At 38.2% G+C, this 72,089-nt stretch overlaps 2 long non-coding RNA genes across 2 annotated transcripts; one reads left to right on the top strand and one right to left on the bottom strand.

Moving 5' to 3' along the window:
* Positions 1 to 41,308: 41,308 nt before the first annotated feature.
* Positions 41,309 to 42,288, bottom strand: LOC138818264 (uncharacterized). The gene is made up of 3 exons (XR_011369027.1): positions 42,149 to 42,288; positions 41,762 to 41,965; positions 41,309 to 41,566 (listed from the first exon to the last, which is right to left on the bottom strand). It is a non-coding gene; the product is annotated as an uncharacterized lncRNA (long non-coding RNA).
* A 2,148-nt stretch (positions 42,289 to 44,436) lies between these two features.
* LOC138818265 (uncharacterized) lies at positions 44,437 to 70,121 on the top strand. Its single transcript, XR_011369028.1, has 3 exons — positions 44,437 to 44,700; positions 57,460 to 57,510; positions 70,051 to 70,121. It is a non-coding gene; the product is annotated as an uncharacterized lncRNA (long non-coding RNA).
* Positions 70,122 to 72,089: the final 1,968 nt, after the last annotated feature.

The raw sequence follows: 72,089 nt of genomic DNA, 5'->3' as shown, positions 1-72,089 counted from the left end.
GTCAAACCACCCAGACTCTGGGCTCAATGCCTCTTGGCACTGGCCCACAGAAACAGCCCCGACCAGCCTGGGGCAGCAGTGATAACTTGGATGGGGAGAGCTGCAGTGAACAACTCCAGACCCATGGCGGTTTGTGCCTTTCCATACTGGCCCACATAAGCAGCCCAGCCCAGCCTGAGGCAACAGCACTGGTTAACACCTGACTCCTGGTGGGATGGAGGGCCTCTCCATACCGGCTTGCATAAGCAGCCCAGCCCAGCCCATGTTGGCAAGGGTGGTGAACAACCCCAGACATGAAGCAGGGTGTGGTGCTGAACAACCCCAGCAAAGCCTCATGAACTTTCCTGCCTGGTCTGGCTTTGAACCTGAATACACAGATCTCACCCTCCTGAGTAGCTACAATTACAGGAATTTACAACAGCAGGGTCCAACTCTTACCAACCCCTCACTTTTTCTACAATAGATCATTTCTTAGCTCATACAAGGAATTTAAGCAAATACAGGACGATCAACATAATATCATGTATTCTGTCTGACCATAGTGGAATCAAACGAGTTCTCAATAACAAGGCATAAATTAGAAAAAATTTAAATACATGGAAATTAAACTGCACTAAGTTGAACAATACATGGGTCACAGAAGAAGTTAAAGAAGAAATTAAAAAGTTCCTGCAATTCAGTGAAAATAAAGAAACATCACAAAGAAACCAATGGGACTCAGCAAAAGCAGTCCTGAGGGGCAAATATATTGCTCTCAGTGCACGTATCAAGAAAACAGAGACCAAGTAAACAATCTTATGATACAACTAAAACTGCTAGAGAAACAAGAATAAATTGAACCTAGTGTTGCTAGACAGAAAGAGATAACTGAAAGAAGAGCTGAAATTAATGGGATAGAGACTGAGAAAATTATAAATAAAATTAATAAAACAAAAAAAACTGTTTTTAAGAAAAAAATCAGTAAGACTGATGGGCCACTGGCAAGAGAAACTAACAAAATAAGAGAGGAGAGCCAAATCAACATTATCAGAGATACCACAGGAAAAATTACAAAAACATCCAAGACATCCAAACAATCATAAGGAAATAATTCTAGACTCTACTCACAAAGGAAGGAAAACCTAGCAGAGATGGATGAATTTCCACAGAAATACAAATTGTTATCTCCCCTTTTCTTTTTAGCCCTGCTTCTCCACCATGTATAGTGGGGGCAGAGTTCAGTAAATAAACTCATTTTCCTGCCTTAATAGTGCGTGGTATTCTCTTCATAGGTTACCGAATGAAACCTATCTATTTAATATTCCTTACATATAATGCTGTAACTCAGATGGGTTTTTTGAGTTGGAAATGTTAGAATTTCCTAACCACTCCTTTGCTGTGAACTAAACTGCTTTGAGACACCACGCGAGACTTTTCACCAATACCATTGCTGGCCTTCACATCCATGTCCACACCACTTCTCTTCTCTGGTGAGTGAAACTACTCTCTGTTGTTCTCTGTTGTTCAATCTCTATTCAGATATGGCACAATGCCCGAGAGTTCCTATGGACTTTAGCAGAAAGGCTGGTCAACTCCGAACCTGAGGTAGCTTGATTATGGGTTCTTGGCCATTTCTCTCTAGAGTGCTCTATGGGAAGTAGGGACATCGCTTCTGCCTGGTCAGCTCTCCTTCACTCACCAGACTGACTCTCCTACACATTTAACAGGATGCTACGAGTCATGCCTGAGCCATGAAACCCCTCTGAAATGCCTCCTGCCCTCCCTGGATAGACAGAGCACCTAATTTTTGTATGCTTTTCTCAGATTTAGACAATTTTTTCCTCTGTAATGGTAAATGGTCAGAAGTCTGTTCACTTTCAGGATCTCTTTGCTCTCTGCTAATCATGTCCAACTTTCTATATCTCTCCCTTTCTTTTCTACAACTATTTGTATTGTGCCATGAAGCATGCGACATGGGCTGGGTCCAGGGGAACCCTTCTAGGTCCCATTTAAAAAGCTAGCCAAACTAGGCTGGATTTTTTTTGTTCAGGCTTTCCTTGCATTTTTTTAGAAATTTGACATCTTGGCCAAATGGTGGGTGAAGGATTTGGCCCCATCCAACCCTTACACTTCCACGAAGCTTGCTACTCCTCCATCCATCTATTCACATGTGCCTTGCTAACAAGTTGCTCTTTTCACAGAGTCTGGTAACTGAGGCCCAACTATATGATGTACTTTGTTAGCAAAGATGTCTAACCATTGTTGTCTAAAATTTTAGGATTTGAGTTTTGTCTATTTTGATTTGTGTTGTTTAAGCTAGTACTGACTACGTGATTCTAAAATATTGGGCATAACTGTGTTAAGATTCTCCCATCTAACAAGTTTTGCCATTGGAGATTATTTGGTCAATTATTGATAAGGACCAGGTAAGCTCTACTTATTCTATTTGATCTCCTTGTTGTTTTAATTGGAAATAACAAAGGGTTTTCGTGACAAAAGTTGCAATTCAAATCCAGCCCGGGCTGAAAAATCCCTAACACTCCATCTCCCAACTAACCTGCAAAGAGCCAGGGTGGAAGCTTGGCTCAAGCCTCTTATCTCCAACCAGAAAACACTGCAAGAGTTTCTATAACTCAAAGTGATAGAGTGCTAGCCTTGAGCAGAAGTGCTCAGGGGCAGTGCCCAGGAATTGAGTTCAAATCTCCTTGAATACCAACTGGGACAAATCACCCACCAACGACACTTAGACTCAGCCAGTCTGCAGAAGAAAGGAACATGGAAAGGAGTAAGGGGAGATGATACCACATTAACCACTTTGTGCCGGCCCTTTCAAAATTAACCAGAGCAGGGAGGTCAATAGAAGTAAGAAGACTGCCCATCTAATGTCCATACCTGTCTACTTTTCAACTGGACAGGAATTTATATTCATGCCTTTGTCACTTGACTTCTTCTCTACCTAGTCGCCAGATGTCAGAAGTAGCTAGGGATATTTCTACCAATATTTTCAGCCCCAACTCCTTCCTCTTGCCATTTATTTGTCTCTAATATTTTTTTTTCAGTCCGTAAATGCCTCGTGAGACTTCTCCATGCTTGGTCCAAGAGACTTGCCACCTCCAGACTTCACAAAATACTCATTTCCCAAGTGACAGCTGTTGCCTGCTGCCTTCACTCAGAGGGGATCTTATTTCAGCCTTTTACCCCTACTGTTGATACCCCTTGCAAACAGGAAATAGCCAGAGAGAATCTTCACCTTTTTTCTTTCTTTTTATTGTGAAAATACTATACAGAGGAGTTACAATTACATGTGTAAGATAGTGAGTATATTTCTTATCAAGCATTGTAGCCTCCTCCTTTGTTTACCCATCCCATCCCTTCCCAAGCTCCCCCCCCACTCAATCCTCCCTACCCCCTCACCAAAGTTGTAAAGTTCATTTTCAACATGACAACTTGTATTTCTCATTGTTGCAACGGGTCCACCTGTATCCTAATTTAAAGGACTTGTTTATCCCCTTCCCCTCCACAAATTATACCAACTTCAAATACAGTGAAAGCAGGGGTTATACTGTAGGGGAAGGACATAAAAAGCAACAAAGAAATAATCTTACAAATGCTTTAGAAACAAATGTATGAAAGAAAAAATAATTAATTACATATGTTAGGGTTCATTTTCCTAACATCACCTTATCTAACCTTTTCTGCTTGACTCATATATATATATATATACGAGATATTGCAAATGAGGGAAACCATGGGACCTATGTTTCTTTGGGCTTGGCTTACTTCACTTAATATAATTTTTTCCAAGTCTTTCCATTTCCTCACAAATGGGGCAATGCCATTCTTTCTGATGGAGGCATAGAATTCCATTGTGTATATATGACACATTTTCTTGATCCATTCATCTACTGAGGGGCATCTGGGTTGGTTCCATATCTTAGCTATGGTAAATAATGCTGCAATAAACATATTTGTGCTGGTAGCTTTATTGTGGTCTTGTTTGTAAGCATTTGGGTAAATGACCAAAAGTGGGATTGCTGGGTCATAGGGGAGCTCTATGTGGAGTCTTTTGAGGAACAACCATACTACTTTCCAAAGTTTCACCTTTTTTCATAATTATCAAAAGGCTGGAATGTAACGTCTGAACAGGAACACCTCCCTCCTTCTTGGCTAAGTTTCCGCCCAATTTCTAATACATAGGTAACTAGCAGACCTGGAAGCAGGCACCTTCCCCTCATGCTAGATCACATCCTGGGACACCTCTGGTCACAAGCCTCCCATCTGACCTTAGGAGGGTCCCAGACCCTGAGGTCACATCTAGAACCAGCATGGCCACATTTTTCCCCACTTGGCCACACTTCTTCATTTCCCTAGCCTAGAAAAGTCCTGGCCCAGAGTGGGGTCGCCCCCTTCCTTTGAAGCCATGCTTCTCCTCTATAGATGGTGTGGGCAGCAGTTCGGTAAATAAACTTTTTTTTCTGCATTAAAAATAAGAAATACAAATTGCCCAAACAGAACCAAGAATAAAGAAATCAATAAAACATGTCAATTACCTACAATGAGATAGTAGAAGTAATCAGAAATCTTCCAACAAGAAAAGCCCAGGACCTGATGGATTCACTACAGAATTTTATAAGACCTCAAGCTCTTCAGAGAAATGGGAACAGAGGGAGTAATCCCAAACTCATTCTATGAAGCCAATGTTACATTCATCCCCAAACCAGGCAAAGACCCAACAAAAAAAGAACTACACACCAATCTGTTTGATTAAGACAGATACAAACCTCCTCAATAAAATTGCAGCCAACAGAATCCAGAAATATTTCACAAAAATCATGCATTATGACCAAGTGGGTTTCATTCCAGAGATGCAGGGATGGTTTAACATATGTATGTCAATAAATCCAATCCATCGCATCAACAGATCCAAGGTCAAGAACCACATGATTATCTCCATTGATGCAGAAAAGGCTTTTGATAAAATTCAGCACTCATTTATGTTAAACACTATGGAAAAAATAGGAATAGATGGAACATTTCATAAGATAATAAAAGCCTTACATGGCACATCAAAGGCCAATATTTTACTTAATAGGGAAAAACTACACCCAATTCCCCTAAAAACAGGAACAATGTAAGGATGCCCACTCTATCCATGCTTCTTCAATATAGTTTTGGAATTCTTAGCCAGAGCAATAAGGCAAGAGAAAGACATTAAAGGGATCCACATAGGACAGGAAGAAGATAAGCTATCTCTTTTTTCAGATGGCATTATTTTATAAACTACCGATCCCTAAAGCTCCATCCCCAAACTCTTAGAGCTCATAAACCAATTTGGGAAAGTAGCAGGATACAAAATTAACCCACAGTAATCAGTCGCTTTCTGTATAGTAACAATGTACAAATAGAAAGGAAATCAAAGAAACAACCCCATTCACAATAACCTCAAAATAAAAAGTATCTAGGAATTAACCTAACTAAAGCTATAGAGGGTCTGTTTCATGAAAACTATAAAAGCCTAAAAAAAAGGAATCATAGAGATTACCATGAAATGGGAAAAAATGGGAAAAAACATTTACCAGCAATATAACAGACAAGCGTTTAACAGCCATTATATTATAATATCCATTATATTATATATGGTGAAGTCAAGAAACTAACCCTTAACAAACCTAACAAACCTATCTTGAAATGGTCAAGGAAGGTAAAGATAGACTTATCAGATGAAGAGATAAAAACGGCAAAGAAATACAAGAGTAAATGTTCATCATCCCTGGCTGTAGGGAAATGCAAATAAAAACAACTCTGAGATATCACCTTACCTAAGTCACAATGGCCCACATCCTAAATTCAACCAATGACAAATGCTGGAAGGGTTACAAAGAAAGAAACATTACTACATTGCTAGTGGGAATGTATACTAATACCACCACTTTGGAAAGCAGTCTGGAGGTACCTACAAAAGCTAAATATCGACCTGTCCTATGAACTGTCCATACCACTCTTAGGCATCTACTCTGAACAACAGGAACCAATGTACATAGACATACACACCTCTATGATTATTGCAGCATTGTTCACAATAGCCAAGATTTGGAAACAACCCAGATAAGCCACAACTGATAAGTGGAACCAAAAAATGTGGAACCTATATAAAATGGAATACCATGTAGCTATTAGAAAGGACAAAATGATGGTATTTGCAGGGAAATGGATGGAACTAGACCAAATTATCTGAGTGAGATAAGCTGAGAACAATGAGACAAACGGCATAGGGTCTACCTGATACTTGGATGATAAAGCCAAAATGCAAGAAGGTATGACAAAGTAAACAGGACTCGAGAAACAACGGACAGCCACTCATTTTGTTGTATCACCATTAATGACTCCATGTTCTTGACGATGTAGACGGTAGAAATATGCACTCAATGGAGGGAAGCCAGGAGGAGGAACACAATAAGTGGGAAATGAAACAACATACAACAAAGGAGCCCATCAGCTGCACTGGCCATAGAAGAAAAATAACTAAGCAACCCAAACACAATGATGGGAAGAGATGAATGAGAGGAAAAGAGGGCAAGAGGGAATAGCCTACATTAAGCAAAAGGAAAAAATGTAAATATCACCCGAGGTGGGAAAAATAAATTGTATTGTAAAAGCTCATAGAATTAAAAAAATTTGGACTATGATAACAATAATTTGCCTTGTCAAGGTTAAAATGTGTTTGTGACTTTAAATAAGCATCATAATTCCACAATACTGTGAAATATGTGAAATATATGTAATCACCTATCTCAATTTTTACAAAAAAGTGTGAGAATGGAAGGGTTAGGAGGTTTGTATGACAATGTTGTCAGACAACTTGTATTTGTGTACTCTTTTGTAGAATGGGAACTTTTTTGTACAACTATTTAAAGATAATAATAATAAAAAGTGTTTAAAAATAAACAGTATGAAAATAAAAATTTCAAATATAAAATAAGAAATTAAATCCAGTTGGAAGGAAAATTTCTTTGAGGAAAGTAGTTTAGCTTATTCTATAGCAAGTCTCACTTCAGAAATAAATTAAAAAATTAGTCCCCAGGTAAGTGAAATAAACTAAGAAATGGAGCTGAAAAAAGAAAATAAGAAACTCCATCCACACTTTTTGCCTGGACAGCTGGTGTGGGTAAAAATGCATCATGCTCCTGAATTGGGACCTAAGTGGCAAGGACCTTACTTGGTGGTGCTAACTTCACTGTTGCCTATTGAATTAGCACGAAAACAGCATTGGATCCATCAGTCTCAAGTGGAATAAGTAGTGGACCAATATACAGAGAAGGCTGCAAGACGGACTGCTAAAGATAAGACATACTAAGTGTTAATTAGTGCTAACTAGTGTGTTTCTATAATTTTCTTTTTTTTCTATTAAATTTACCTTTTAAGCCGGATCATTGGGTGGAGAGAAGGGAATTTTTAGGATTTGGTAAGAAGGAATCAAGGATTTGATTGGACATGCAAAACAGTGGGGAATATATAAAGCAGCATGGTCCTAATAATGAGCAGGTCCCACTAATCAATGTTGCCCCATGACCTGACCCACTGGAGTGCCTGGGGCATGCCACACAAGTGAGCAGGGCATGCTGCTGGAAGGGGTAGGATGTCATCCTCACATGATGAGCTGTGAAGAATTGATTGGGGAACAGGCAGTTTGTGAAGTGATGGTTGAAAACTTTTAGATAGGAGACCCACTGGAGTGATGGAGGGGTTCAACCTATATATAGACTGCATGGTCAGAGCAATGGAATTGGAGAAAATCAAGGAATGACCTGCAAGGAAGGAAGTGGTGAGACAGTAGGATGGGAAAGACCTGAGAGAATTGGAATTTGAGGGAGAGCAGGAGAGTAAGGAAGCCAATTGGCCACCAGTCCAGAGAACTGTAGTGGAGAGGCCTAAAGAGAAGAAGGAAGTGATGGAAGGGAAAAAGGGAAATGAAGGAAAAGTCTATAAAGAAGGAGGGAATAAGGGAAAAGGAAAAAGCCTTACCTATTGAAGTTTGGAGCATGGAGATGATCATTTGGGGGTTTGGTGTTTTGCAAACCAATTAACAATGTCTATTGGACGTCTGAGGTTTGGTGGTTGGGGTTGGGCTGTCACTGCCTGTACAGCCCAGGACAAGGTAAATGCAGGCCCATTTCTAGTGTAAATTAAGTTATCTTCAATGTGCCTCATTGGATTGTCTTGTGTTTTATGCATCATAAGTGTGCAAGTTTACAAGTTAATAGGCTCAAAGGCAATGAGTTTTGTACAATGTTATGAGGTCATAACAGTTTTGAAAAACCCAATGGAACAGTGATATCACAATGGCAATATGATGTCACAATATTGAGTGATAATAATATTTTGATGTTATACTTAGTTGGTGATGCTATAATGGTGATGAGGTCACAATAGGTTTACAATGTTACAATAGGTCATAATAGATTTTTTTTAATTGTGAAAATACTGTACAGAGGGGTTACAATTACAGGGGCAAGATAATGAGTACATTTCTTATCAAGCATTGAAACCTCCTCCTTTGTTTCCCCTTCCCATCCCTTCCCATACTTACCTGGCAGGCGAAATACCACGATCACACAATAGGTTTATGAAGACAGTTATGATGTCAGTTATGATGTCAGTTCCACCCAGGAGAAAGTCACCCAGCCCAGGCAGAAAAAACTCCACCCACAGAGGAGTGACTTTCTTCACCAGGTAAACACAGCCAGAGACTGCCTCTCCCTACAACAGCCTAGACAAACATTGAAATTCAGTAAGCATAAACCCCGAGAAAAGCTCCAAGCTGGGCTCTGTGAGTGTCTCAGGAGTTAGCCCCTCAGGGAAAAGCTACTGTTTGCTGAGAGACCTCAACCCTACCCAGAACCTAGCCTCATCACAGCATCTCTAAACTAGAGGAAACCGCCATTTCCCTCTTTTGTGATACTCCAAGCAGATCTCCCTCCCACCGAACTGGCCTGGGAAGAGGATCAAAAAACATGCCTAACACAGAGCTGTTTCTGCTGGCCCAAACAGACAAGAAACCAGTCAAGCCATAGGAAAACCAAACACCACAAGCAGAGCCGAGACTCTACCAAGAGACTCGTTATGGACACAGGGGAGATATAGGGTTTTCCCATTCATCCCTCAAAAAACAAAAAATCAAGGAACTCTTTTTTGAAACTTTTCTTATATTTTTATTTTTTAAAAGTGTTTTCTGTTGGGGCTGGGAAGGTGGCTCAGTGGTAGAGTGCTTGCCTTGCATGCCTGAGGCCCTGGGTTCGATTCCTTAGCACCACATTAAGCAAAAAGAAAAAAGCCGGAAGTGGCGCTGTGGCTCAAGTGGTAGAGCGCTAGCCTTGAGCTGAAAAGCTGAGGGACAGCGCCCAGGCCAGAGTTCAGGCCCCAAGACCGGACCCGAAAAAAAAAAAAGTGTTTTCTGTTAATCTATTTTTTCTCATAATTTTTATTTTTGGTGTGTGTGTGTGTGTGTGTGTGTGTGTGTGTGTGTGTGTGTGTGTGTGTGTGTGTGTGTGTGTGTGTGTGTCTGTGTCTGTGTCTGTGTCTGTGTCATTGTTTAATCTCTTTTGAGCTTTTGGCCCTTTTTATTTTTTTCATTTTTTTTCTCTTTTTTTTTCGCATGACTTAATTGCTGTTCTGCGCATCCTAAGATATATACCTGTCGTCAAATATTAGACCTTATTCCCTATTTTGTACATACTTAATCCAGAAATTTATTACTCAATTCACAACCTCTTAGGCTTAACATTTTTAAGAGCAGTATCATCTCTTTATACCTACATAATTATCAAGTAACTAATTTTAATAATTTTTATTTTTTTGCTTTCATGTTTCTTTCTATCCCTCCCCTCCACTCATTCTATCCTTTTCTTCTCTAGGTATCATTTCTTTAAACGTACATAATTTTTAAATGTTTCACTTCTTAAATTTAATATTTGTTTTTCCAATTTTCTTTTTATTTCTCTCCTGTCATTCTGTCCAATCCATTTCTCTCTCTGAGATTAGGAATTAGTTAAATTTACTCTCCTTTTACCCCTCCATATTCCTCTAGTCCTATTTGTCCCCACATTTCTCCCTAAAGCTAATATTTTCTGATTTTCCAAATCCTTTTTTGTTGTTTGTAGCCCAATAATACATAGTTGTTTGATGTTGAATAGAATCAATCTGTTGAATTAGATTGTATCTGCAGCCATTTTGATTGTGCAAATAAAGGATTGTGCAAATACAGGTTGATGCTTGCCTTAAAATAGTGTTGTAGCACAAAATTGTTGTTACTTTCATACCAAATGGGCAGAACAAGCCGAAAAGCACAATAAAAGCACAATAAAAATGGCAAGTGCAGGTATCTCAACTCCCACTCATATTAATCAGATGAAAGAATTATTAATGAATAATCCAGAGAAGTTCCATAAAAACCTGTACAAACACTACTAGTAAAGAACTCAGAGAGAGCATGATAGGGAGCAAGAGTAGTCAAATCAAAGATTAAACAGGAATCTTGTAAGCATTAAGAACTACTTGAAGATTAATGCAGGAATTGCATAATCAGGTTGAGAAGAATCAAAGATAAATACAGGAAATGCATGAGGAGGCGGAGCACAACCACAGAGAATTACTGGAATTGCGTGAATGTGACGAAACTAATCAAAGAGTAATACAGGAATTACAAGAGCAGGATGAGAGTAGACAAAGATCAATAGAGACATTCATGGAATCCATAAACAGACCGCTGAAAGAAGTCAGCGAGGCCACAACTGGAATGCTGAATGGAGCAGTACAGAAAGAATGCATGTCCAGGGTAGCCATAACCAATCAACTAAGTGATTTGAGAAACTGAACTCAAGATTAAGGAAGTAAAGAATTTCATAGTAGATCTAAAACAAAGCAACAACAAAGAATTTGAAGCCATCAAAGACGACCAATTAGAAGACAAAGAAATAAAAAACAAAGTAGAAAGTCTTGACATTAAATTAGACCATGCAGAAGATCGAATCTCGGGGATTGAAGACAGCCTAGATATTATAGAGAAAAAACATAAAACTATGCAAGACAAATCCAAAAAATATGATAGATCTATTCAAAATTTGGAATACACCATCAGAAGGCCTAATCTGAGGATAATGGGGGTAGAGGAGCACCTAGAAAAAGAAGTTAATGGTCCAGAAAATTTATTTAACAGAAACCTACCAGAGAACTTCCAAAACATACAAAAATACAGGCCTATTCAGATACAAGAAGCTTATAGAAGCCCAAATAGACCAGACCAGAACAGGACATGACACTGTCACATTATAGTCTACACAGGATCAATTCAGACCAAGGAATGGAACCTTAAATATCTCAAGGAGAAAAGAATAATCACCTATAAACAGAAACCAATTAGAATCATCCCAGATTTCCCAGTAAAGGCGATTAAAGCAAGAAGAGCCTGGAATGGTGTATGCCATGTGCTAAAGACAAACAACTATCAAACAAGAATACTGTACCCAGCTAAACTATCCATCATAACCGAAGGTCGAATAAAATCTGTCCATAACAAAGAAAAATTGAAACAATACATCTCCACAAAACCAGCCCCACAAAAGACAAAAGTATCGTACACATAGAAAACCAACAAGAACACAGTAAGAGCCAAGAATCAGCATCCAAGAGAATAAAATTAGTACTCAACACCAAAAGCCAACAAAGAAAGCCCTGTACAACATGGAGGCTGAACAACACACTGTTGAATCACAAATGAGTCATGGAAAAGATTAGAAAGAAAATGCAAATGTTCATGATATTAAAAATAAACGAACACACAAATTACCAGCTCCTCTGGGACACAACAAAGGCAGTACCCACAGGCAAGTTTATAGCTCTGAGGTCCTACAACAACAAATTGGAGAGATCTGAAACCAACAATTTAATAAGACATCTAAACCTCCTTGAATAAGAGCAGCAAGATAAACCCCAATTCAGTAGATGGAAAGAAATAATTAAAATTAAATAAGAATTAAATGAATTAGAAACCAAAAACATCATAGAAAAAATCAACAAAATAAAGAGTTGTTTCTTCGAAAATATTAACAAAATTGACAGACCCTTAGCAAATCTTATCAGAAAAAGAAAAGAACTCACGCAAATTAAAAACAAAAACAAAAACAAAAAAAACACTCAGAGATGAGAATGGAAACATCACCACAGAAACAACCAAGATTCAAAACAATATGAGGGAGTATTTTTCAAACCATTATCTGAATAACTTTGAGAACCTGACCTTTCCTAGCAAATCTTAACATGCCAAAACAACCAAGATGAGTTAAATCAACTTAGCATACACATATCAAGCATAGAAAAAGAAACAGCAATAAGAGTCCTCCCATCTAAGAAAAGCCCAGGACCAGATGGATTCATAGTGGAAATCTACAAGGCCTTCGAAGTAGAGCTCACACCAATAGTCCTCCAACTCTTCAATGAAATTGAAAGAGAAAGTTCACTACCGAATTCATTCTATGATTCCATCAGAACCCTTATCCCAAAACAAAGCAGGGACTCATCAAAGAAAGAAAACTGCAGACCCATTTCTTTGATGAACATTGATGCAAAACTCCTCAACAAAATTTGGGCCAATTGATGTCAACAATTCATCCAAAAAATCATACTCAATGATCAAACAGCATCCATTTCAGGTATGCAAAGCTGGTTCAATATATGCAAATCAATTAATAAAATTCATCACATCAAAAAGAGCAAGGATAAGAACCACATGGTTATCTCAATAGATGCAGAAAAAGCACTGACAAAATCCTACACCACTTTGTGATAAAAGCTCTGTAAAAAGTATGAATCCAGTCACCATTCATCAATACAATAAAGGCCGTATATGACAAACCTACAGCCAGCATTATACTTAATGCTGAAAAATTAAGCCATTTCCTCTTAACTCAGGAACGAGACAAGGATGTCCACTCTCACCACTTCTCTTCAATTTAATATTAGAATGCCTAGCTACACCAAAGTCAGATGCAAACATTTAAGTGATCCAAATAGGGAAAGATGATGTAAAACTCTCCCTATATGCAGATGACATGATGTTGTATTTAAATAATCCCACAAACTTCACTCCGAAATTATTCATGCTGATTCAAAATGTTGGCAAAGTAATAGGGGAAAAAGTAACTCTCAAAAATCAGTGCCTTTTTTGTATGCCAACAATGAGAAACCATGGCTGAAATCAGGAAAGCAACACCATTCATAATAGCCCATAAAAAATAAAATACCTATGTATTAACTTAATCAAAGATGTGAGGGATCTTTATGATGCAAACTTTAAAATCCTGAAAAAGGAAATAAAAACGGAACTTATAAAGTGGAAAAAACTCCCATGCTCATGGATTTGAAGAATCAAATCGTGAAAATGTCAATACTTCCCTAGGCTATCGACAAATTCAATGTGATGCTTACCAATATTACAAACTCATTCCTCAAGAAAATAGAAGAGGAAATCCAAAAATTCATATGGAACAATAAAAGATTCTGAATAGCAAAAATATTCCTTATCAGAAAGAAGAGTGCTAGAGGAATATCAATACCAAATTTCAAACTCTACTACAAAGGTGTAGTATTCAAAACAGCTTGGTACTGGCACAAAAACAGACCTCAGGACCAATGGAATAGAATTGAAAACCCAGAAATGAACCCACAGATCTATAGCCACCTAATCTTCAATAAGGGAGCTAAGAAATAGAATGGAAGAAAGAGCTTCTTCTGTAAATGGTTCTGAAAAAATTGGTTAATCACTTGTAGAAAACTAAAGCTAGATCCATATATATCACCCTGAAGGGGAAACAAAGGCGGAGGCTAAAATGCTTGATAAGAAATGTACTCATTATCTTGCCCATGTAATTGTAACCACTCTGTACAGTATTTTCACAGTAAAAAATAAATAAAAATTAAAAAAAGAATCAACTCCAAATGAATGAAAGATCTCAGAGTCAAAGCAGACACCCGGAAACATTGCAGGACAAACTAGGAGATAATCTATGTGTCCTTGGCACAGGCTGAAATTTTCTTAAAAGAGACCCAGAAACACAACAGATCAAAAAAAGTTTGGACAAATGGAATTGCATGAAATTGCAGAGCTTCTGCATGGCAAAGGACATAGCTAGCAAGATCAATAGAAAGCCTACAGATTGGGAGAAGATCTTCACTAGCCATACAATGGGCAAGTGTCTCATATCTACAATATACCTGGAACTGGAAAAATTAAATCCCCCAACAACAAATCTTCAAAGAAGCAACTGCCCAATAAATAAGTGGCTAAAGACTAAAGAGAAACTTCTCTGAAGAGGAAAGAAGGATAGCCAATAGATACATGAAGAAATGCTCAACCTTCGTAGCAATAAAAGGAATGCAAATCTAAACTACACTGAGATACCGCCTTACCTCAGTTAGAATGGCTATAATAAAGAACTGTAATAACAAGACAAGCTAGACAGGATTTCGGTGGGACTGTAATCTTGTTCAACCACGCTGGAAAGTAGTATGTAGGTTCCTCTAAAGACTACATGTAGAGCTCCCTTATGACACAACCATCTCACTTTTGCGCATTTACCCAAATGATCACAAACAAACCCATACTCTAGCTACCAGCACCACTATGTTTATTGCAGTATTATTTACCATACCTAAGATATGGAACCAACCCAGATGCCCTTCAGTAGATGAATGGATCGATAAAATGTGGCAACAACGCTTGATAATAAATGTACTCGTTATCTTGCCCATGTAATTGTAAGTTCTCTGTACGGTATTCTTACAATAAAAAAACGTGATATATATACACAATGGAATTCTATGCCTCCATCAGAAAAAATGGCATTGCCCCATTTGTTAGGAAATGGAAAGACTTAGAAAAAATTATATTAAGTGAAGTAATCCAGGCCCAAAGAAATATAGCTTCCATGGATTTGCAATAACTAGTATATTTCGGGGATAAACACAAACTGTCAGACAAGTTGATGTTAGGTGAAATGAACACCAAGATAAAGACTCAAATGGTTTTTCTTACTTGCTGTTGTTTCTACCATATTTACAAGATGATTTCTTTGTTGCTTTTTATGTCCCTCCCCCAAGAAATAACCTCTATTTTCACTGTATTTGATGATATAATTTGGGGAGGGGAAGGGAAAAACAAATTTGGATTCATGTGAACCCATTGCAACAATGACATGTACAAGACGTTAAGTCGAAAATCGAACTTTACAACTTTGGCAGGGGGGGAGGAGGGGAGGCAGAAAGGGAGATGGGAAGGGATGGGACGGGGAAAGAGGGGAGGAGGCAACAACGCTTGATAAGAAATGTACTCATTACTTTGTTCATGTAATTGTAAACCCTCCATACATATTTTCACTTAAAAAATCATGAAATAATAAAGTAAAAATCCATGCCATTTTTTTTGCATGTCGTGGGGCTTGAACACTGGGCCTGGGCACTGTCCCTGTGCTCTTCAGCTCAAGGATAACACTGTACTACTTGAGACACAGTGCCGTTTCTAATTTTCCAGAGATACGTTGGCAATAAGAGTCTCACAGACATTTATGCCCAGGCTGGCTTTGAACCACTATCCTCAAATCTCAAACTTTTGGGTAGCTAGGATTTCAGCAGGAGCCACCAAAGCCCAGATTCAGAACAATTTTAAAAAAACAAGCTTATTGAAACATCTGTCTTTTTCTAATAAACAATGTTGTTTTCAGCATTAATTTATAACTATGAGTAATTTTTAGATGTAACTTGGAATTTTTTAATAGAATCAAATATATCTTTTACTATTACTCAGTATCTCACAAACCCACTGTAAATGACTTTCCCCAAAGGCAATTATTACATACTATATTGCTCATTATTATTATTACACTCTATATATTACATATCGTGTGAAGTGAAAATAGTTTGTACCATTTCATATAAATGAGTAGATGTTACTTTAGCATTATAAATTCAGAACTGTGGTTTTAAATGGAAGAAATATTTTCTAGTTAAAATGAAATATAAATATGTAATGTGTCCCAATTGAATAAAATATTCTGAGTTCATACAGACAAAAATATTTTCTTTCCACTAAAGTTTTTGAAGTAATACCATTGGAAATAGTGAGGCAAGAGGAGGAAGAATTAAAATCATTTCAAACAATGTCTGTTGTTCTGCTATCCCCTCCAATATGAAGACCTGCCCATTCCCAGTTGTCACAAAATTTCAAGTGTCTCTCTTAGAATCTAGTTGGAAAAGTTCTAAATCACTGACTATTTTTGTAATTTCTGTTATATGAAACAAAATATTGACACAAAACAATTGAAATAAAATACACACATATGTTGAAGTCATCACAACTGGAAAAACAACCAACAAAGTAGAACTCCCCCAGGAACAAAAACAAGTTTTGCCCAGTTTTTTTAAAGCACAAAAACCTCAAATACCTGTTAACTTGGAGTAGAGCCATAAAGAAAACTGTGCCTCAGAAATATGGTTGCATTAAGTTGTAATTAAATTCATCTAGATGAAACTAATGTAGCAAACCCCTTGAATGGATCAAATTGTTTAAAACGAATCTGACTGTATGCGGAGTGAGATCTGCACATATTTAAAAGGATAAAATAACAAAATCATGACATACTAAAAAATTCAGAAAAGCAATGAATAAGTGCAATATTATCCATATTGAGAACTAATTCCTACTGATTTAACAAGAAAAAATATGCAACTAATACAATCTGAGCAGTGTACATGAGTGTATATAACTTTAAACTATTCCAAATTACACATTGTAGAAGATTGAATGTGGGTAATCTAAAGGAGAACATCAACAACTGATATAAATGAAATTAAAAATCCCATGAAAAGAGAGAAGTAGTTTCTAGAAAATAAGAGCTTAACAAATGGTTGTCAATATCTTTCTAGTACTGACAAAATTGCATACCTATTTATTTAGATCCAAAAAAAGACCTCAGTTACTCAAGCTGATTTGAAACTTTGGCAAAGTAGCAGGATATATATGTAACATTATTATGGAAGTTGACTCTGGCATTGAATTCATTTCCTCTTTGATCTGACAAATGAATATATGAAAGAACATAACTTAACCAACTAAATATAAAGACCTAACTAAACATATCACCAGAAAAGTCATTATGTAAGCCGTATTGCAACTGGGGTAAAAAAAAATCAGTCATAGTGATTCTGTATTTATTGTAAATGTTGATGTTTTTCATAAATTATTTCCTTTAGTTTGCATTTTCAAAATATTGTGTTATATGATGTATATCATGGTAACTTATTTTGAATGCCTCCTTAAATTTTGTTCTGTTTATAATGTCTCTCTTCTGTTCCTAACCCATGAAATGATGTTCATTCCAAAATCATTCTAATAACCACTTTTTATAATACACAAAAATCTCATAAGCATGACAGCAGTAAGCATTGGTTAACATTTGGATACCAGGTGTCATGACCTATGAGGCCTATGTGCATGCGTTGCATTGTACCTATATTCCTCAGCCTAAATTTAGCCACTGTTAAAAAATGTTTATATTTTTATTTGTCACCCATCAGAGATTAAATCTGAGTATAAAGCCTAAGGAAAATGATAAAGTAAAAATTTAGCTTTCCTGGATATTAAGTAAACAAAATGCAGCATTGAGAAACTCATTGGATTAAAGTCAACCTGTTTCACCAAAACACTATAAGCATTACCTTACAATGTTTATTATTCTCATGAAAGGAATTGGGAATATGAGAAGAGTACTAACCAAGCATTGTCTTCAAATATATATAATTTGGATTTATCTCTATATTTCGCTATAAACATTTCTGATAAAACTGTTTGAATAATTGGTTTATAATATATCCTATTTTCATATACCAAATTACATTCAGAAAATGGGATATAACAATTAACTAAAGAAAGTCCTGGCAGAAAAAATGGCACCCCTATACTATGTGACACCCAATTCTGAGGTATTTCCTTATGCTTCCATTTAATGAATGTGATTGTTTAAATGTTTTACAAAGTACTAAATAAAATTGATCAGTGTATTATAATCTAATTGTTTACAATTTTATCCTAGAATCATTTAAGAATTTCCCATTCAATCATGACATACATCACATTCCATTGGTATTCATATGGATAGGAATGAGTTTCTTAGGATCTCCTGCCATTTGGAGGTCGCAGGACCAGGATTCGAACTGTGGGCTCCAGCTCCCACTACTTTAGCCCTAGGATAGGGAACTCACTGGTCTGTTTAAGAATATCAGCAAGACCAATGATTATGCAGTCTCCAGTGGTTCCCAGAAGTCCTCCTTGATACTTACAAGGATGTGAAAGGAGTATCATGGTCAAAGTCATCCTAGGCAGAAAAGTCCTTGAGAGCCCTGTCCAACTTCAGGGCCAACAAAGCCAGAAGTATAGCCATATGACTCCAGTGTTAGAAGGCTATCCTTAAGTAAAGCAGCTCACGTACTGTGACCAGATCCTGAGGTGAAGGTCCAGGAGTGGCAACAAACAGACATACACAACAATCTGTGCAGCCATCTGCCTAAAGCAGGTCACCCTCAGCAACCTTTATTTACATTTTATTATGAGGCCAATGCAGGAACAGTCACAAACCAGGCAGGAGAAGAGAAAATCAGGTTTCTTAGAAGTAACCAGTATTCAGAAATTTAAAATTGGGGATGTAAAATGGCAGCATACTTATGTAACAAACTACCATTAAGAAAAAGATGAGGGGGCTTAGAATGTGAATTAGTGAGAAAGTGATTGTCTAGCATGCACATTCAAGAGAAAGACAGAATTAGACTTGGAAGTCAGGAGGAAAGACGGAAACACTTTCCAGTCATGAGGTCTTCTGCAGTGTGCCAGGACACCAACATGGACTTCAAACAACCACAGAACAGGAAGACTGTCTCTTTCCCACTTCTCAGGCAGCTGAGGGCCCCAGAGTCAAGAGGGCAGAGCCAGGTTCTAACTCAGATGCTTGGAGCCAGAAGAGAAAGGGCTCTGCCTCTCCTTTGACTGGGGATTTGCATTAATAATGTGGAGAATGAAGGAAGGAGAATGAACTGGCATTGGTAGAAGAAGGGCCTTCAAATCTGACAGATGGAGAGTCAAAAACCCACTACCTAAGACCAAAGAGCAAGGCTCTCTATTGTTAACCTAAAGATAGACTGAGGTTCCCTTCACCTGAGGGAGGAACATTAATTAGTCATTGTTTGAAGAGGCTGAGAAAAGCCTGATTCTTGTGTAACTCTGACAAATGTTTCAGGTTTCCCCTCATTGGTGGCCATGTATGGAATGAATGAAGTGGTTTTGCAGCTCACTTACCTGTTGCGTGTGTACATTCTGCCTCCTAATCCTGTACGACTAGGTCTCTTTGCCTAGTTTGGCTTTTTAAACTGTTTTCTGCCTTCAAATATTGTTACACTGGAGTTCTTCCCACTAACAGGGCTAGGGCTTGGAAGCTGAGAACTTTATGTGAACCCAGGATTGGTCAACGATGTTTCTTTCCTGCTTTTATAACTCAAGAACTCTAAGAACATTTAGAGTGCAAGTAACTTCTTATTACCAAGGGAAACACAGGAAGCTCTTGAACATCTGACCTTTCAGCAGTAGAAGTCAGAGTGTCATAGACGTTCCAGCCCTGGCTGGCTTTATCCTATGAGCCTCAGACTTCAGCCTCCTGAGCTAGGGTGATGGGCATGAGCTACTGGTGATCTCCTAGTTTCAGAACTGTAATAGCATTGGCATTACAAGTCAACTGCTTATCAAAAAGGGCTTGGGCAGCATATTAGGCCTTTCAACATTGGACCTTTCAGACGCAAGGTTATAATGCTAGAGTCTGAGAGGCAATGCATATGGATGGGCTACACTTGAAGCTTGAGCTCTAACTCCAATTCTGGTGTGCATGAACATTCTTTTTTCCAGAGAAGGTTCTCCTAATTAGCAAATAGGAAAAGTACTTTGCTTAACCCTCACTTTTTTCCAGTTTTGTGTCTCAAACCCAAGTCTGGGCATGGTCCCTGAGCCCTTCAGCTCAAGGCGAACACTCTACCACTTGACCCACAGCACATGTGGTCTTTTTGTGGTTCATTGGAGATAAGAGTCTAATAGGTTTTCCTTGCCTAGGTGTCTTTGAACTGTGATCTTCAGATCTCAGCCTCCTGAGAGTCTAAGATTTCTGTTGTGAGCCACAGGCATCTGGCCTGATGTTTTTGCCAGACCTGGGGCTTGAACTAGGGCCTGGGTACTGTCTCTGAGCTCCTTTTTCTCAAGCCTAGCACTGAACCACTTGAGCCACTCCACAGCTTCTGGCTTTTTCTGAGTATGTGGCACTGAGGATTCAAACCTTACCATTCATGCATGCTGACTCAGCTCAATACCACTAAGCCACATTTCTAGCTCCACCCTTACAATTTTATCTCTCAACTTGAGTATCCCCAAGAAAAGGCTTCTGAGTAAAAATCATCTAAAGTAATTCCTATAGGAAGGTTCTAAAGATAAAGAAGGCAAAGTTCATACTTGGGAAAGACCGTAAACATATGAAGACTGTGACAAATGCTTCCATTTAATTATGTATCATGTTTCAACACTTAATAAAATATTAATGAAAAATGAATCAATGTCCTAAAGTATTGTGTATAAGTTTATAATAGATGTACAACATTACTAAATGTTATGTGTATAATAATACTAAATACAATAAACAATAAGTAAATGAAAAGTAAAAAAACAAAATAAATACAAAATCAATAATAAACATTATAATGTGTAATAAACATACATATGTAAATATATATCATATATTACACATATATAGAAATGTTTTTTTCCATTGCAGGCCCTTCATTCAGAAGCTGGGAACTCTAGCCTGAATTTCTTTTCCTCAAGGACAGTGAGCTTTTCCTTTACCCATGATACAAAAGAGTTACTTGGATGGTGAGATCAAATCCCAGCAATGATGGAAATACTGGCCCTAGTTCCAAGACAGGACTTAATTTTTTTTTAATGGAAGTAGTTATGTTTATTCAGTTACATACTGAAAATAATAAAAAAAAAGCAGCATAGAATTGTGTACATCTATCAGACATCTTTCTATTAACCCCAAAATGCTTTTCTGAGCACTACTTTTGTTCATTTTTTTATTGTAAAAATGTTGTACAGAGGGGTTACAGTTAAATGAGCATGGTAATGAGTACGGTTCCTATTGTGCATTGTTGCCTCCTCCTTGTTTTCCCCCTACCATTCCTTCCATCCCATCTCCACAACTACTCCCCCTGCCAAGCTCAGTGACTTAACTTTTATTTTTGGATTTGCATGGGGTTTGAACTCAAGTAGTGGCAAATCTGCACTTTCCCTCACATTGGTACATATTTACCAAGACCCAGAGTTCAAATCCCAGGTTAGGAAAGAAAACTGGTATAAATTCAAAACAAGGGAGCTTTATTTCTTTCTAATTTAGTTAAATAATTAATTAATATTTTTATTTATTCTTTATTTTGCCAACATGGGACTTGAACACAGGTCATGGCAATTCTGCCTCAGCTCCAATCGCCCTAGGGTGGGGCATCCTCAGACCCATAGCCAAACTAGGGATCCTAGGCCCAGAGGGGTTTCAGGAAGAAAAAAACATCATAGCATAGCACAAAAAGTGGCAAATTGCGAGGGCTGAGGGTTTTATGTTTTTTACTTTGCACAGTGACCATCCTAGGTCTGAATAACATGGCTGCAATGTGGACCTGACCTACCATATCTGAAGGCTGGCGTGCTATCAGGGAATCCATAGGCCAACCTGTGAACATAGGTCCCGGGTTCAAATCCCAGTACTGACACCTATCAATGGCAGGAGATCATAAGAGACTCGTTCGTATGCATAGGAATACCAATTGAGAGCAGTTCATGTTTTGGTCTAGTCTAAAATTGGATGCAATAATCCTATGACGCTGATTGATCTTAATTAATAGGTTATTATGCATGAAAAGAATAATATTCCTTCAATGGCGGTATAAAAAATGCCTAAGAATTGGTAGTAATGTAGTAGTGTTATTCCATCCTAGATAGATGCCTCTGGTGTTCCTTACTAATATATGTTTATTTGTATACCACCCTTTGCCTATCCATGTATCACTGTTTTGGCCAAGCCTGGAGCTGGATCTCAGCAACTGGGAACCACCTCAAAGCTTCATTGGCTAGAGGCTGCCATGCTCACACTCATCCATTCACGAATTGGGCTTGCTAAACCCTGAGTTCACATCCCAGCATGCCAAAATTTTAATGTTGAGTAAGAAGCCAAGTGTGACACATGTTTTCCTTTTCTGTGAGAGTCCTGGGTGTCAGGCATGATGGAGAACATATTTACAAATCTGGATGCTGTGATAGGATGTAAACAATGTAATACATGGTAGAGGGGTCATCAGAGTCAATGAAATAAATGGTAAATAAATGAGTAAAACAAGAAATAAAATGAATAACCACACCCAACAAAATATGGCCTGACTATCTATATGAAAGTATAAATCCTATATTTAAAATCGATATAAGGAGTATGTTTTCCAACCCTGAGGCTTGAATTCAGGCCTAGGGAATAGGTCTGACTTTCTTGTCTTCAAGCATGTTCAGATTCCCTACCGTCACGGTGCTGCATATGTACCCAGACCTTGAGTTCAAATCCCAGGCCTGGCAGAAAAAATGTTATGAATTGCAAACCAGGGAGCTAAATATTTTTTTTTTAATTGAGGGCCATTGGAGAAGCCATAGTCCCACACAGCAACATAGGCCTACAGTTCGAATACAGTCATGCCACTTCCAGATGGTGGGAGATCCTAAGAAATTCGTTCCCATCCACAGGAATAATGATGGAATGTTATCAATGTCACAGTTGAATGACATGCTCATGAATGATACTTGTACACAATTAGACTTCATGATTTCAGTCGGCTGATTGATTTTATTTAATATCTTATGAAACATTAAAATAATATTATTTCTCACAGGGACTCAATAATTTCAGGACACTGATTTACTTAATACTTTATTAAAGATAAAAATAACATTTATTTATTTATTTTTGTGGATCCTGGGGCCTGAACTCAGGGCCTGGGTGCTGTATAACTCAAGGCTAGTGCCCTTTCTCATGGTTTCCCTTATTTGCAATAACTAGTATATGTCTGAGTCAAGCAGAAAAGGTCAGATAAGGTGATGTTAGGGAAATGAACCCTAAGATATGTACTCAAATGTTTTTTTTTCTTTTATGTGATTGTTGCTAACACATTTATAAGATTGTTTTTTGTTGCTTTGTATGTCCTTCCCCCACAGTATACCCCCTACATTCACTGTATTTTTTGTCAATATAATTTGTGGAGGGGAATGTGAAAAACAAATCATTTAAATAGGGATACAGGTGGACCCATTGCAACAAAGAGATATACAAGTCGTTATGTTCAAAATGAACTTTACAACTTTGGTGGAGGGTGAGGGAGAAGGGAGGATTAGGTGGGGGCCAGAGGGGAGGATGGGAAGGGATGGGAAGAGGAAACAAAGGAGGAGGCTACAATGCTTGATAAAAAATGTACTCATTATCTTTCCCATGTAATTGTAACCCCTCTGTACATTATTTTCACAATAAAAAAACTAAAAAAACATAAAAACTATTAATTACATGGAGGCATAATAAATACCCAAGAATTGGTAGGAATGTAGTATATATAACTGAAAAATGGATACACATCTCTGGCACTCTGTAAAGAAATATATATTTATTAGTGTACTATAATCTGCGTGTCAATCTGTACTTATTTTGTGAACCTCTGGTGCTCGATCTCACATCCTGGAAACTGCCTATCAGCTCAAATTGTTCCAGGATGGCATGCTGACACACACGCATTCATGAATATGGCCCTGTAGGCCTTGAGTTCAGATGCCATCATTCCCAAACAATGAATCATGGAGTAAGAAACTGATGGTGAAACATATTTTCCTTTTCTGTGAAAGTCCTGGGTGTCAGGAATAAGTGGAATACATATGCAGATCTACATCCTATTTAATCAATGTAACCAATGTTCTATGTGCCATATTAATTATTAAAATAAAGTCAATACATGTTGGGTCTTTGTTTGCCCGCGAAAGATGGATGGGGCCCAAGGAAATGTAAGTGCGCCATTTGCCCATTCCCCAGTCTCCCTTAGCTGGGGAAACATTCAGAGACAGTGGGGAGTCAAGTCAATCAAGAACTCGTTTATTATTACACAGCAAGCACCTTTTAAAGAGAAAAATTGAGGCTGGGAGGGGGAGAGAAAGGAACCAACCAATCACTGTAAAGGTCACACCCTATCACACACTTAATCAGATTTTAAGGTTAAAAAATGGGCTGTTCCCACTCAACTTCCTCTCAGCACCATCATTGCTACCTATATGCCCCACAAACACATGAATAAAACAAAAAATAAAATGAATAACTACACTGAATGCAATATGGAGTCAACGTATGTATGTAAATATAAGTCATATATTTAAAATGTACACAAATAGAATGTATTCTAGTACTGGGGATCGATTTCAGACATAAGGAACAGACATGAATTACTTGACTTCAAGAAGGCTAGCTTCCCCTTTCAATACAGTGCAACAGAGTTACCCAGACCATGAGTTCCAATCCCAGTCGTAGCAGAAAAAATGGCACCTTTACACTGTATGACGGCCAATTCTTTGTTATTTCATTATGCCTCCATTTAATGAACGTGATTTTTTAAATGCTTAATAAAGTATTGATTAAAATCGATCAGTGTCCTATAATATAATTGTGTATAATTTTATCGTAGAATTATTTAAGAGCTGCCCATTCAATCAAAACATACATCATGTTCTATTGGTATTCATATAGATAGGAATGAGTTTCTAAGGATCTCTTTCCATTTGGAGGTTGCAGGATCAGGATGCAAACTGTGGGCTCCAGCTCCCACCATTTTAACTCGAGGATAGGGAACTCACAGGTCTGTTTAAGAATATCAGCAAGACCAATGATTAGGCAGGCACCAGTGGTTCTCAGCACTCCTTATTGATGTTTTCAAGGCTGTGATAGGAGGATCATAGTCAAATTCACACTAGGCAGGAAAGTCCTTGAGATCCCTGTCCAACTTCAGTGCCAACAAAGGCAGAAGTAGAGCTGTGTAGCTCCAGTGGTAGAGGGATAGCCCTGATTAAAAGCAGCTCAACACACACACACACACACACACACACACACACACACACACACACACACACACATACACACACACACACACACACACACACACAAACTGCAGTCTAATCATCTATCTGTTTATATATTGGCCATTCCTAGGGCTTGATCTCATGTCCTCAGATTTGCCCACCAACTTCTCTTGCATCAGACTGGTGTGCTAACATTTACCCACTCATGAAGTGGGCCTGCTAGGCCCTGAGTTCAAGTCACAGAACTGACAAAAACTTAATCCTGGTAGAAAGCCCATTGTCCCACTTGGTTTCATTATCGGGGAATGATACTCAGGAATGATGTAGAATACACAGGCAAATCTATGTCTTATGTAATAGGATGCAAAAAATATTATATGTGTAATCATATTCACTAAAATATATAAGAAACAAAACACAAAATAAAATGAATACACTAACTGCAATATGCAGTAAAAATGTGTAGGTCAATAAAATTCATGTATTTAAAATATATACAAATATTATTTTTTCGAGTGCTAGGACTTGAATTGAGGCCCCAGAAACAGGCCTGACTTTCTTGTCTTCCAGAATGGTGATCTTCCCCATCCCCCACAGTGCTGAGGATTTACCCAGACTCTGAGTTCAAATCCCAGTCCTGGCATGAATTCTAAGCCTCATAATTTCTAAAATATTTTTAAGGTATTTATGTATGTATATATGTATGCATGTATGTATGTATGTATGCATGCATGTATGTATGTATGTCTGTATGTATTTTTCTTTTGTCAAGCACAGGTCTTGAACTCAGCTCATGGCAATTCTGCCTCAGCTTTGATCACTCTAGGCTGGGGTGTAGCCACTGGACCCACAGCTGAACCTAGGTTCCTGGGACCCAAAGGCTGACAAGAAAATAAAAATTAATGCAAAACAGAAAATTAAAAAAAAAAAAAAACAAAACTGGCAACTTGCAGATGGCTACCGGTTTTATATTTGTTTTCTTTGCTAGGTGACCATTCCGCTTCTGAATGACCGGGTTAAAGAATGTTGGTAACTTGTCATTACTGAAGGGTTGCAGGGAAGCCAAAGGCCAACATGGCAATATAGGCCCTGTGTTTGAAGTCGGGTCCTGACCCCTACCAATGGAAGGAGATCCTAAGACTCTCGTTCCTATTCATAGGGATACCAATGGAAGATTATGAATGGCAAGGTTGAATTAGTTGTTTCTGAATACTACTATATAAATAGAGTGATTTTAGGAGGCCAATGGATTTTAATGAATATTTTTGACACAGTCAAAGAATACTATTAATTACATGGACATAATAGTTTCAGGACAGTGGTTGATTTAATTAATAATTAAGGATGAAAACAATAACATTAATTACATGGAGGTATACTAAATACCCAAAAATTGGTAGGAATGTAGCCTATATAACTGAATAATGTATAGACATCTCTAGCACTCTAAAAAAATCAATAATTATTTTTGTACAACCATTTGCATGTCAATCTGTTCTAATTTTGTCAACTCCTAGAGCTATATCTCAAGTTCTGGAAATGCTTGTCAGCTCAAAATGACTCAGGTGGCATGCTGACACTCATCCTTTCATGAATTGGTCCTTGTAGGCTGTGAGTTCAGATGCCAGCACTCACAAAAATTGAATCGTGCAGTAAGAAGCCCATGGCGACACATGTTTTCCTTTTCTGTGAAAGTCCTGGGTATCAGGTGTGAAGTTTCATACATAGGCAAATCCATATCCTATGTAATAAATGTAATAAATATTTCATGTGTAATAACCGTCAATAAAATAAATGGTAAGTAAATGAATAAAAACAAAAATAAAATGAATAAGTACACTAAGCACAATATGGGGTAAACATATGGGGTTCAATTTCAGGGCCTGGGAAGTGCCTGGCAGCTAAATTGTCTAGAGGCTGCTGTTCTGAAAGTCAGCCATTCATGAATTGAGCCTTCTAGGCCCTGAGTTAGATCCCACCACTGCCAAAAAATGTAATCTTGGCGTGAGAAGCCTAGCGTGACACATGTTTTCTTTTTCTTTGAAAGTGCTTGGTGACAGGTAGGATGTATAATTCAGATGAAAATCTATATGTTATATATGCAAATCTATATGTAATAGGATGTCACAAATGTAAAAAATATCATAAGTGGAAGAATTGTCACTACAATAAATTAAAAGCAGATTGAATTAGTAGTGAATCATTCTAGGATAAAATTAGAAACAAAAATTATAGGATGTGTATTAAGTTTAATATTTTATTAAGTATTACCAGAATAAAAATTACATGGAAACATAAATAACTAATAATTTGTAGTAACACATGATGCATAATTTAATAATATATAGATATCTGTCTCATTCTATAAAATATGAAATTATGTGTATGGATGTATGTACATATGTGAAAAACAATAACAGGATATTGAATAATTTAGTTAATGCTTTATTAATTGTTAACTGGGACATATCATTAAATGGAGACATAATTTAATAAGTAGTAATTGGTAGTAATATCTATAAATTAATAGTATACAGACATCTTTCTGTGTATATAATGCTTATATACATCAATCTCTATCTATTTATACCTCGTTCACTCCTGGGGTTCGGTTGTTGAGTGCTCACCTAGTGAGCATGAAGACCTGGGCTCAATTCCTCAGTGCCACATAAACAGAAAAACTGGAAGTTCTGCTGTCTTTCAATCAATTGAGTTCTACCCTGGAGCACAAATGCTTAGGGACAGTGTCAACACCCTTACTCAAGCCCCAGGACTGCCGCCAAAAAGAGGTACAATGTTCTAACTACAACTGTAGAAGGACAGGACTTCAAATACCACATGACAGAGCAAGGTGGGAGTCTGATGCTGACAGCTGCCACCTAACCTGACTTAACCAGATATAAACTGCTGCAACCCAGCTCCATGGGTTACCCCCATCATCCTGGCTTACCCTGGCTTACCCCCGATATCCTGGCCTCTCTGGGGCTTTAAAACCTTGCAGGAAGTCTGCTAGACTCTTTGAAATATGGCTCAAAGTGGTAGAGTTCTAGCCTTCTGCAAATGTTATTAGAACAATAATATCCCAAAGCTTTAAGTTCAAGCTCCATGACTAACCCCCCCCCAAAAAAAATTCTCACTAAACTGTTAGGTGTGAACTTGTGTGGTTTGTGAAATGTTCCTCAAAGGATGGTGATATTTTGGAACAGAGTTATGTGCTGAGTCCTGCATAGGGTACTCTGTGCTGAGTCCTGCAAATGGTGCTATGTGCTGAGTCCTGCACAGCGTGCAGTGTGCTGAGTCCTGCATTAGGTGCCGGGTTCTGAGTCTTTCCCAGGATGCTGTGTGCTGAATCATGCAAAGAGTGCCATGTGCTGTGTCCTTCACCAGGTGCATTCTTTCATTGGGTCCTTGTAAGATCTCCCCACTGAGATGATTATGCAGACGAGAATATTGAGGCTCAGATATGTCTCCATGGCAAGGACAAAATTTTGTATTACTGAAGACTAGTGAGTTGTCTACCACAGACAATATTGTTTTGTTTTGGTTTTTCTCAGTCATAAACCTTGAAATAGGGGCCTAAGCTCTGACCCTTATCTCTTGGGCTCATGGTTAGCACTCCACTGCTTGGAGCCATGGACCCCCTTGTAGCAGATGCCACAGCCTAGGGGTCTATAGCTGAGGTCTCTCATCCTGCTTTCCCAGGAAGCTGAGATCTGAGGATCTGGGTTCCAAATTATCCCAGACACAAAAGGTCCCATGAGCGTATTATCTCCAGTTCACCACTAAGAAACCTGAAGTGGAAGCTAGGTGCCTGTCATCCTAGCTACTCAGGAGGATGAGATCTGAGGATCACAGTTCAAAGCCAGCCTGGGCAGGAAAGTCCTTGAGACACTTAGCTCCAATGGGCCACCAGAAAAGCTGTAATGGTGTTTGGCTCAAGTGGTAGAGCACAAGACTTGAGCTGAAGAGCTCAAGGACGGCACCCAGACCCAGACATCAACTCCTACAATAGAAAAAGAGAGAGAAACAAACTAACAAACCTGAAGTAGAGGGCTGGGAATGTGCCTTAGGGGTAGAGTGCTTTGCAAATATGAAACCCTGCGTTTGATTTCTCAGGAACACAACAGTAAAAAAAAAAAAAAAAAAGCCTGAAGTAGCTCTGTGGTTCAAGTGGGAGAAGATATGATTGTACAAGAGAAATTAAGTACAATGCGCAGGACCTGAGTTCAACCTCCAAGAATGATGTCTGTGCCCGTGCCCCTGTGTGCCCACGTGTACACACACACACACACACACACACACACACACACACACACACACACACACACAGACTAGAAGTGATGCTGTTACCCAAAATGATAAAACACCGGGCTTCTGCACTGAGCTCATGGTCAGTACCCTGGCCCTGTGTTCAACCCCAAAGCCTAGCCACCCAGGGCCAAACTAGGAGAGGTCAAATGTTTCAAAACCTGATGAGATTCACCAGCCCTAGATGACAGGAAGCTTTGTAATATCAGATATGTGCTTGGATTTCCCAAGCTTCCAGAAATCTAGGAGAACCATCATAGGCCCATCATCACTGGCAATGAAACATTTCGTTAAGTTCAGGGCCCTAGTTGTCTGCCAGAAGGAATCTTGATTTATATTGAGCACTGTATCTGAGCACCGGAATATAGTCTCACAAAGGCAGGATAAGTGCACAGGACTTGGCCTGCCACAGGAAGTGGCACAAATGAAGGCTTCCTGTCAAACCAGAGCACTGGGGAGAGAGATAGTTTGGGGAACAAAGAGACCTTTTTCTCCTGACCTTCAGAGCCCGCCCAAAATCATCCTCACTATGTGACCCAGATGGAGTTGTTTGTTACACAGCTGTACAGGAGTGAGGGCTTTTGTCTGTCTGTCCAGACAATAAGAGAGACTTATACCAGCAGGCCTGGGATGCAGAAAAACCCTCAGGCTACTCTGCGAACAGTGAGGGGAGCTCTGGATTATGCACTGTCATGAAAACAGTCTCTGTTACGAAATCATTTTATTGAATACAAATTTCCTACCTTGGTGCCGTTCATCATAATACTCTGCAGCTTCATGTATAGGAATACATCTATACATAACCAAAGATATGGAGGTACAGGCTCTTTTTGATGGGGCAGGTCCTGGGGTTTAACTATGAGCCTAGGCATTGTCCCTGAACTCCTTTTGCTCAAGGGTAGTGCATTAACTTTGAATCACAACCTTACTTCTGGGTTTTTCTGTGATCTCTTAGAAATAACACTATCATGGATTTTGCTATACTGGCTGGATTCAAACTCAGATTCTCTCCTCCTCAGCCTCCTCAGAAGCTGGGATTACAATGAGAAGCCACTGGCACCTTCTTTGTTTTCTTCTTCCTTTTTTAATCTGGACAATCTGACTTCTTAACAGGGTCATTCCAAAGGTTTGAATTTATAAATTAACTACCCAATGTTCTTTATAGCTGTTTTCTCTGAGAAGGATTTTCTCTCCTCATCTTCTCCTCTCAGTCACAGGTTTGAAGCCAAAAATGAGAAGTGAGTGTCACAGGATTGGGAAGCAAATGTCCACAAGACACGCCAGTTCTGTCACTTAGCATTGAGCTGCAGTGAATTTGCCATCTCAAGATGAGAGGACCAAAAGCTGGAGTGATCCTCATGCTGTTCTCATTGCTCCTTTTGTCTATAAAATGATCTGATAATTATGAGTGTTGTGTGTCTCCAACCTTAACTATCTTGACCACACTTGACGCTTCTTCATGTATCTCTTTTTCTCTCGTGCCTCTCGAGATTTAGACTACGGGTTTGTGTGGAGGGGCTCCTTGGTGTATTCCTGAGGAAAGCCGCTTCAATCCTGTTTGCAAGATTGCCGTTCAAATTCAGCCTGAGCAGGAATTCTGTGAGACTCTTATCTCCAATAAACCACCAGAAAACCAGACGTGGTACAGTGGTCCAGAGAATAGAGCCCCATCTTTAAGAGAGAAAGCCTAGCAGGATTCACAGGCCTGACCAGGAAGGAAAGCCTGGGAGGCACTTATGTCCAATTAATGACCAGATGGCTGGAAATAGAGCTGTGGCACTGGTAAAACCTCAGCCTTAGGGAAAACAGCTGAGGAACACCCTGAGTTAAGCCCTAGTATGGCCACAAAAATTTTTCAGTGCTCTACCTACTTAGTCTGTATACTACCTCCCTGAATGTAAACATACCTTATGCAATGCTTCTCCTTTTATTTACTGATTTATTTTTCAGATATACTCCTTGTGGAACTCCCTGAGTTTAAGCCCTAGTATGGCCACAAAAAATGTTCAGTGCTCTACCTACTTAGTCTGTATATTACCTCCCTGAATGTAAACTAGCTTATGCAATGCTTCTCCTTTTATTTACTTATTTATTTTTCAGATAGACTCCTTGTGCATACTGCATCATTCTCTTTATTACAGGCCCATGGTTTGTCTCTTCCAGGGTTCCAGGCCTGTGTCCTTATATAATACACTGACGCTCTCAGCAGCTTTTATTTGCATTTTATTATGAGGCCAATACAGGAAAAGTAACAAACCAGGCAGGGGAAGAGAAGATCACGTTTCTTAGAAGTAACCAATATTCAGAAAATTAAACTTGGGGATGTAAAATGGCAGCATACTTATGTAACAAACTACCATTAAGGAAAAGATGAGGGGGCTGGGAATGTGGATTACTGAGAGAGTGCTTGTCTGCATGCAAGAAGCCCTGGGTACGATTTCTTGGTAGCACATACACAGAATAAGCCAGAATTTGGACTGTAGCTCAAGTAGTAGAGTGCTACAGACAGTGCCCAGGCCTTGAGTTCAAAACAAGAACTGGCAAAAATATACCTAGTTGTTGGGTCTTCATCTGTCCCACGAATGAGGAACGGGGTCCGAAGAAAGGTCAGTGCAGCATTCAATCATTCCCTAGCCTCAGCTCGGGGGACAATCAGACACAGCAGGGAGCCAAATCAAGCAGAAAGAAAAACTCATTTATTAACTGAGAGCCGCCTTTTTTAAAGCCAAAAAAGACGGGTGGCATGGCAGGGGAGGAAGAGGAATGAACCACTCTCAAGGTCACACCCTATCAGGCAACTAAGCTTTCAAGGGCTGGTTCCACACTGAACGTAAGGCAAATTGGGCTCAGCCCACTCTACTCTCTCAGTGCCATCTTTACTTCCCATGTGCCCTGCAGATTCCCCCTCACCTTTTCTTTGTTTGTTTGTTTTAACAGGATTACATTGGTAAGTATAGCATTTGCCAAGCAGGGTTTTGAGGCAAGTCTGGGGGTCAACATTCACCAGACAAAGATAGGGAGGGCCTTTGTGCATGATCCAAGAGCCTGTCCCAGTTGCCTCACATCCCCACCTAGCACAGTAATAAACATCAGTCCCACCACAGTTAGAAATGTCTGAAGCAGTTCCATTATTTCCTGGGCATATATAAAAGTCAGTTTCAGTATCTCGTAATGTCATCCTATTTAGAACATGGGATAGCCTGGATATTGGGAGTTCCACACATGCGGCACTGTTACATCCTTGTGGGCCCCCATACTCAGGCTGTTCTAGTCCAGAAAAACAAGGAAAATTTAAAACAAACTGCAGACATAGCAAAGCAATCCTGGGCACCTGGTTCTTTTAAGTAAGCAAGTTCCTTGTACATGCCTTTAAGCTAGCACAGGGGTCAAAATGACCTTTGAGCTTTACTGTCAATGGCTCCCAACATCATCTCCCCCCATCTTTGTATAAAGAAGCTAACCTGCCTGTCTTAGGTTGGGTGGATCACCTTGTCTGTCTTATTGGTCATCGGAAACTTCTTCAGAGGGAAGCTGAAGGCCCTGTCTTAGTTTGGTTAGACTGACACCCCCTCTTACCCGTCTCTGGCTGCGATTCCTCTTGGGGGGAAATTCATTCACTTGGAGCTTGATCTTATGTAACAGGCTGTCTAAGCTCATAAGAGTTTTGCAGTGCAAGTATAATGCAAGGAAGACATAGAAAAACCATTAGCAAAAGCATTACCAGGCCAGGAAATGTCATTACCAGTCCTTTAACATTAGTGAAGGATGGAATAGCAGTCTTTGCCACTTCAGAGTCCAGAGGTGGGGCTTGTAACAAAAGGTGGTTGTTTAGATTCAATGCCACTCTACAAGCAATTAGTAAAAGAACAATTAAAGCAGGTAATATTAAAATGATATAGGGTGGTGATCAAAATGAATGTTAGACCACCAGGTCAAAGGGACAGCTTCTCTTGTGGTGCTATTGATGATTTCTGCATTTCCAGCGCTGATCACTGCCCAGGTCACTGGTTGAGGTTGATGCAGATTCCGTAGGGCCATTGCCAGGACTGGGAGGATCAGGACAGCCAACAGCTGGAGTATCGCTATCTGCAGTTATTAGAGAACACAAGAGCTTCTCAAGGGCTGGTTGCCCTTGGGGAAGGTTTTTAGTTATCTTTCTGGCTTTTCTCTTTTAAACACAAGCCTCGCCCATGGCTGTTTTTCTTTCCTTGTTAGTTAGTTTATCTTGGGCATCCTCCTGTTCAGAGGAGATGGGTAAAAACTTAAGGTTCCTGGCAGGCATCCAAATGGGGGCTGTCTCCCTTATGGGAAAAATGCATCCAAATACCCTACCCATAGTAACTAGGGGGTCAGGTCCTCTTCATTGTTGTGTCAGGGTGATAGAAAAAAACAATCTTTCACAACCAAGGTATATTCTGAAGGTATAGAAGGAGTCCAGGGCATGCCTCTTAGGGGCGTTCCTACTAGCTCCATCCTTTCATGTACCTTATGTAGATCTTGGAGCATATGCTAAACCCCAGAGGCTTTTTGAATAACAAATACTGGTGTTAGGTTTGGTCAATGGCCACTGCTCCACCCAGATTGGGCTTCCAGGCTTCCCCCTAATGGGATGTACTCCCAGGGCAGTGGCCTTTTAGGATTGGGGGTGCACCTGAGCATGTCCCCTATGCTCTTCTCTGTAATTATGAAAGTTTAAAAAATCCTTGTCCTTATCTCCCTCTAGATCCTGTTTAAGCCTTTGTGCTTCATCCACATCCAGGATATCATCATAGGATGCTTGATGGTCTGTAGTGACCATGGCATCCATTTGTCATAGCATGTCTTGTTCTAGTAAATTGGCAGTGAGGTTTTCCCACTAAAGGACATATCTTTTCCTGTTCTCCATCTGGGCTAGTCCATGTCATAAGGTCAACCATCTCTTGGGACTGGGAGTTGCCCACTACCACCAATATCAGGGGCCCAGGTGCAAGCTTCCAGTCCAAGGGCACTTCCACCTCCCTGAGTATGGTTCCATCTGCCCCAGTGTCAATTAAGCAGTGAAACCTCTTTCCGACTACGTGAATACTCATTTTAGAGCAGAGTCCTTCTACCAGGTGGACGGTCCAATGGGCCTGGGTCGCCCTGCCACAAGGCTGCCTGGGCCTCACAGCAGAGGGGTTTCCTCCTTGAGTTAGTGGGGCTGGAGGATGCCCTTCCCCTGGTTTAAAGGCTTCCCATCTAAATCAAACATGTATCGCTCCCTGCCCCTAGGGCATAGTGTAGGGGGCAGTTGCCCCCAGGTCGGTTGGCGGGGATTGTTGTAAACAGTCCCTCTTAAAGTGCTCCTCTTGCCTGCATTTAAAACAAGTCCTTCTCCCAGATGATCTTGGGGTTCCTTGGCCCTGGGCTGCCAATGCCTGGGTAATAGCCTCAGTCATTGAAGATGTCTGAGCCTGTAAAGTTAAAGCTAAAGATTGTAACTGGTGCTGTTGCATTCCCACATCCTGGGAGGCCACCACCCATCTGCCCTGGGAACTCTCTCTGAATCCCTTGCAGGCCATGCTGTGATCTGCATTCATCCCTTCCCAGACCAGCAGTTTTACAAACTGATCTTGGAGGTTCCCTGCTGGCAGCTTGCAGTGAATGCTCAATTGGATTCAGTCTATGAAATCCGGTAGAGGCTCACCCAGTTTTTTTGTCTCACTCTTGCTATGGGGGACTCGGTAGGCCCATCATCCAGTTTGTACCACGCAGCAAGTCCTGCCTGCCTCACCTGGTCACAGTACAGGCCAGGTATTGTGGCCTGTTGGAAGTCAGTGGAATGCCCTTCCCTTATCCCTGCTAACATGGCATAAGTAATAGGGATCATGGGTTGAGCCTGCCAGTTATTCTCTGCCCACACTCTGCATTCCTCCTCAAAGAAAGCACACCATTTAATAATCTGAGAACTAGGAAGGACAGCTTTGGCCACATCCAGCCAGTCCTTAGGTACACCTGTAATAGGGTCTGGGCCCAAGGAGAGTTTGGGTGATCCTCTGCCACAGCCTTGAGGAGCTCTTTAAGATGCTTAGCTTCCCATGGATACCATTCCAAAGGCCTGTTAGCCCCTGGTGACAGATTGAATGGATATGCTTGGGGAAGCAAATCCTGTGGCCTAGAGTCCAGGCCCTCAGGTGGCCCTTCCTTTCCAGGGAAGGTCTTCCAGTAGGTTACTTCCCCAGCCCTCAGCCCCTCCATGGGGTAGGTGTCTGGGTCTTGCACCTCCCTTTCGCAGGTCTCGTAGGGTGCAGTACCTCCCCTCCAATCGGGGGAATAGGGAAGGGGCCTAAGACCTACAGGGTCACCCGAGTCAGAGGGGTTAACTTTCACCTTCATTTTGACTTCCACTGTGCATGTTTCAGTGCATTCTTGGTTGAATTTGACCCGGTCCTTTTCCTTCTCACTTCTGAAGTCCTTCTGTACTCCTTCTAGGCCTAATGTTGCCTCCTTCTCCTTCTTCTGTGATAAAGCATTACCCATACTTAGGGTTTCACTTACCCTGAAAGACCGCTTAGCCTCGGCCAGTACATTTTCCTTTCATGCCCCACATTGGGCACCAGATGTTGGGTCTTCGTCCATCCCATGAAAGATGGATGGGGTCTGAAGAAAGGTCAGTGTGGCACTCGACCATTCCCTAGTCTCCCTCAGCCCGGGGAACAATCAGACAAAGCCGGGAGCCAAGTCAAGCAGGAAGAAAAACTCATTTATTAACAGAGAGCAGCCCTTTTTAAAGCCAAAAAAGGGCAGGTGGCATGGCAGGGGAGGAAGAGGAACCAATTACTGTCAAGGTCACACCTTATCATGCACCTAAGCTTTCACGGGCTGGTTCCCCACTGAACATAAGGCAAATGGGGCTCAGCCCACTCTACTCTCTCAGAGCCATCTTTGCTGCCCATGTGCTCTGTACCTAGGTTGAATGGTAGGTAGGTTCGTAGGTAGGTAGGCAGACAGAACAAAGGAAAGAAGGAAGGAAGGAAGGAAGGAAGGAAGGAAGGAAGGAAGGAAGGAAGGAAAGAAAAAAAGAAAGAAAGAAAGAAGGAAGGAAAGAAAGAAAGAAAGAAAGAAAGGAAGGAAGGAAGGAAGGAAGGAAGAAAGAAAGATAGAAAGAAAGAAAGAAAGAAAGAAAGAAAGAAAGAAAGAAAGAAAGAAAGAAAGAAAGAAGGAAGGAAAGAAAAGGAAAGATAGAAAGAAAGAAGGAAAGATAGAAAGATGATAGATGAATCTGGTCTTGGATTTCAGGAGGAAAGAAGGGAACATTTCCCACTCATTAGGCCTTATGCAGTGTGCCAGGACACCAGCATCGCCTTCACACACCCACAGAGTAGGAAGACTGTCTCTTTCCCACTTCTCAGGTAGCCAAGGGCCCCAGAGACAATTGTTCAGAGCCAGGTTCTAACTCTGGTGCTTGGAGAAAGAAGAGAAACAACCCTGACTCTAGTGGGTCTGGGGATTTGCATTAATTACATGGAGAATGAAGGAAGGAGAAAGGACTGGCAGAAGTAGAACAGCCTTCAAATCTGACAGATGGAGAGTCAAAAACCCACTCCCTAAGAACAGAGAGCAGGGTTTTTCTACTCTGTTCCTCCCCTCTCCCCCACTAAATTTGCTCTTTATTGTTAACCAAAAGATATCCTGAAAGTCCCTTCACCTGTGGGAGGAAGGTTAATTAGATATTGTTTGAATAGGCTGAGGAAAGCCTGACCCTGGTGTAACTCTAACAAATTTTTCAGGTTTCTCCCCATTACTGGCAGTGCCTGGAATAAATGAAGTTGTTTTGCTGCTCACTTACCTGTTGAATGTGTACATTCTGCCTCCTAATCCTATAGGCCTGGTTTCTGCAAATAGCCTTGAATTGGAAACTGTTTTCTGTCCTTCAAATACAGTGTTACACTGGAGTTCTTCCTGCTAACAGGGCTAGGGCTTGGATCCTGAGAACTACATCTGAACCCAGGATGGGTCAATAATGTTTCTTTCTTGCTTCTATAGCTCAAAACTCCAAGAACATTTAGAGTGCAAGTACTTCTCATTACCAAAGGAAACACAGGAAACTCTTGAATATCTGATCTTTCAGAAGTGGAAGTAAGAGTGTCATAGACTTTTCTGCCTGGCTGGCTTCACCCTGTGATCCTCAGCCTCCTGAGCTAGGATGATGGGCTTGAACTACTGGTGTTCTGGTAGGTTCAGAACTGTAATGACCTTGACAATACAAGTCAACTGCTTATCACAAATGGTTTGGGGAGCATATTAAGCCTTTCAACATTGACCTTTCAGAACCCTGTAGGACACAAGATTACAATGCTACAGTCTGAGAGGCTGGGCATATGGATGTGTTTTGAACCTTAAGCTCTGACTCCAATTCTGGTATACATCAGTGTTCATTTTCCAAAGAATGATCTCATAATTAGCAAATAAGAAAAGTACCTGGATTAACCTTCACTTTGTTTCCCAATAGTGTGTCTTGAACTCAAGACTGGGCACTGTCCCTTAGCCCCTCAGGTCAAGGCTAACACTCTACCACTTGAGCCACAGTGCCACATAGGGTCTTTTCGTGGTTCACTGGAGATAAGCGTCTAACAGGCTTTCCTTGATTAGGCTGTCTTTGAACTGTGATCTTCAGCTCTCAGCCTCCTGAGAAGGTAGAGTTCCATGTGTGAGCCACTGACATCTCATCTATTGTTTTTGGCAGTCCTTGGGATTGATCTTAGGGCATGGGTACTGTCTCTGAGCTCCTTTTCCTCAAGGTTAGCCACTTAGGCCACTCCACAGCTTCTGTTTTTCTGAGTATGTGGCACTGAGGCTTAAACCCTGGCATTCCTGCATGCTAGGCGAGCTCTTTACCACTAAGCCACATTTCTAGTCCCACTCTTACAATTTTATCCCTCACTTGTTTATCCTCAGGAAAAGATTTCTGACTATAAATCATTAAAAGAAATCCCAATAGGAAGATATTCAAAGATTGTACAAAGCTCATACTTGGGAGAGACTCTAAACATGTGAAGACTATGACAAATGCTTCCATTTAATTATGTATTATGTTTCAACAATTAATAAAACATTAATAAAAATGAGTAAATATCCTAAATTATTGTATAGAATTTTATTATAGATGTGCAAATTGTAATAAATATTATGTGTATAATAATACTAAATACAATAATCAATCAATAATTGAATACAAGATAAATAAAATACAAAATCAATAATAAAAATCATAATATGAAATTAACATACATATGTAAGTGTATATCATATATTAAACATGTATAGAAACATTTTTTGCATTGCAGAGCCTTCATTCAGGCCCTGGGAATCTAGCCTGAATTTCTTTTCCTCAAGGACAGTGAACTTCGCCTTCAACCATGGTGTAAAAGAGTTACCTGGTCAATGATCTCAAATCCTAGCAATGGCAGAAATACTGGCTCCAGTTCCAAGACAGTGATTTCTTTTTTTTTTTAATGGAAGCATTTATGTTTACTCAGTTCCATACTGAACATTAAAGAAAAGCAGTGTGGAATTTGTACAGGTATTCAGACATCCTTTCCTTACTTCTAAATTGCTTCTCTGAGAACGACATTGTTTCTCTTTTTTTCTACTTTTTTATTGCAAAAGTGTTTTACAGAGGGATTACAGTTACAGGAGCAAGGTAATGAGTACATTTCCTATTGAGCATTATTGACTCCTCCTTTGTTTTCCCCCTACCATCCCTTCCCTCCTATCTCCACAACTACCTCCCCCTGCCAAGTTCAGTGACTTAGTTTTTCATTTTGGTTGGCACGGGGTTTGAACTCAAGTAGTGGCAACTGTTCCCTCACATTGCTACAAATTTGCCAACACCCTGAGTTCAAATCCCAGGCTATGAAAGAAAACTGGCAGAAATTCCAAACCAGGGAGCTTTATTTTTTATATAGTTAAATAATTAATATTTTTATTTTTTTTGGCCATCCATGGGGCTTGAACTCAGGTCCTGGAAACATTTCCTCAGCTTGGATCTCCCTAGGCTGGGATGCAGTCTCCAGACCCATAGCTGATCCTGAGATCCTAGGCCCAAAGGGCTTGCAGGAAGAAAAAAGAAGCTGGAAAACACAAAAAGTGGCGAGCTGCAGAGGGTTGGCACTTTATGATTTTTTTTTTAGCATGGTCACCATCCTGGATCTGAATGATATGGTTGCAAAGTGGACCTGACCTGCAATTGCTGATGGCTGGTGGGCTATCAGTGAAGCCATAGGCCAACCTGTCAACATAAACCCTGGGTTCAAATCCCAGTCCTGACACCAATGGCAGGAGAACACAAGAGACTTATTCCTATTCATGGGAATACCGATTGAATGAGTAGTTGTTCATGCATCTGTCTAGTCTAAAATTGGATGCAATTGTCCTAGAATACTGATTGATCTTAACGTATAGTTCATTAATCATGAAAAGAATAATATTCCTTCAATGGTGGTATAATAAATACCTAAGAGTTGGTAGGAACGTAGTAGGTGTCTTTCAATCATAGATAGACGGCTCTGGCACTCTTTAACAATATATATTTATTTGTATACCACTGTCTGCCTATCCATATATCGCTGTTTTGGCCAAAAGTGAGGGTCGATCTCAGCGCCTGGGAACCACTTGACAGCTTCATTGGCTAGAGGCTCCCATGCTCAAATTCACCCATTCATGAATTGTGCCTGCTAGGCACTGTGTTCTCCATCACTGTCAGGCATGATTGAGAACACATCTAAAATCTAGATCCTATGTGATAGGATGTAAACAATGTAATAAATGGTATAGGTGTCATCAAATTCAATAAAATAAATGGTGAATAAATGAATAAAACAAGAAATAAAATGAATGACCACACCCAACAAAATATGGACTGAACATCTGAATGGAAATATAAATCCTATCGTTAAAATGTATATAAGGAGTATGTTTTCCAGGACTAAGGCTTGAATTCAGTCTCCCTAGGAGGAGGAAATGGCGGGAGATCCTGAGATTCTTGTTTCTGGACCTAGGAAGTGTCATGGCATGCGATTGATCTCATCCTTGAATGAGTAGTTCATGCATGATGTCAATAGGAAATAATATGCAAGACTCATTGGATATAGATTATTTGTAGAGAAGAGTTAGTGAAGCATGATAATAATCATCACAGACATGAAATGGATGCATCAGAAAAGATCCAAATATAGGTACTCACAGATTGGATTCCATCACAGGTCACCATCAATCCTACTCTATACAAATATGTACTTATTTGCATTCTACCTTCAGCTTATGAATGGATGACTATTGTGCTCCCCACTCTCCCCCCAGGGGGGCTTAAACTCAGGTACTGGGAATGTCTAGCTCCTTCGTCGCTCAAAAGCTGGTGTGCTCGTGTGGACCCATTCACCAATTGGGCCTGCTAGGCCCCGAGTTCAGATCCCTGCCCTGCCAAAGATTCATCTTGATGTCAGAAGCCAATTGTTGCATCTGTTTTCCTTTCTTGTGCAAGTCTTGGGTCTCAGCTAGGATGGAGAATGCATGGGCCACCCTGTGGTTATGGGAATAAATTGTTATCCATGTCAGCCCAGTTATACCTGTCATCATATACATAAGAAAATACACAATACATCCATGAATAGCATACAAAATAAACACAATAAGTACACTCAATGAATGATGCAGTCCACACACGAATGTGAATATATATCCCATGTTTCAATGATGCATTGAGCACTATTTTGGCCTCCCTGGCTCGATCTCAGTTCCTGAGAAGAGCCCATCTCCTTAGTGGCTCAAAGTCTGGTGTGATCACATGGACCGATTGCGCAGTTGGGCCTCCTAGGCCCCGAGTTCAAAACCCAGCACTGCCAAAAATTCACCCTGATGTGAGAAGCCAGTCGTTGCACCTGTTTTCCTGTGCTGTGCAAATTCTGGGTCAGAAGCCAGTTGTTGCACACGTTTTCCTCTCCTGTGAAAGTCCTGAATCTCACCAAGAAGAGGAATTCATAGGCAACCCTATAACCATAGGAACAGGTTGTCATCCATGTCAGCAAAGTTATACCTGTCACCATATTTAGTAAAATACACAATACCTCCATGAAATAGAGACAAAATAAAGAGAAGTTCACTAAATACAAGATGCTATTTACACATGGATATCAATATAGATTGTATGTTTAAATTATGAATTTATGACTATACTGGACGAACCTGGGGATAAATGTCAGATCCTGGGAATGGCCTACATCCTTAGTTGCTCACAGGTTGGTGTGTTCACCTTGACTTATTGGCCAATTGGTCCTACTAGGACCTGAGTTAAGATCCCAGCACTACCAACAAGTGGGTTGTGGAGTAAGAAGCCAAGTGTGAAATTGTCTTCCTTTTCTTTGAATATCCTTTGTGATCCTGAGAACACTGATAAGATGGAGAACATTTATACAAATCTACATCCTCTGTAATAGGATGTCATCAATGTAATAAACGGAATGGGTATCATCATAGTACAATCAATGGTAAATAAATGAATAAAACAAAAAATTCAAGGAACAACCACACACATGTATGGACTGAACATCTATAGGTAAGTATAAATCCTACCTTTACAATGTATATAAATAGTATGTTTCCAGGGGTGGGGCTTGAATTCAGAGCTAGTAAACAGGCCTGACTTTCTTATCTTCAAGTACAGTGATCTTCCCCTTCATCCACATTGCTGCAGATTTACCCAAATCCTGAGTTCAAATCCAAGGTCTGGAAGAATATACATCATGAATTGCAAGGGAGAGAGCTAAATTTTTTATTTTACTTTTCTCAGTATGAGCTTGAAGTCAGGTTGTGGCAACTGTGCCTCAGCTTCGATCACCCTAGGCTGGGGTGCAGCCACTAGACCTACAGCTGCTTCTGGGATCCTAGACCCCCAGGTCTTGCAGAGAAAGCAATGCACACAAAAAATGTGGCCTTTTTATATTTTCTTCCTTTGCACGGTGACCCTCATGGGTCTGAATGACACTGTTGCAAAGGTACTTCACCTTGCATTGCTGTGGGCTGACAGACTATCTGGGAATCCATAGGCCCACGTGGCAACATAGGCCCTGATTTCAAATCCCCCTCCTAACACCAATCAATGGCAGGAGATACTAAGAAAATGGTTCCCATCAACAGGAAGAACAATGGAATGTTATCAATGTCAAGGTTCAATGAGTTGATCCTGAATGATGCTCCTATAAATTTAGACAGCATTATTTCAGGAGGCTAATTGGTTTTATTTAATATTTGAGAAGCATAAAAAATATTATTACTTAAAGGAACACAATAATTTCAGGACACTGATTTCTTTAAGAGTGTAAGGATGAAAACAATAACATTAATTACATTGACGCATGATTAATACTCAGGAATTGGAAGGAATGTAGTCTATATAACTGAATAATATATAGACATCTCTAAAAACTATAAAAATACATATTTATTAGTGTACTGCCATCTGCATGTCAATCTGTCCTTATTTTACTAACACCTGTGGCTTGATCTCAGGTCCTGGGAACAGCCTGTCAGCTCAGTTTGCCCCAGGATGGCGTGCTAACCCTCACCCATTCATGAATTGGGCCTTGTAGGCTTGTAGGCCGTGAGTTCAGATGCCAGCAATACCCAAAAATGAATTATGGAATAAGAAGTTGATGGTGACACATGTTTTCCTTTTCTGTGAAAGTACTGGTTGTCAGGTGTGAAGTGGAATACATATGCAGACCTATATCTTATGTAATCAATGTAATCAATTTTTATGTGCCACAATAGTCAAAATAAATGGTCAATACATGAATAAAACAAAAAAAAATAAAATAACTGCACTGAATGCAATATGGAGTCAACATATGTATATAAATATAAATCATAGGTAAATTGTACATGAATAGGATGTTTTCTAGTGGTGGGGATCTATTTCAGGCCTAAGGAACAGACTTGAATTTCTTGACTTCAAGGAGGCCAGTTTTTCCTTCCCACACAGTGCAACAGAGTTACCAAGTCCATAGGTTCCAATACCAGTCCTGGCAGAAAAATGGCACCTTTATATTATGTAATATAATAGTAATTCTTAGGTATTGCATTATGATTCCGTTTTATGAATGTGATTGTTTAAATGCTTCATAAAGCATTAACTCACATCGATCATTTTCCTATAACATAATTGTATATAATTTTATCCTAGAATCATTCAGGAACTGCTCTTTCAATCATGACATACATTATATTCCATTGGTAATCATATGGACAGGATTAAGTTTCTTAGGATCTTATTCCATTTGGAAGTGGCAGAACCAGGATTCAAACTATGGGCTACAGCTCCCACCACTTAAACCCAAGGGAACTCACCAGTCTGTCCAAGAACATCAGTAAGACCAATGATTAGGCACTCACCAGTGGCTCTCAGCAGTCTTCCTTGATACTTACAAGGCTGTGATGGGAGGATCATGGTCGAAGTCACCCTAGGCAGGATAGTCCAACTTCAGTGCCAACAAAGCCAGAATCCCTGTGGATCCAGTGTGCAAGGCCAGCCTTGAGCCAAAGCAGCTCACAGACTGTGCCCATATCCTCAGTTCAACGTCTGGGACTGGGAACAAACAGACATACACAACAATCTGTGCAGCCATCCGGCTAAAGCAGGTCACCCTCTTGTTTCCAACTGAATTTGACGTTGTTCCCCAGGAAAAGGACTGGGGGAGCTGCTGTCTTCTTGACTCCGCCCATGCTGCTTGCATCACAGAATTCTGGCCACACCCCCATTATTTCATGATTCTTTCTGACCAATGAGATACAAGAATGGTGGCCATGCTCACATTCCATGCTGCCAGGTAGCACCGGGATTCCCTCTGTTAGTTTACACCAGCAGTTGAGGAAGGTAGAGATGGCTTAGTGGTGAGGAAGAGACTCAAGGCAACTTTGGAATATAGAACGAAAATGAGATGGTTGCCCATGCCTCAGCGCCCTCCCTGCCCATGGTTCAGAATTTCAGACATCAGTCAATGGAACCCTGCCAGGCCGTGTAAAGCCCAACCTGGTCCCTGGCTCTGAGTCCATGTGTCTGCAATGCAACTGCCATCGCTGCTCGCCCCACCTGGAGCAGCCTCAAGCAACTTTTCACAGCAGCACATGTGAGTGGCTGGCCCAAAACTACCCCTACCCCAGGTCAGACACCCCTCTGGGGGCACCGTGACCCCCTACTTGTGTCCACTCTCTGGCTCTGAGGAGCCACCTTTCTGTCTTGGGCATTTCTGAAACAGAGCCTCAATATATGCTCTGGCTGGGCTGGATCGAGGTCCTCCTATCTGTAACATGTATGCTCCACCAGGCCTGGTCCTCTGTAGTTGGGATGGTAGACATGTAGCAACATGCGCAGTCATCAATTTAGATGGATTATCCCAAACTTTTAGTCCACAGCAGCCGATTCTTTTTTTTTTTTTGTGAAAATACTGTACAGAGGGTTTAAAATTACATGGGCAAGATAATGAGTACATTTCTTATCAAGCATTATAGCTTCCTCCTTTGTTTCCCCTTCCCATCCCATTGTCTCCCCGCCTCCCTACCTGTCCCTAGACCTCCCCCTACCAAAGTTGTAAAGTTCATTTTCGACATACGACTTCTATGTCTCATTGTTGCAATGGGTCCACCTGTAATCTCTATTTAAACGATTTGTTTTTCCCCTTACCCTCCATAAATTATAACAACATCAAATACAGTGAAAGCAGGGATTATACTGTGGGGGAGAGACATAAAAAGCAACAAAGAAATAATCTTATAAATGTACCAGAAACAATCGTATGAAAGAAAAAATTTGAATACATATCTTAAAGTTCATTTCCCTAACATCAACTTATCTGACCTGTTTTTCTTGACTCAGACATATACTAGTTATTTCAAATAAGGCAAACCATGGGACCTATGTTTCTTTGGGCCTGGCTTATATCACTTATAATTTTTTCCAAGTCTTTCCATTTCCTAACAAATGGAGCACTGTCATTCTTTATGATGGAGGCATAGAATTCCATTGTGTATATATACTACATTTTCTTGATCCATTCATCTACCCAGGGGCATCTGGGTTGGTTCCATATCTTAGCTAAGGTAAATAATGCTGCAATAATCATAGTTGTCCTGGTAGCTTTAATGTGGTCTTGATTGTGCACATTTGGGTAAATGTCCAAAAGTGGGATTGCCTGGGTCATAGGGGAGCTCTATATGGAGTCTTTTGAGGAACCTCCATACTGCTTTTGAAAGTGGTTGAACAAATTTACACTCCCACCAACAAATTTACACTCACACCAACTCCCTTCTGTCCAAATCCACTCCAGAATCTGTTGTTATCAGAGTTCTTGATTATAGCCATTCTAACTGGGGTGAGGTGGTATCTCAAAGTTGTTTTGATTTGAATTTCATTTATGGCTAGAGAGGTTGAGCATTTGTTCATGTGTCTATTTTCCATCCTTCTTTTTTCTTCAGAGAAGTTTCTCTTTAAGGTTTTAGCCCACTTATTTATTGGGCAGTTGTTTCTTTGAAGATTTGTTGTTGGGGGATTTATTTTAGATATGAGACCCTTGTCAGTTGTATGGCTAGTGAAGATTTTCTCCAAGTTTGTGGTCTTTCTATTGATATTGCTAGCAATGTCCTTTGCCATGCAGAAGCTCTCCAATTTCATGCAATCCTAATTGTCCAAACATTCTTTGATGTGTTGTGTTTCTGGGTCTCTATTAAGAAAATTTCAGCCTTTGCCAAGTAGACCTGGGATTTTTCCTATTCCATCCTGTAATGTTTTCAGAGTGTCTGCTTTGACATCGAGATCTTTGATCCATTTGGACTTGATTCTGGTGCAGGGTGATATATAAGGGTCTAGTTTTAGTTTTCTACAAGTAGTTTCTATTTTGTTAGCTCCCTTATCGAATATTAGATGGCGATAGGTCTGTAGGTTCATTTCTGGGTTTTCAATTCTATTCCATTGGTCCTGAGGTCTGTTCTTGTGCCAGTACCAAGCTCTTTTGATTATTATTGCTTTGTAGAGGAGTTTGAAATTTGGTATTAATATTCATCCAGGACTGTTCTTTCTGTTAATGATCTTTTATGCTATTGAGTCTTTTATTGTTCCATATGAATTTTTGGATTGCCAATTCTATTTTCTTGAAGAAAGAGTTTGTAATATTGATAAACATCACATTGAATTTGTAGATAGCCTAGGGAAGTATTGCCATTTTCACGAAGTTGATTCTTCCAATCTAGGAGCATGGGAGGTTTTTCCACTTTCTAAGTTCCGTTTTTTATTTCCTTTTTCAGGTTTTTAAAATTTTCATCATAGAGGTCCTTAACTTCTTTGATTAAGTTAATTCCTAGGTATTTTATTTTTTGTGGGGTATTACGAATGGAGATGCTTTCCTAATTTCAGCCACACTTTTCCCATTGTTGGTATACAGAAAAGCCATTGTTTTTTGAGGGTTAATTTTATACCCTGCTACTTTGCCAAAGTTGTGAATCAGCTTGAGTAATTTGGTAATGGAGTCTATGGGATTCTTTAAATACAAGATCATGACATCTGCAAAGAGGGAGAGTTTTGCTTCTTCTTTCCATATTTGGATCTCCTTTAAGTTTGCATCTTGTCTTATTCCTGTAGCTAGGCATGCTAATACTAGATTGAAGAGAAGAGAGAGTGGACATTCTTGTCTCATTCCTGAGTTAAGAGGAAATGGCTTTAGTTTTTCACCATTAAGTTTAATGCTGGCTGTAGGTTTGTCATATGTAGTCTTTATTATATTGAGGAAAGTTCTATGGATTCCTAGTTTTTCCAGAACCTTCATCATTAAGGGGAATTGGATCTTGTCAAATGCTTTTTCTGCATCTATTGAGATAACTATGTGGTTCTTACCCTTGCTCCTGTTGATGTGATTAATTATATTACTTGATTTTTTGTATATTGAGCCTGCTTTGCCTCCCTGAAATGAATCCTGTTTGATCGTGGTGTATGATTTTTTGGATGAATTGTTAAAATCGATTGGCCAAAATTTTGTTGAGAAGTTTTGCATCAATGTTCATCAAAGAAATATGTCTATAGTTCTATTTCTGTGTTGAGTCCCTGCCTGGTTTGGGGATTGGGCTTATGATGGCTTCATAGAATGTGTTCGGTAGTGAAATTTTTCTTTAAATTTCATTGAAGATTTGGAGGGGTATTGGTGTGAGCTGTGTTTTGAAGGCCTTATAGAATTCTGCTCTAAAGACATGTGGTCCTAGGCTTTACTTATATGGGAGGTCTGTTATTGCAGTTTCTATTTCAATGCTTGATATGGGCCTGTTAAGATGGTTTAACTCATCCTGGTTTAGTTTCAGCATGTCAATATTTGCTAGGAAAAGGTCCATTTGTGCCACGTTCTCAAACTTATTAGCATAAAGTTTTGAGAAATAATTCCTTATAATGTTCTGAATCTTGGTTGATTCTGTGGTGATGTTTCCATTTTCATCTCTGAGTTTATTTGGGTGTGTTTTATTCTTTCTCTGATAAGATTTGCTAAGAGTCTTTCAATTTTGTTAATTTTTTTGAAGTAACAAATCTTTGTTTTGTTGATTCTTTCGATGATTTCTTTTGCATTCTAATTCATTTAATGCTGATTTAATTTTAATTATTTTTTACCGTCTATTGGATGGGGGATTATCTTGCTGCTTTTTTCAAGGAGGCTCAGATTTCTCATCAAATGGTGGGTTTCAGACCTCTCGAATTCGTTGATGTAGGAACTCAGAGCTATAAACTTGCCCCTGAGTACTGCTTTTCCTGTGTCCCAGAGGAGCTGGTAATTTGTGTGTTCATGAATATTTGAATTTCCTTTCTAATGTCTTCCATGACCCACTCGTGACTCTGCAGTGTGTTTTTCAGCCTCCATGTGTTATAGGATTTTCTTTGGTGGCTTTTGGTGTTAAGTTTTAATTTTATTCCCTTGTGGTCTGAGAGAATGTAAGGTATAACTTCAATATTTCTGAATTTGGACAAGTTTGCTTTGTATACTAAAATGTGGTCTATTTTGGAAAATGTTCCATGTGCTGCTGAGAAAAACGTGTATTCTGATGCTGCTGTGTGAAATATTCAGTAGATGTCTGTGAAATCTAGTTGATCTATGCAGTTGTTTAGATATGTGGTTTCTCTGTTGAGTTTTTGCTGAGTTGATTTGTCTAGTGGGGAAACTGGTGTGTTAAATACCCCAACAATTAATGTCTTTGGATCTCCGTCGGATTTGAGGGAAAGTAGTGTTTCTTGGATAAATTTGGGTGCTCCATTGCTTGGAGAAGAGATATTTAGAATTGTAATATCCTCTTGAAGGATAGATCCCTTAATTAGTATGTAGTGACCTTCTTTATCTCTTCTCATGAATTTCAATTTGAAGTATCTTTTATCTGATATTAGGATTGCAACTCCTGCCTGTTTATGGAGGCCATTTGCTTGGTAGATTTGTTGCAGCCATTCATATTCAAAATGTGTTTGTTTTTATAGGCAAGATGTGACTCCTGGTGGTAGCAGATTGAAGGATCTTGCTTTTAATCCAACTAGATAGTCTATGCTGCTTAATTGGAGAGTTAAGTCCGTTAATGTTGAGAGTTAGGATTGAGAGGTATTTGGGAGTACCTGCCATTTTATCCACCTTCTTGCGTGCTGAGTCAACTGGGTTCTTCTTATGGTTCTTGGATTCTCAGTTTGGGTGCGATTTCTTGGCCTTTACTGTGATCTTGTTGGTTTTCTATGTGTAGGACATCTTTAAGAATGTTTTGTAGGGCTGGTTTTGTGGAGATATATTGTATCAATTTTTCTTTGCTATGGAAGGTTTTTATTTCACCTCCAGTTAAGAAGGAGAGTTTAGCTGGGTACAAAATTCTTGTTTGATAGTTGTTTGTTTTTAGGGCATGGAATCCATCATTCTAGGCTCTTCTTGCTATGATTGTTTCCGCTGAGAAATCTGAGGTGATTCCAATTGATTTCCCTGTATAGGTGATTGATCTTTTCTCCTTGTCATCTTTAAGGATCTTTTCTTTGGTCTGAATTGATCCTGTGTGGATTATAATGTGACTGTGGGATGTCCTATTCTGGTCTGGTCTATTTGGAGTTCTACCAGCTTCTTGTATCTGGTTAGGACTATCTTTTTGCATGTTTGGGAGGTTCTCTGCTAGGATCCTGTTACACAAATTTCCTAGACCATTAACTTCTGTCTCTAGCTTCTCCTCTACACCCATTAACCTCAGATTAGGCCTTCTGATGGTGTCTTCCAAATGTTGGATACATTTATCATATTTCGTGGATTTGTCTTAAATGGTTGTATGTTCTTTCTCTATAATATCTAGGCTGTCTTCAATCCCCAAGATTCGATCTTCTGCATGGTCTAACCTGCAATAGAGACTTTCTACTTTCTTTTAAATTTCTTTTTCTTCTTGTTGGTCAGCTTTGATTGCTTCAAATTCTTTTTTGCAGCATTGTTTTCGAACTTGTATGAACTTCTTTTCTTCCTTAATTTGGTTTTCAGTGTTTATTCTCAAATCACTTAGTTGATTGGTTATTCCCAATCTTTCTGTTGGGGTTCCATTCAGCCTTCCCTTTGTGGTCTCTGAATTCTTTCAGTTCTCTGTTTATGGATTCCATGAATGTCTTTAGTGATCTTTCTGCATTCTCATCCCACTCTCTCAATTCCTGTATTTCTTTTTGATTACCTTCTTCACGTTCACGCAGGTCCTGTAGTTTTCTTTGACTGATCTCAGCCTGCTCATGATATTCCTTTATTTCTCTTTGAGTGCTCTCAATCTGCTCACGCAATTCCTGTATCAATCTTTGATTAGCTTCCTCACGCTCATGAAATTCTTGTATTAATCTTTGTTTTGCCTCCTCTCTCTCCCTATCACACTCATTCAGAGTCCTTTGCAGGTTTTCAATCATTTCATTTACTATATTTACCAGTAGTGTTTGTAGAGCTTTGTGAGAACTCTCCTCTGGATTATTGATTATCTTTACTGACCCCTGATTATCGTGAGTGGGAGTTGAGATACCCGGACTTGTCATTTTTCTTGTGTTTTTCCAGGTTGCTCTGCCAATTTAGGATGAAAGTAATGCCAGTTTTGTGCTAGCACACTATTTTAAGGCAAGCATCAATCAAAGTCTGTAGTTGCACAGTCAAAAATCTGCAGATACAACCTAGTTCTACAGATATAGCTATTCAACATCAAACAACTATGTATTAATGGGCTACAAAGCGCAAAGAAGAATTTGGCAAACAGAAATTATTAAGTTTAGGGAGAGATATGGGTAAAAATAGGCATATAGGGATGTGGAAGTCAGTGGGATAGTTGACTTAACTCAATCCTAATCTCAAAGCGGGAAATAGGTTGGATAGAATGATAGTAGAGAGAGAAATAAGAAGAAAGAGAAAGAAAAAAGACAAGAAAAAATAGAAAAACAAAAAATAAAAATTAAGAAGTTCAACACTTAAAAATTATGCAAAATGAAAACGTAATATTCAGAGAAGAACATGGATAGAATAAGAGAAAGAGACGGATAGAAAGGAGATGTGAAAAACTTAAAAATAAAAATGCTTAAAATATTATATAGGTAAAAAGGGTAGTACTGTTATTAAGGAATTTAAGGCTAAGAGGTTTTAAATTGAGTAATAAATTTCTGGATGAAGTGTGTACACAATGGGGCTAAGGTGAAATAATCGACTATTGGCATATCTGAGGATGAGCAGAATAGCAATTAAGTCACGCAAAGAAGATGAAAAAAAGAAAAAATGAAAAGAGTAAGAAGGAAAGAAACAAAGGGCAAATGGTCAGTAGAGCTACACAAAAAAAAATTTAAGAAGAAAAGAGAAAAAAAGTACACACACATATACCCCTAAAATGCAAATTCTGAGAGGAAGAAAAAAAAAGTTAATAAAAAACAAAAAAAAATTAAAGTAAAAAATTAAAAATTAAAAGCATTTTTTATAAAGTTACAAAAACAGAGTTCTTTGATATTTTTGGGTGGGGATGGGAATATACTGTATCTCCCTTGTGTCCTTAAGCTGTCTCTTGTTGCAGTCTCTGGTCTGTTTGTGGTTTTTGATTTTCCTGTGGCTTGAATGTTTTCTCAAGTCAGTTTCAGCAGGCAGAAAAATCACAGCAGATGATTCTTGACCACAGGTGAAGCTCTGGGTAGGGTCGCAACCATCAGACCTCATTCTCCTCTCAGGAAACTTGTGAGGAAACAATGGATTTATACAGAGGGATTTCTGGAGCATGGCTAGGCACAGAGGGAGCAGCCTTCAGATAAGGTTCTCTGCAATTCTGTGAGCAAATGACAGGAAGATAGCTAGAAAGGGCTCAGGTGGGGCCTGTTATTAATTGTGCAACAGATGTGGGATTGTGAAACAAAACATGGCTCTCTTTCATCATTACCCTATCCCCATGAGGAAGAGAATCCTTCACTATGTTGAGTTTTGCAGCTGGTGAAACCAAGGCACAGAGAAGCCAGTTGACCTACTTATGACTTCAACTTCACAGGAAGCTCTGCCTGACTTCACTACCATGCTTCCTAGGACAATGGTTGCTATTCAGTCCACTTCTTCTGTTAGGAAGTTCACTTCTTGTCAGTTGTGGAGCTGGAACTCTAGGCATGGGCACTGTTCCTGAAAGCGTCAGCAAAAGGCTAGTTAGTGCTCTACCACTTGAGCCCAAACCACTACTTCTGATTTTCTGGTGGTTCTTTGGAAATAAGAGTCTCACAGACGTTTCAGCCTGGGCTGGTTATGAACCATGATCCTCATATCATATCCTGTGTAGTTAGGATTAGAATTCTGAGCCACTAGCACCAGACTTAATTGTAATTCTGACTTTTATTCTCTCTCTCTTTCAAAAGTACTGGTCCCCATGTGGCTGGAACCCAAGGTGGCCCTCTCATTCTGGAGGTTGGCTGTGGGTCAGGAGCTGTCTCACTCAGCTTATTGAAACAGCTCCATGGGATAAGCTCCTCTGGCTAGACCGTGACAGTTATTCATTGTCGCTCCAGCCTTACTAGACTTACTGTATTGCTTTCTACATCATTTTCTAGCACCAGGCCAAAATTATGATACGCAGTTACGGAATGAAAAAGTAATGCCATCTTAAGAAAGTTATTTAGGGCTCAGGGAATGTGGCTTCATGGTATGGTGATTGCCTAGCATCCATAAAAACCTGGGTTCAATTCCTTAGTAACACATAAAGAAAATCTGGAAGTGGTGCTGTGCCTCAAGTCATAGAGAGCTAGCATTGAGCAAGAAAAAAAAAGCTCAGGAAAATTCCCTACTCCTGAGTTTTTGCCCCTCGACTGACAAAAAGAACAAAAACTAAACAGAACAAAACAAATAAACCATTTAGTTAGTAAATGCAAAATAAAGAACCCATACTTGGAATATATAATTGCTCCTTTCATACTGACACCTGACAACAGTCCCTAATTCATGTACTTTACTTATATGAGGATACTGTGTTGAAAAAATTTTGTTCATTAAATCACAGCAATTAATACTAGGAATGTACTTAGATGCCCGGTAAATTTTAATTCTGGAAATTCAACGATTCCAGGATTTGTGTCATCACTGATAATCACAAAGAGAAGGGTAGGCTAAGTGTGATTTTGAAATTTTTTTGGTCCGTTATGGCACCAAAAAGACAAAGGCTAATTAATAGTTGTGACAGAAAATAAGGAATAACTCCAGATAGAAGGAATAAATGATAGTAATTAAGGTATACCAGAAACTGGTCTTAACAACCATTTTTGGTTATTGTAGAAGTAGTTGTCAAATAGGCTTTTCTTCATTCCAAATCTCTTAGGCTATCTCTTCATCTCTGTGTGATGAATGTATCTCCTATGCTATTCTTTCATACCTTATCTCCTTTACTTTCTAAAAATCTCATTCTTTCTCTATTTCTCTATGAACATTTCCTGATACTAAATACACCTATACAGATGGCAGAGGATGCTAATGTAAGGGTCCCATAGCTCATGAGTCATTAATGTAGGAAAATGGAAAAGGAGGACTTCAATTTTAATGTCATCATTCGGTTAAAATTTCCATTCTTTGTCTACACAGTGTCATTCAGTGCATATAAATGCAAATATGAGCCAGGTGCTGGTGGTTTACACTTGTAATCCTAGCTACTCAGGAGTTTGTGACCAGAGGATTGTGGTTCAAAGCCAGGTTGTTCAGGAAAGTCCATGAGACCGTAACCTTCAATAAACCACCAGAAAACCGGTGGTGGTGCTGTAGCTAAGCAACCAGTATCAGAGTTCAAGCCCCACAACCTATAAAAAGGTGAAATATGACTTTAAGTTTCCACAAAAGGAACGACAAGATCAATAATCTTCCCAAGCAAAAAAAAAATCCAAAATGATTCAGTGCACCTACTTTTGCTGAGTTATATTATGGATTCTATGCTGGACATATTCTCTAAAAACAAATCGTTTAACTAGTGATACAGATGGACCCATTGCAACAATGAGATGTACAAGTCGTCGTGTCGACAAACGAACTTTACAACTTTGGTGGGGGGCAGAGGGTCGGCTGGGGGGAGGGGGTATATGGGAAGGGACGGGAAGGGGAAACAAAGAGGAGGCAACAATGATTGATAAGAAATACACTCGTTATCTTGCCCATGTAATTGTAACTCCTCTGTACGGTATGCTCACAATAAAAAAGGAAGTAAAAATTGTCAAATATTAGCTTTACAATAAACTTCATCTTATATTTCTCGTTTGAAAAGAGAAGTCTATACAGTTGATGTCACTTGGCTTTCTTACTATCTTAGTTTAAAGCCAAACGAGGCAGGAGAGTCTGTCAAAGTCTTATCTGTAATTACACAAGAAAAAAGCCAGAAGTGGAGTTTTGGTTCAAGCAGTAGAGTACTAGCTTTGGGACTAGTAGAGCAGGAAAGAAAACTGTTCAGGGACAGGGTCCAGCCTCTGGGTTCAAGCCCCAGAACCAACACCAGATAAACAAAAAAGCAAACAAAAAACCAGATATTTCATTGGAAGCCTCCTTAAAGGAGTATTGGTGTGAGAAATGGCTCCTTTTGCTGTTCATACGCACTGGATGCTTTTTTGGAATCCTTATTGCTCTGGAGAACTCATGACCAAACTAAAGGAATTGATAACTGACTCCTGCAACAAAAGAATCATCTCAGGGGTAAAATATCCACCCATAAAACACTTTAAAACCTCCATGTCTTTGTTTCTTTGCAGTAGATTTTTTTGGGAGGGTCAAGGCGTGGGCCTGAACTATGGGCCTGGGCACTTTACCTCAGCTCCTCAACTCAAGTCTAGTGCTCTACCACTTGAGCCACAGCACCACTTATGGCTTCTTTTTGCTTATGGGGTGCTGAGGAAGCGAACCCAGGGCCTCAAGCATGCAAGGCAAATGCTCTATCACTGAACCACCTTCACAACGTTATTTCCTTTTGTTCTATGCTGGCCATCAAATGGCACATTGAATCTTTTTGTAATATTCTCAACTTAGAAGTTTACAGAAAAATTATATATGAGTAAAAACACACTAAAAAAATTCAGGGACAGAGTTCCCTTCAAGCCTTCGGATTCTCTTCTTTTATAGTATAAAGGAAAGCACAACTTAACTTGAACTTTTTCAATCCTCTATGTTCCATTCTTCTCCTGGGATCAGTTTCCACATCCAGTAACAGTTATTTCCAGGAACAATCTATGGTGCAGCTTGAGGTATAATGAATGTTTTCTGGCTTCACCAAAATAACCCAAGGACACCTTTGGACCTGAGGTAACATGTGTTTCAGAGACAACTTAGTATAGAGAAAATATGAAATTTATATTTCTTATAAATACATTATCCATGAGAATATTGAGTTCAAACTTTGTAAATTCTCTGTAAATTAAGGTGAATTTTAAAGGGGAAGATGGTTCTCAGATCATTTTTTTCTGAGTGTATATGCTACACATGATTTCCCAAGTTTACATGAATTTGTTAACTATAACAATAATAAGAGAAAGAGAAATTCTGTGTTTAAGTATAAGGTTTCAATACACTATAGAAGACTCTACAAATAAGACCCCGTTGAAACAATAATACCAAGTACAGTATGTAGATTTATGAGAGTGATATAGAGAAAGCATTACTCCTACGTGGAACATGAAGTATGATGACACTCCCTTTCTAAATCACGCTTGCTAAAGACACATCTTTGTAGAAAGTAGAATGGAAAATAATTCTGTTTCCAATGCAAGGCAGATATATGAGCATGGACTTGTCTGGAAAAAAAAGAGTCCATCTTGAGAGAGCAGGGATGATACTAGCCATGAACTGGTGGGTAAGAACACATTTTTTCTTTCCTTTACTTATATATTTTTTGTTGGTGGTGGTCTTGTCACTTGAACTCTGGGCCTAGGCACTGTCCCTCTGCTATTCCACTCAAGGCTAATGCTCTACCACTTGAGCCAACAGTGCCACTTCCAGTTTTCTTGCAGTAAATTGGAGAAAAGAGTTTCCGGGACTTTCCTACCTGGGTTGGCTTTGAACCCCAATCCTCAGATCTCACCACCACCCAGCTTATGATCACATTTCTAACCGTGTACACTCAGCATATATAATGTGTATGTTCATTTATCTTTATATGAATTCTTGAGTTAAAAATCTGGGCTACAGCTTACACTTTGCACTCACAAAAATGTTTTTAGTTTAAAAGTTGATTCTACTGGATAAATGAAACCTAAGAATGTAAAGGAGTCTGGGAGGTTCAGTTTGCATCCAGCCTGGGCAGAAGAGTGTTTGAGACACTATCTATAATTAACCACCCAAAATCTGGATTGGAAAAATGGCACAGGTGATTGAATAACAGTCATGAGCAAGAATGATAAATAAGAGCTTGAGGCTTTTGCATACATACATATAAACATATACATACACACAGAGACACTTATATGTGCACACACACATACAAAAATGAAGCAACTCTCAAAATATGTAGAAAAGTTAGAAAACAATAGAAAAATATGTCCTGAGTAAGACGAGAATCAAGTGCTAATTTTTAAAATTAGAAAATTCTCAAGTGAACTTTCTTCAAAATGTTTGAGCATATTAGAGAGGTAAGGACCAGAGATAGTAAGAGAGTCAAGTAATCAATATTAAAAGGATTGGATCCATGGAGGAATGAATCAGAGACCCCGCAGGTGAACTTGAAAATGTTCATACCCTGTGTCAAATGTTAGAACATCTTTGAAAATAATACATGAACACTCTGAGAATTCTAGTGGATAATATCACTGGAGAAGTTCAGAATTGCTAGTCAGAATCTAGATTAAATAAACCAAGAAGGGGTTGGGAAGGTGGCTCAATGGTAGAGTGCTTGTGTTGCATGCATGAAGCCCTGGGTTCGATTCCTCAGCACCACATAAGCAAAAAGAAAAAAGACGGAAGTGGCTCTGTGGCTCAAGTGGTAGAGTGCTAGCTTTGAGCTGAAGAGCTGAGGGACAGTACCCAGACCCAGAGTTCAGGCCCCATTACCGGACCCCAAAATAAATAAATAAATAAATAAATAAATAAATAAATAAATAAATAAATAAATAAATAAATAAATAAATAAATAAACAAATAAATAAACCAAGAAACTATGGTTGGGCAATGTGATACAAGCCTTGAATTCTAGCACTCAGATTGACAGGAGATTAGGGACTGGAATTACTACTGATACCTTCCCTAGACCAGGTAGTACAATTTTCTCTTAATAAAACAGACCAAAAAAGAAAGGAATACACAGTTGGAAATTTGGGCTAATTTCTTCATTATGTTTTGAGAAGCCAAGTTTTCTGTTGAAATGCAACTGGTATATAATCCTCAGTTTTGTTTTAAATGCTCTCTTCATTACAGAATATTCCTAGATGCAAAATGGTTCATGATTCCCATCCAAAATTTGAAAAAGTAAGTAATCATCATTCTGTTAGATTCCAAGGAAAGATGAAGGATTACAAAAGCATAAGCCTGGAGGAATAGCAAAGTTCATCTAATGTAGGTCTTTATAGATCTTGCTAAATTAGAGTTTAGACTTCAAATAAATATTTTTGTTTTGTTTGTAATTTCATATTCCATAGGATACTACAAAATTATTTTAAGTAGAGGGTTTAATTGACATATTTACAAATGTTTCTTGCATTCTATTTGCCTAGCATATTGTTTCAAGAGAGTTATAATTAGAACTCAGTTAATAGATAATTCTAACTGTTCATGTAGAAAATGATAATGTGAATAATGTAGACTGAGTTGACAACAAATTGATGATATTAATTTATAAATTTAGAAAAAGCAATTTTTGAGGCATTAATATAACATGGTATGAAGAGAATAATTGTGTGCCATCTTCTTTCTTCTACCTGTGTGTAACACAGGAAGCAATATCTTTAATTACGTGCCTCTGAGTACAATGAGAAAAATGCTAGGTTTGGGGTTTGTTTTTATTTTTGTTTTGTTTTATTGCTTTGTTATAGGGCTTGAACTCTGGACCTGGACACTGTCTCTGAGCCTCTTAAGCTCAAGGCTTGTGCCTTACCACTTCAACTTCAGTACCACTTGTGTCTGGCTTTTGCTGAGAAGTTTATTGGAGATAAGAATCTAGGGAACTTTCCTACCTGGGTGGGCTTTGAACTGTAATCTTCTGATCTTAGCATACTGAATATCTATGATAGTTAAAAAAAAGTATAAGTATAAATACTTGCAAGAATACCAGTGGAGGAAAAATGATGCAACCCAGTTTATTGTGGTGTTCTTTCCAGAACACAGAGGGCATCACCTTAGCAGAGGTGTAGTATTTTTTCCCAATAGAGATAAGCTTTTTGTGATGCGAATTAAGAGAATTTTGAGGTGCACCCTACAAGTTGGAAACTGTTGGTCTAGGAGGACTTTATGGCATAAATTTTTGGATTGATGTTCATAGAAATAATAGCTTTATCTGATAAACAATTGCTTACTCTTGAAGAATTAATTATAACCGATGCTTTACAGTTTTATCCTATACTAGAATGTGGCTATTTTTCTGTTCACTTCTTAATCTGTAACACCCTATTGGAAAATGCATCTATTGCAGAATTACATAACATGCCAACAGGTACTATTTTGAGTCTCTCAGGTATGGAACGTTCAGAATTTGAAGTGAGTAGTTATTAGTCATAGGAATTGTGAAGAACACACATATTCTGTCGTCTTCATAACTTATTTACTTTTAAAAGTTATGGGTTTCCATAGAATTAAACGGTTTTTGGTTTCAGTCTGAGAAAGTACTAGTTAATTATTTTTTGAAAATATTGGCAAGTATATTGTGAAAAAATTGTCTAGTTGGATAACATTCAAGTTGATGGCCCTCTGCTAAAGAAGGGGTAATTCATTCAAATTAGATGCCAAATAGTACTGATTTTTAAAAATGTTACTACATAAAGAACAATATTTACTATACCAATACAGTGAAATTTTATTTTAAGCAGTTTTTGATGGTAAAGGTGGAATTAGGATTGGTAAATTCGCTATTCTGATAAAGGAATTTCATAAGAGTTTTAAAATTATGAAAGGTTGTTCACACTTTTTAACTTAGCCTATTAAGAAAATTTAAAATTTCCTGGGAAAATAAGCTTTCATGCAAAGAAGTCCATGGAGACTTAGCCAAGAGGGAACAATGTGGGTAAGATGGCTCATTTTCACAGTAAACAAACAAACCTCACAAACCTTGTTGTAAATCCTGTAGGTTCCCATGAGAATTGTCATTACTCAGGAAATATACTTTTACTGTGTGAAACAAGTTTGTAGTGGATTTTAAATTGAAATTTTTTTTTTTAAATTAGACATCAAATTTGTGAATTGACCTTTAATTACTGAACAGTAATTCTCTTAAAAACATAATTTGGGCCAAAATATTTAGGGAGAAAGTGCCCTTCACAATGAAAGAACGTGTTGTGTTTACACTTTTCTGTTTTAATACTTTCCACGATGTCTTTGCACGTGAAGCACTGAAACACAGAAAAAAAAAAAAAACCTGATTGGATACTTCAAACCAATGATTTCTCATTTCTAAATAGCTCAAAAATATAATATCCTTATTAACATGAGATAGTGAAGACTTCTGTTATTACATAAGCCAAAAAGGTTGGGGATCAGAAAAGAATTGACCAAATTGAAAAGGTAAGAAAACACGTTATTAGAAGCCCTAGCTAAGCATATGGGTTTCAGCAGTGTAGGGGGCCAAAACGTTTTGCTATAGATTGTTTTAATGTTTTTGCTACCTAAAGTGATTTTACAGAGCCTATTTGGCTCAGTATAATGAAGAACAAATTGAATGAAGACATGAAAATTAATTCTACTCCAAATAAAAGAGTTTTCAAAGAGAAACCTTGAAGACGTAGTAGTGGGGGACGCCTGCTAGTCCTTCAGCTTCACTAGATTTGAAGCCAAGAAGCTGTGATTAATTGGAAATCATGCAAGAGCTAAGAGGAGGACATAGAAGTATTGTCCTTTGTAACAGACAATGTCATCCAAGGAATGGGTGATTTAACTCTATTCTTCTCCATACACCTTGTTGAGCAAATATAAGACCAAGAGGAAAATAATCTATTGAAATAATTTTGCAAAGAATATCGTCACTGTTCCTGATATGGTATCTAATATATCACCATAACCAGAATCAACTTCAAATGGATCAAAGACCTCGGAGTCAAGCAGATACTCTGAAAACATTACAGGATGGAATAGGAGAAACCCTAGGTCTCCTTGGCACAGGCCGAAATTTTCTTAATAGAGACCCAGAAACACAACAAACCAATGAAAGGTTGGACAAACTGGATTGCAGGAAATTGCAGAGCTTCTTCTCTGCAATGGATATAGCTAGCAAGATCAATAGAAAGCCCACGGATTGAGAGAAGATATTTACTATCCATACAATGAACAAGGGTCTCATATCTAAAATATACCTGGAACTCAAAAAATTAAATCCCCAACAAATCCTCAAAGAAACAGCTGCCCAATAAATAAGTGGGTGAAAGACTTAAAGAGAAACTTCTCTGAAGAGGAAAGAAGGAGGACCAGTAGACACTTGAAGGAATGCTCAACCTCCTTAGCCATAAAAGAAATGCAAATCAAAACAACATTGTGATACCACCTCACCACAATGAGAATGCTTGGTACATTTTGTTCTAGTCTTTCACTTTCAAAATATGTTTGTTTATATGGGCATGGTGTGACTCCTGAAGGTAGCAGATAGAATAATCTTGCTTTGTAATCCAACTAGATAATCTATGTTGCTTAATTGGAGAGTTAAGCCCATTAATGTTGAAAGATATGACTGAGGTTTTTGGGAGTTCCTGCCATGTTATCCAACTTCTTGGGCGCTGGGGCAACTGGGTTCTTCTTATGGTTCTTGGATTCTCACTTTTTGTGTGGTTTTTTTGCTCTTATTGTGGTTTTGTTGGTTTTCTATGTGAGGAAATCTTTAAGTATTTTTTGTAGGGCTGGCTTGGTGGAGATATATTATTTCAGCTTTTCTTTGCTATGGAAAATTATTATTTGACCTTCGGTTATGAAGGAGAGTATAGCTGGGTACAGTATCTTGATAGTTGTTTGTTTTTAGGGCATGGCATACATCATTTTAGGCTCTTCTTGCTTTAATTGACTCTGCTGACAAATCAGAGATTATTCTAATTGGTTTCCTTTTATAAGTGGTTGATCTTTTCTCCTTGACAGCTTTAAGGATCTTTTCCTTGGTCTGAATTGATCCTCTGCAGATTTTAATGTCATGGTGGCATGTCCTGTTATGGTCTGGTCTATTTGGGGTTCTAAAATCTTCTTGTATCTGAATAGGCCTAACTTTTTGCATGGTTGGGAAGTTCTCTGCTAAGATCCTGTTAAATGAATTTCCTAAACCATTAACTTCTGTCCATGTGTGCTCCTCTACACCCATTATCCTCAGATTAGGCCTTTTGATGGTATCTTCCAAATGTTGAATAGATCTGTTATATTATTGGATTTGTCTTGGATAATTGTATGTTCTTTCACTATAATAACTAGGCTGTCTTCAATCCCCGTGATTCTATCTTCTGCATGATAAAATCTACTGTCAAGGCTTTCTAATTTGGTTTTTATATCTTTTCCTTCTAATTGGTCATTTTTGATGGCTTCAAATTCATTGTTGGAGCTTTGTTTTAGATCTTGTATAAACTTTTTTACTTCCTTAATTTGGTGTTCAGAGTTTATTCTTAAATCACTTAGTTGATTGGCTATGGTTTCCCTGGATTCCCATTCCTTCTGTTGGGCTCCATTCAGCATTCCATTTGTGATGTCCGTGAATTCCTTCAGCTGTTAATGGATTCCATGAATGCTTCTATTGATCTTTGTCTAGTCTCATCCCACTCTTTTAATCCTCTATTACGCTTTGATTAGCTTCCTCATCTTCACACAATTCCTGTAGTTCTCTTTAACTGTTCTCAGCCTCCTCATGCAATTCCTGTCTTTCTCTTTGACTGTTCTCGGCCTGTTTACACAATTCCTTAATTTCTCTTTGACTGTTCTAAACCTGTTCACTCAAGTCCTGTATCAATCTTTGAGTAGTTTCCTCATGTTCACGAGATTCCTGTATTAACCTTTGCTTTGCCTCCTCTCTCTCCTTATCATGCTCACACTGAGTCCTTTGCAGATTTTCAATCTTTTCATTCACCATGTTCATCAGTAGTATTTGTAGATCATTTTAAGAACTCTCCTCTGGATTATTCATGAATTGTTCTGTTACCAGATGTCATGAGTGGGACTTGAGATACCCGGACTTGCCATTTTTCTTGTGTTTTTCTGGCTTGTTCTGCCCATTTTGTATGAAAGTAACACCAATATTGTGCAGGAACACTATTTTAAGGCAAGCATCAACCAAAGTACTGTAGTTGCCCAATCAAAATGGCTGCAGATACAAACTAGTTCATCAGATACAATCTATTCAACATCAAACAACTATGGATTAATGGGCTAAAAACAGCAAAGATAAATTTGGCAAATCAGAAATTTTTAGGTTTAAGGAGAAATGTGTTGAAAAATAGGATTAGAGGGATGTGGAGAGGTGAAAATAGAGTGAATTTAACGAAATCCTAATCGCCAAGAGGGAAATGGATTGGGCAGAATGATAGTGGAGTGATTAAAACAAACAAAAAAATGGAAAAACAAAAATTTAAATTTAAAAATGAAATACGTAAAAATTATATAAGTTTAAAGAAGTGATATTGAGAGAAGAAAACGATAGAATGAGAAGAGGGGAGAGATAGAAAGAGGTATGAAAAACTAAAAAATAAAATTTCCTAAAATTAGTTACTTGAAAATTATATAGGTATAAAGATATAATACTGATATTAAAGAAGTTAAGCCTGAGTTGTCAATTGAGTCATAAACTTCTGGATTAAGTATGTACACAATGGGGCATAAGGTGAAATAATCAATGGCAGGTATATACCTGGGGATGAGCGGAATAGCAATTAAGTCATGTAAAAAAGGAAGAAATAGAAAAAAAAATGAAAAGACCAAAAAATGACTAAAAGGTCTAAAAATAAAAAAGCATACACACACACACACACACACACCTAAAAATTTATGATTGGTTTCTTAAGTCAGTTTGTTTGAACAGGCAGAAAAATGCTCTTCCTTCCCCAGGATTTTGTGATCTGCCTCCCAGGCTAGTTCAGTGTGAGGGAAATCTGCTTTGAGTATCTCAAAAGAGGGAGATGCTGTTTCCTCTAGTTTGTATATGCTGTGATGAGGCTAGGTTCTGGGTAGGGTTGAGGCCTTTCAGGAAACAGTAGTTTTCCCTGAGGGGTTAGCTCCTGAGACACTCACAGAACTCAGCCTAGAGACATTTTTAGGTTTTTTGTTTATTAAATTTCAATTGATTGTCTAGGCTGCTGTAGGGAGTGGTAGCCACTGACCCTGTTTACCCAATGTAGAAAGTCACAATCTCTGCCTGGGATGTGTGACTTTGCCCTGCGTGGAGTTGAGCCGGGCAGGTCAGGTCAGGTTGCTATGAGCAGTTAAATGACTCTTTTGTTTTCAAACAAGGCCTGAGTTGGAGGTAGTTGCTCAGTGGTGCTTTGTCAGGATCAAAGGTGGAGATCACTGGTGGTGGGGGAAGGGTGGCCTTCCCTCCTTTGCTTGCTAGGTGTAAAGATGTCAGGGTTCTACTCACACCACAGTCTTGTTTCCTGGGCCGTCTCTGTTCAGTGATCTGCAGGATTTTTAAGACATCTGCTCCTTGTCCGTTCTTGCTGGGGTTGAGCAGAATCTGCTCTCCTGCTGCTTCTGGCGTCTTTGTCCTGGACTCTCTCAGGATTTATTTTTGTTTTGTTTTGTTTTTAAATAGTGAAAATACCATACAGAGGGGTTACAGTTACATGGGCAAGGTAATGAGTGCATTTCTTATCAAGCGTTGTTGCTTGCTCCTTTGTTTCACCTTCCCATCCCTTCCCAACTACCCTCACCTCCCGGCCAAAGTTGTAAAGTTCATTTTTCGATATAACACCTTGTATATCTCATTGTTGCAATGATTCCACCTGTATCCCTATTTAAACAATTTGTTTTTTCCCTTCTCCTGCACAAATTATACCAACATAAACTATAATGAAACAGGGGTTATGCCGTGGGGGAGAGACATATAAAGCAACAAAAATATCATCTTATAAATATGTTAGAAATAATACCAAGGGGGGAAGAAACATTTGATTCTTTATCTTGAGATTCTTATCTCCAATAAACCACCAGTAAAATGGAAGTAGACCTACGTCTCAAGCAGTAGAGGTCTCACTTTGAGCTGAAGAGCACAGGGATAGCACCTAAGCCCAGAGTTCAAGCCACATGACTTACCAAAAAAATATGTGGACATATATATATATATATATATATATATATATATATATATATATATATATATATATCTGTATATATGATGAAATATGTTTAAAATTAAATAAATATTTAAGATACACATTTACATCATAACTAAATATATGATACTTTTATATTATATACATATATTTAGAAATATAAAATCATATTTATTTGTATGTTTATAAATACATTTGTAATTTTTTCCAAATAGTACATCTGAAGATTTTGGGTAAAATGTACAGTTTCTAAAGGCTTACTACTGACCCATCATACTTTCAATCATATTTTCTACTAATAAAAACATGTCTGGATTACTAAGACAATGATTATGAAACAGAGTAGCTTTTTATTCCTTATAATTTTAGATTAAAAACATCTACTTTGTTGGTATGAAACCTAAAAAAATATGATCTTGAAATCACACTCCACAAACTGGACTTATGCATTAATTTAGCAACTTACAGGTCTCAAACTTTTATTTGAATCCTGTATCTCACAAAATCTGTTTCCTTAGAGTCAGCTACATGTACAAACATGCATGCATGTTCATGCTCACATACACCCCCATACTCACATGACATACTAAATGTAAAACTGTAATAAAAATAATATAGATACTGAAAAAGAACTCATTTGCAAATGTAATTAAATTTTACTTTTAGAATATTATGGATTATTGAAATACTAATGAAAGAGCAGCTGAGAGGATGTTTCAAATACTTGAGTGTCTGCCTAAAGAGCATGTTTCTCAGTCCAAACATCAGTATTTCCATCCTTCCTTCTCCCATATAAAAAACATAAATAACTACAGAATCAACCTACATGTTCCTTATTCACTCATTAACTAAAGAAATTATAATATATGTATGCATATATGTACAATGATATATTATTTAGCCGCACATAATAATGAAATAATATCATCTTCAAGAAAATAGTTAGAACTGGAAACCTTCATATTAAAGCAATATGCCGTGAAGGTTAAACAAAGGAGGAGGCTGCAATGCTTGATAAGAAATGTACGCATTAACCTGCCCATGTAATTGTAACCCCTCTGTACAATGTTTTCACAAAAAATAAAAATTAAAAAAAAAAAACAAATACTAGATTCTCATATGCATACCCTAGACTCAGAAAATAAAATGAATGACTCAGGTGTAAAAGTTGGAAAGGATCATATTTGGAAAAAAGTAAGAGAGGAGATGAAGAGAAATATTGTGGAGTAAATAGATTCAAATATTTTATGTTAGTATGATGACAGAATAAAACATGTGTATAAAAATAGGATAATGAAATTAATAAAAAGGAATATAATTTACCAAGCTACATTATATGGACAGATTAATATAACACAATAAAATACTTTGTGAAATTAGTGTTTGTTAATAAACAAAAATTCATTCAAGTTGACATAGATTCATATGTTAATTTCCATTTTTTGCTCAGTTGTTTCCTTGATAAAGTAGAAGGAGATATTGGTTTTGCTCATTTAGAAAGACAATCTTGTCCAATTAACATTAATCTAGTTCATTACTGTCAATGTGAAATTGTTCAATCAAATTAATAATTATATTAGAATATTTCCAATGTACTCTTCAAAATATTATCCCTATAGGTATATACTTTTTACAATTTATTGAATATGTTTTCTTAACTTAATTCCTATATACCATTTTCTGAATGTAGTTTGGTATATGCAACTAAGACATTTTTTACCAGACCAGGAAAACAATTATTCAAAGAGTTTTATCAAAAATGCTTATAATGAAAAACAAGAGGTAAATCCAAATTATGTATATTTGAAGACAATACTTGGTTAGTCTTCTTCTCACATGCCTCATTTCCTTCTTGAGAATAATATACACTGTAAGGAAATGTTTAGAATGTTTTGCAGAAATAGCTTGACTTTAAACTATTGAGTTACTCTATGCGGCATATTGTTTACTTTATGTCCAGAAAAGCCAAATTCTTGCCTTATCATTTTCTAAGGTTTTATACCCAAGTTTAATCTCTGATGGATGATAGATAAAGATATAAACATTTTTTAACAGTGGCTAAATTTAGGCTGAGGAATCTAGGTACAACTGTAATCCTGCAGATAGGCCTCACCATCATGAGACCATGAAATCAAAATGTTAACCAATGCTTCATGAAATCTTGCTTATGAGATTTTGTGTATTATAAGCAGTGGTTATTAGCATTTGTTTTGTAATCAGCATCATTTCATGAGTTAGTAACTGAATTGAGACATTATACTCAAAACAAAATTTAAGGAGGCATCCAAAATTAATTACCAAAATATACATCATTTAACACAATGTTTTTAAAATGCGAGCTAAAGTACATAATTTAAGAAAAAAAATCAACATGTAAAATAAATACAGAATGAGTATGACGGATTTTTCTTTTACCCTAGTTGCAATATGGCTTGCATGATGACTTTTCTGGTAATATGTTTAGTTAGGTCTTGATATTTAGTTAAAGTTATGTTATTTTGTGTATTCATTTGTCAGATAAAAAAGGAAATGAATTCCATGCCAGTGTCAACCTCCATAATGATGTTAGGGTTGTATCCTGCTACCCCCAAATACCGCTTAGTCCTAAATCTCAACATTAATGGACTTAACTCTCCGATTAAGCAACATAGACTGTCTAGTTGGATTAACAAGCAAAATTCCTTTATCTACTGCCTTCAGGAGTAACACCTTGCTCATACAAACAAACAACTTTTGAAAGTGAAAGGCTCAAACAAAATCTACCCAGCAAATGGCTCCTATAAACATGTAGGAGTTTCAATCCAAATATCAGATGAAATAGACTTCAATTTAAAATTAACGAGAAGAGATTATTTGTAATAGCCCCACAAAAAATAAAATACCTAGGAATTAACTTAACCAAAGAATTGAAGGACCTCAATGATGAAAACTTTAAAAACTTGAAAAAGGAATCAAAAGAGAAACTAGAATGTGGCAAAACCTCCCATGCTCCTGGATTGGAATTATCAATATCATGAAAATGGCAATACTTCCCTAAGCTATCTACAGATTCAATGCCATACCTATCAATATTCCAACCTCATTCTTCAAGGAAATAGAAGAGGCAATTCTAAAATTCATATGGAATAATAAAGACCCCAAATAGCAAAATGATTCTTAACAGAACGAACAGTGCTGGAGGAATATTAATAACCTACTATGAACTCTACTACAAAGCTATAGTAATCAAAACAGCTTGGTTCTGACACAAGAAAAAGACCTCAGGATAGATGGAATAGAATTGAAAACCCAGAAATGAACCTACAGACCTATAGCCGTGTAATCTTCAATAAGGGTGCTAAATCTAGAATATAAGAAAGACAGCCTCTTCAGTAAATGGTGCTGGCAAAATTGGTTAATAACTTGTAGAAAACTAAAGCTAGATCCTTATATATCACCCTGCACCAGAATCAACTCCAAATGGATCAAAGAACTCAGAGTTAAAGCAGACCCTGTGAAAACATTACAGAATGGAGTAAGAGAAACCCTAGGTCTCCTTTGTACAGACCAGGATTTTCTTAATTGAGACCCAGAAATACAACAAATCAAAGAAAGGTGGAACAAATGGGATTGCATGAAATTGCAGACCTTCTACTTGGCAATGGATATAGCTAGCAAAATCAATAGAAAGCCCACTGATTGGGAGAAAATTTCACTAGCCATACATAGGACAAGGGTCTCATATCTAAAATATACCTGGATCACAAAAAATTAAATCCTCCAACAACAAATCCTCAAAGTAACAACTGGCCAATAAATAAGTGGACTAAAGACTTAAAGAGAAACTTCTCTGAATAGGAAAGAAGGATGGACAATAGACACATGAAGAAATGCTCCTTAGCCAGAAAAGAAATGCAAATGAAAACCACATTATGATACCACCTCACCGCAGTTAAAATAATCAAGAACTCTAATAACAACAAATGCTGAATGTGATGTGAGCAGAAGTGAACCTTACTGCATTGTTGGTGGGAGTAGAAATTTGTTCAACCATTTTGGAATTTGTTATGGCAGTTCCACAGAAGACTCTACATAGAGCTCCCCTATGACCCAGCAATCCCACTTTTGGGCATTTACTCAAATGATCACAAACAAGACCATACTAAAGCTACCAGCATCTCTATGTTCATTGCAGCATTATTTACCATAGCTAAGATATGGAACCAATCTAGACATATTCTTTATTGGATCAAAAATATGTGGTATAAATACACAATGGATATTGCCCCATTTGTTAGGAAATGGAAAGATTGGAAAAAATTATATTAAGTGAAGTAAACCAGGCCCAAAGAAACATAGATCCTATGGCTTCCCTTATTTGCAATAACTAATATATGACTGAGACAAACAGAAACTGTCAGACAGGTCGTTGTTTGGAGAAATGAATACCAAGATATGGATTCAAATGTTTTCTTTTCTTTCTTGTTATTGTTTTCAACATATTTATAAGATGATTTGTTTGTTGCTTTGTATGTACTTCCCCCAGGCTATAAGCGGTGCTTTCACTGTATTTGATGTTGGTATAATTTTTGGAGGGAATGGGAAAAACAAACTGTTTAAATAGGTTTACAAGTGGACCCATTTTACAACAATGAGATGTATAATACGTTATGTCGATAAACGAACTTTACAACTTTGGTGGGGTGTATGGTGAGGGTGGTAGGGAGGGTGGTGGTAGAGGGATGTGTGGATGAGGGGGAGAGGGGAAGGGATGGTATGGGGAAATAAAGGAGGAGGAAACAATGCTTGATAAAAAATGTACTCACTATTTGCGCATGTAATTGTAAACCCTCTGTAAGATATTTTCACAATGATAATAATAATAATAGAATATCAATTTAAGTGACTAAATATTTATATTAAATCCCATGAATTATATTCCTTCAATTTTCTGCCTGAAGTGTTCTGCAATCTAGGTATTTTTAAAAGAAATATTGTATGTTGTTTCCTTGGTGACAACATAATTGATAGACTTAATATGTTCCTAAAACATGGCAGTCTGAAATGAGGTGGATGTTCTTGGGTTTGCATGCAAATCTTTTGGACAGCACTAAAGTTTTAATCTTGGATGCTATTTGCTTGGTAATTTTTACAGGCTTTCATAGTATGAGAAGAAAAACAAAAGGCCATAGGAATATTTTTATCAGCTACATTGTTGTATTAATTTATTCAAACACATACACACATACAAACACACAGATATACACATGTGTACTATGAAGACCCAGTCAGTCTGCAAGAAAATATTTTAATAGGAATTCCATAAAATATTTAGTCTGCTGAGATATGCTTAGAATTTTTGAAATATCTAATTGCTTCCACCCCTGGACAAATCATTATCATTGGTGAAAATGTTGCCATTTGAATTTAGAATGCCGCAGAAAGACCTATGTGTTAAAGAAAAATTACTTTCCACTTCCTCCCAGATTGTGGAGAATACCTGAATAGTTCTTCTGGAGATTAAGTTCTTTAGAGTGAAACCAATGAAAACATAGCCTCTCACATACTTTCTTCTTTTATCTTTAAATCATTCTAGGTAAAAAACATTTCTCTTTGACGTACTTCCCACCTTGACATGTCTTGTCACAGCCATCCAAAGCAATAAAACCATACACTGAAACCTTCAGACTTGTAAATCTGAGTAAGCCTTTCTGCTTAATAAATGGATAATATCACTTATTATGGTAGGTTATAAAGCTAACACAGAAGTCTAGTCTTTGTAACAATGTAGACTGTATTAAAATATCCTCCATTATAAAATATCTAATTCCATGTTATATTTTGTGTTTTGTTTCTGTTGATCCTAGGGCTCAAACTCAGGGCCTATATGGTTCTTTTGTGTTCAAGGCCAGTGCTCTACATATAAGTTGAACTGGAACTTCATTTCTCCTGGTGGTTAATTGGAGATAAGAATCTAATGAACTTTCCCACTTAGGTTAGCTTCACACTGTAATGTTCAGATCTCAATCTCTTAACTAGCTAAGATTACATACTTCAAATTCCAGTGCCCAGCCATGTTGCATATTTTGTGTAATTCCAATTCTCAGCATTGTATAGATTCTCCTACTACAATATGAAAAAAACAGAATCTACTAAGGATATTTGTAAAGTATAAAATGAAGGAAGAATTTTCATTCTTCACAAAATATATGCAAAATCTATGCTAAAATACTAATATTTTACTGTACATTTCTTGCAACAAGTTTGATATAGTTTTATAATTGTTAGGCCAAGTTTCTCAACATTCTACTGGAGAATTACGATTTCATGCATGCATGCATGCATATGCATATGTATATATAGATATCCAAATATCTTCCCTAGTGAATCATCAGAATTGAAACTTTGCTTTGTTTTTGCTGTTGGGCGGTTCTCTGACAATACCTGTCCTCTTTCTCAACATTCCTTTATTTACTATACCATAAGCATTCTAAAATCAGGTTCATATCTTGAAGAAGGTTACCAGTCAGTCCAAAAAATATCTACCCAGAGGGTTTTAATAAAGCAAGCTTTAAGATAGTAAGATAACATGAAGTGATAACTAAAAAATTTCTACGGAGACCTAGAAAGTTATCAAAATTATATCTGACATTTTTCACATTTCTGCCTTCCTTTTCTTCTCATACTTAAGAAAGTACTGACTAACACTATAAATATATTTCATTTATAAATTAAGGATTACTGTTTTTTTCCAGCTTGAAGCCTTCTTTTCCATGGTTTTTGACATAAACTTTTAGGAGACTTTTTTTGATGGTTATGGGATTCCATTCCAAACAAAGCCATGTATATCAAGAAAGCCAATGTTTTCAACTCAGAGTACTAAAAATAAGAGGGAGAAAATTAAGGTTAGGTATATATGTTAAGCAAACATACAGGCAATATCAAGACATTTTGAAATTGTATACCTTTACTAGATAAAGTGGCTCAAACCTATAATCTTATCTACTTGGGAAACAAAGATTAGAGAATTCCAGTTCCAAGCAAGCCCAGACAAAAAAGAAGTTACAGAAACTCTAACCATTTGCTTGGTGCAATGTATTCTTGCCTGTGCTAGGAGGACCACAGTCCAATAAGGCCCAGGCATAGTGATACTACCTTAAATAAGTAATCCAATTACAATCTGCTGTAATGACAGTAGTAGAGGTGTTGTTTCACAAGTACAGGGTTTGGGGGTTCAATCCTCCTGTACCACTAGGAATTTAAGGGTAAGAACGGCATGTCTAAGGACAAGACTTCATACTGGTTTTACAAGCTCTAATAAAACTTTACCTCTTTTGTTAATTTTTAAAGTATAATCATATTTTCCATGGCCAAACCAAATAATTTCCTATTAGAGATTTTCTTTTATCCATTAAGGAATATGTTATGTGATGGATACTGTCCCACTGAAGTCATATTAAAATCAAAAACTCGTTGACTGCATGTGGAATCAGTATCTCAAAGGTATCGTTTAAGTTGAATTCTCCTCCAAGAGAAGTAGAAGGAATTGAATATACAAAAGAAAGAGGACTCAAAAGAAGCCAATTCTGATCTTTGAGTTCTAGTTCCACCAACTCAGAGGCAAAGTATTTATAG

The sequence above is a fragment of the Dipodomys merriami genome, unplaced genomic scaffold, assembly GCF_024711535.1.
Source record: "Dipodomys merriami isolate MVZ:Mamm:240054 unplaced genomic scaffold, mDipMer1.0.p SCAF_724, whole genome shotgun sequence".
Lineage (NCBI taxonomy): Eukaryota > Metazoa > Chordata > Mammalia > Rodentia > Heteromyidae > Dipodomys > Dipodomys merriami.
This window is presented reverse-complemented; position numbering and strand designations above follow the sequence as displayed.